The sequence below is a fragment of the Corylus avellana genome, chromosome ca3, assembly GCF_901000735.1.
Source record: "Corylus avellana chromosome ca3, CavTom2PMs-1.0".
NCBI lineage: Eukaryota > Viridiplantae > Streptophyta > Magnoliopsida > Fagales > Betulaceae > Corylus > Corylus avellana.
The window spans coordinates 7,587,319-7,659,407 of NC_081543.1; the positions used below are offsets into that span (position 1 = coordinate 7,587,319).

Here is a 72,089-nt window from a genome sequence, read left to right on the forward strand (position 1 = left end):
TACAAATGAGAAGATCCACCATAATATTCTGCAGGATGAAATCTCAGGAACCAACGATATTAAAATCAAAGCAAACATGTACCACAAATTGGTTCTAAAATCAATAACTGTTGAATACTGAAAATCAACACTCGTTAGCTGTATAATGAGTACAGATTTCCTCTTTTTGGGACAAGATAACAGCTTTTGCATCCTCTGCTAGAGCAAACTAACCATCAATCCACATTGAGACAAACTTCTAAACAAGAGCAAATACAAGCCCATACATAATACAACCACCTCACATGCTTGTCATCATCCACTTAATATTACAGCTATCAACTAACACTACAGCTACCACTCACTAGAAGATACCACTGGAAATTCATCTCTAACAATGGAAAGGGTGCCTGAAAACACCCGTCGCTTACCTTGTCCATAGTCATCAAGAGTCTGTTTGCTGCTGTTGCGGCGGTTGCTGCTGTTGAGTCTGTGGCCACGGCATGAAAGCCATAGGCGGTCGAGGCTGTTGCGTAGCATACATCGCTCCTTGGTCAACTGGCTTTCCCATGATCATTCCTGTAGGTCCGACGGCATGCTGCGGTGGAACGTAATAATATGGAATATCAGCCGGGGAACCCACTACTGGAATAGTACCCTTGGTGACCCCAAGTCCCTCCTCTTTCAATTCATCTCTAGGAATAATATCAACCAAGAAATCAAAGACGTCAGTCCTCGAAATGGCAGCTGCAATATCATTCTTTTGTAATGTCCTCCTTTTGTTCTCTTCTGTGTGGATCCAAGAGCGCAAAGTCAACTCCAAGATGAACATTTCACATGCCTTTGCAAATATGACTGGAGCCTCTGCCGAGATCATTCGAACATCCTCATCAGCTTTCATTATTTTCTTAATCCGAGCAAGGGGTAGGCTGTGATTCTTGAAGTCAGTTGTTTGCTCGATTTCGTGCATTTGGTTGGCCCAGAACATCTGAAGCTGCTGTTGTTGTTGCTGCTGCTGCTGATGGTGGAAGTGCTGGGCTTGCTGGTAGGCAAGCTGGTGTGAGGTATTAGCAAAAGTTGTGGGGGGCTGGGTTGGAGAAGGAACAGTTACAGCAGGAGTTCCAGATGCCACCATGGGAGAAGTTTGGTAGGGAGGACCATAGGCCATTTGGCTGGCACCTGCTGCAACTCCCACCATAGGTTGCTGCTGTTGCTGTTGCTGATTTTGTGTCTGGTCTGATTGATCCATGGCCAATTACGGCAATATGCTTCAGTTCTTGTAATTATTTCCTTATCAGAATGCTGGTTAAAACCAGACAAGGCAAACTCAGTTACATATCATCCAAAACTAATGAAACAAAGGATGTGTGAGACAAGAAAATATAACAGCATGGCCACAAAGAGACATTGAAGACAAATCTTACTTCACTTTGCTTTAATGAGAAAAATTTGAATCCTTATTCACAACTTATCATTCAAATTTTACAGGATGGGGAGAAAGAGAGAGAGGGGGAGAGAGACAGAGAGAGAGAGCAACATTCCAAGATATTGATCGTACAAATTCCTACTGCCTTTTTACAGGAACTATGGTTATGTATATTATTAGATTATTCTACATTATAGCAAGGTTGAAACTTTCAACTGTCTGATGGATATCAGCATTGCTATAAATTTTCCTCATCTGTAATCCACTGAAACCTGACTATTACAACCTTGTCCGACGTCGGTTTCCAAATCAGCAATATAGCAAAGACAAAATTAAGGCTTCCAAATCAGCAATATAGCAAAGACAAAATTAAGGCAATCAACCGTACTCTAGCAAATATACTGCATAGATTTCCAGGAAGCAAACTTCCATTTCAAGAAATTGTTGGTTGCTGTTTTTATATTGTGAAAAATATCCTTAATGTTCATTTGTAAAGCCACTGACAAATTTACAAATTTACTTTTTGTACAATGAACAGATATCAAGGAAAAGAGAGAGTAACTCCACCATATGACAATGACCAAAAAACTCAATACTAGTTAAAACAAATATTAAAGGCATGCAAATGTAACTTTTTAATGCAGTGAACACTAAGTGTACTTAATGTCGTATGCTCAACTACTGATATACATGGGATAACCACATATGACATTTCCATAAACAGCCAGAAAAAAGGAATAAGAAAACGACACTTTTTCTCTCATTTCCCTTGACAAAACCAATAATCTAGGCATATCTTTGTGAAAAGAATTACAATCCTTTAAGCTCGACTATTACAAGAGATAACCCCTTCATTCGACATTCTAACAAGTCTGCACCTACAAGACGGCGATAGTTTGAAATACATTAAACCTCCACCATTTTCCCTGTGTCTGTTAGAGTGCTTGACTATGTGCATTTCCACATGGAATTTCATGTACAAAGGAAAAGCAACCTTATAAGATTCCTCTTTTCAACAACTTTTGGATAAAAATTGGACAAAAGCTGAGCGCCCTTGTAGAAAAGTTTGTTCTACAAGGGCACAAAATGTTACAACTTTGCCAGACTCTGCATAAAATCTATGAATAAATTAATTTTTTTCATCTATTTTGACGGCACTGAGAAAGATAGATGACAAAGGCAGACAAAAGATATGGATTCATGATCAGGAAGAATTCGGATTTAAAATTCACATAAAAAGGCAAAAAGATCAAGTAGCCAAAAATAAACTTAAAATGCTTTACTTTCATGTTAAGCATAGCTTTTACTGACCAAAAAAAAAAAAAAAAACTAGCTTTGAAATTATTTAAAAGAAAAAAAAAAAAAAAAAAACTACTATTACTAACTTAGTTACAAACCCTTCATGATGTATTGATCTTCTTATACAGAAGAGGAGCATTAATTGCCAATGTAATGCTAATTCCACTATGAATTCTAGAACTCTTGAGAACGCAAATATAACACTATTTCTGGTACCCCGGATTTTATTGTAAAGGATTGCATAGACGTGCACTAAATCCAATATTTTTTTTTTGTGTGTACTAAATCCTAAATTGCATGTACACTACATCAAAATAGGTGATCTATGGTTACAAGAAGCCCTAAATGTAACTAATCCTTTTGGAGCATTGTGCACATATGTCTAACACATCCTTGGATCATGACAAATGGTATCAAAACCAACCCGATAACCATATATTGTTGAGGAGTATTACAACGCAATGCAAACCCTAATGAGGACGTCAAGGAGTTGAATAGAGGAGATTACAGTACCTTGGATTACAAGATTAGATCGTTGTAAAAGGCATTGTTTGATCTGTGATGAATCTTACATAGGATTATACTAGGTCAAACTAAGCTATATAAATGATTATGTGAACCCTGACTACAACTAGTCCTTTTGGAAAATCGTATAAATGTAACTAGCAAGTCCTTAAGTAGTGACACTTGGAATAAAAGGAGTTGTTTTCATAATCGTTTAGCTTTAAGTGATGGTGGGCAACAATATATGGGCAACCAACTTACTTGTTCATGATCAAATCTCAAAAAAAAGACCAAATCTTTCCAATTAGAATATCAAATTACATGCTTCATATACATACGAGTTTGGTTCTCTGTATATTCTCATAATAGGGGAGGACCACTTTGCATTTTCATTCCGACTATATATTACCACATTAATGATTCAAGGTGGCAGTCAAATGATTATGCATGAACAAATCACCAGATCCTGTCAAGATGCTAAGCATATATAAACCAAGAAATAAACTATGATAAGGTTCATATATGTGAGTAGTGTAGCTTACAGTACATAAAACAGGATGGGAAACACATATATGAGCTCTCACAACCACTGTGATAACACCTAGACAATTATAATTAAATAAAAGTTCAATTGTATTCATATCCATAAGAAAACTCACCACACACTAACATAAAAAAGTAAGAAGGGGAAAAAAAAGTCACCTAACCCACCAACCAATCCCAATTGTACTGATTTCAATTTATAGCTCTTTTGACTCGGTGTTCGTGAAAGTGCTGCAAATTCAAGGAATGGCAAAACCATGCCTACCTTTAGTTGCAACAAAATCCAGGAAAGAGAAGAAAATTAAAAATCAAATGTTCATATGGTTGCATAAATTATCAAATCTGAACTCAACAACCCTAAGTAGTTAGGCCAGACTGGATTTGTAGCGGGTTTAATTCTCCTAGGTTCCAAATATGAAATTTCAAAAGTATTTCCTCTGGTACTCTTTCACGGAAACAAATAAAAAAATTAGACAATTGTGACCTCAAAAGCCTAAATATTCAGACATCATCCAGATGCCCTTTCTCTAAAATTTAAACTATATCCATGTAGACCAACAACCAAGGTATATCTATTTGGATCGAAATACTAAATCATATCTAAAATTTACAAGAAGGGGTCAACACAAATTAAAGGCAGTGCACCTTTGAAGCTTCATTCTATATGTGCCCATGGGTGAAAATGCAATCACTTAAAAACTGTCTTTGGCTTCACTTGTCAAAAAAAAAAAAAAAAAAGGTCTTGGTTTCATTTTTTGCGAGGAAAGCTGGACTAGAACACCGCAAACTAGATCCACTGGCAGGAAAGCAAGCTAATGAAATTAAAACAAAACACAATCTAATAAAATATTTTCCATTGTGGTGGTTTCTACAAAAGGAAGGTTTGCCATGGCCTTGCAATGGCCCCTTGCATGGAATGTGGCCGATCCACTGAGGAGACTAGAAGAAATTAACAAGTGCTTAGCAATGGGCTTCACCAATAGAGAGGGATAGAGCACGCCGCAGGCTGCAGGCTGTACTGAGGTATGCTTGGGACAAGGCAGCAAGGGCTTGCATGTGCATGTGCATGTGGAGCAGGGCCCAGCATGCAAGCAGTTGCTAAAGTGAAAAGGCTAAACATGAAGACGGCTCAAGCATTGCACTAGCTGAATGCAATCTAAGTATGGTTCTGGACAGCATGCATGCGGTGAACCTTGCTAGGGCAAGGGCCGGCCAAGGGAAGGCCAATCTAAGGCACAACAGGCGCCAAGGCATGCTCATGGGCGCTGGCCAACAGCTGAGTGTAACTTGACTTGGTTGTTTTTCATTTTCCCCCATTTCATACAATATTTTGTATCACTGATTGGCATTAAAAAGCCCTTGAAAATTGCTTCCAAAATTTCAAAAGAATTATGGGGAAAATACAATTTCTCTTTCAAACGGTAGAAATTAATAAAACAAAAAACATTTCCTCTATTTTATGCAAAATAAGTTACTACAAAAAGAGTTTTAGAAAATAAATCTAGCTACATATTTGCAGACAAGTTTTTCCAGGCCTTTTCCGTTCTCTAGGACAACAGAAATGGAAAACTTCTCCAAAGAACGAACACAAACATGTTCCAAGGACATGTTTGGTTACATAAACAGTTTTGAAGTTTTATTTCCTTGAAGAAAGAGAAAAAAAAAGTAATCACTTTTTTTCTGTTTTATTTCGCTGAATTATCTTTCCTTTCCAGCCAAATGAACAGTTCTCCACAAGCATTTTCTGTTTCTACCACAAGGGTTTTCCTGTCCTTTGCTTTCTGTAGTCTAGTAATGCTTACCTCAAGCCTCAAGCTTAGCTAATTTTTCAGTCTTATTTTCTCTCATCCATCAATGGAGACCTTATCAAATACCTAGACTACAATAAACAATGTGCCCACTGATCCAGGCGAGGATAGGACACTCGGGAATAAGAAAATCAAGGCTAATTTAAACATGCATGAGCCTAATCACAAAATTATAATCGTTAGAACAACAATTCAGAATTTGTTGGAAAAAAAAGAACGCTACTTTATCTAATCAAAACCCATATCCTGCCAAAGCAACCTCAACAAGAGTCTTCTAGGGAAAGACATTAAAAAAATAAAAAAAAAAATAAAGTAGAAACACAGTATGCAAAACCCTCTCTTTTTCTTTGAACATGCTTTGATGATTCTAATTACCAAAGCTAAAATAGAAGTAAAACTAAATAGCAAAAAAGATGCAAAGAACATAATACAAAAACATGAAAAAGAATCATTTTATCTTACAAATTTACAAATTCGAATGCTCTGTTTGGTTGGTAAGAAATCACAGGAAAAGAATAGAAAACAGAAACTATTAAATCTAAAAAAATTTCACCAATCTCTTCGGATAAAAAGAGCCCATCACTTTAAACTGAAAAAAATCAACATAAAAACATGAATATCAAAATTTTTCTTTTTCTTTCCCTATTTCTCTCTACTTTTCCCAGCAACCAAACGAGGCTAAGTATAACCCAACAACCAAACCAAAAAACAAAAAAGAAAAGTTACCCACCAAATTACAGCTGAATCTTCAGCAGAGATCTTCCATATCAGAAACCCTAAGAGAGAGAGAAAGTTGAATACAGGGAGAAAGTGAGAGCTTTAAAAGGGAGGGACAGAGAGAGTTTGAAAATGGTGCTTCGTAGAGAGAGCGAGAGAGAAAGAGAGTTCTGGGGGCGTCGGTACCTCGACACGTGTCGAGCATTGCGAGTTCCGACCATTGGAAGGTTATGTTCGTCACCTCCACGTGGCGGAATTCAGGTGGACGGTTCAGAAAAGGAACGCTCTCACCGTAAACTACTGTGACGTACGAGGAAAAAGACAGCGGGATTGGGTGGGGGTAGTTTCGGGATATATAGAAAGGCATTGGGGTGTTTGGGAAATTAAGTGAGGTTTCTTGTCTGGTGTAGTGGGACACGTGGGGAGCGCGTGGGAGGGAAAAGACTCGTGTACTAGAGCCAGAGAGATGTAAAGAAAGGTGTTGAGGGGGTCACGTGACAAGGGGTACATTCCCTTGTGAGTTGTTGGTGGGCCCCATTAAACCTCATGTGACCAACCTGTGTAATTATGAGGACAGGTGTTGCATCATGTGGACATCGCTTCAATGGAAAAGAAAATGCCCATCCCCATTTCAAATTTCTTCTATTTTCTTCCATTAATGTATTTAGAAGAATAACATTATTTAAATTTTAAATAAAGAAATTGAATAAATTTAAAATGGAGAGGATCATTTTTTCGCTTCAATGTCTTATTAAAAAATAATTAAATAATTAATTGAGATTCTCACTTTAATATTATAAAATAATTATAAAACAAAAAAATGTGGCATATATCATTATTCTTATTTTTTAGATACAAATAAGAATTATGTACCTACAGTCTATTAATTGAATGTTTTTTTTTTTTTTTAGCAATATATAAGGGAAGGGAAAAGAGGAAAAAAAATCAAACCAACGCAATATAATTAGAAAATAATTCAATCATCTAAGCAAATGTAATGCACAACTCACAATAGTGCATGTGTGTAAACAAATAAATTTGTTTAAATAGTCCTCCTTTAACTACTTAGCATTTGCAGTAACAAACACTTACTTAACCTTTTATTTATTGGAGTGCAGTCATAATTATTTAGAAAATTAATTGTAATTAAAATAAAATTGTGCAACAAACACATTACGGACATATTTAAGTCAATAATTATTTTTTCCTTTATACCCTTCACTAAGCTGATGTAACTATAATAAGATTTTCTCATTTATTGAGTTCATTGTTTTATTTATTTAAAACATGGGTTAGAGAGACATAGTACAATGGTGCATATATTAGAAAATTGGGCTTGAGACAAAACCTATAGGTCCAAAAGATAGTGGGACACATAAGGCTAGAGAAAATTCACTAGCCCTATGCATTGAAGTATTGGATAAGGGCCTGGGATCCTAGTTCCCCAGGCAAGGGAACACATGGAGCATGAAGATTTTCTCTGTGGCCCATGCGACAACATACCTGGAGGCTAAGGTTTCACCCTACTCCTTATTCCCCATGGATTTGTTTTTCAGCCTCCTAGTCCCATTGTTGGATATTGTGTCCAAAATTCTAATTGATTAGATGATATTTTGATAAATATTATTTATTCTCCGACTATTATTATAGAACAATGGGCATATACAGTTATATTCTTTTATGACATATATGTGTAATTGTGTATTATCCGATTATATGCATGTCAGATCCCTAAGATGCATTGTATTTGAACTATGGTGTGGGTAAAGGTATTAGCACACAGAAGATTATATTCAAAGGTTCTTGCAACTTATAAAATAAATTGTTTGTAGTCGTAAATGGAATTGAAAACTCCATCTAGACTATAATACATTGAATCTCAATGACCTATTTTGATTAGGAAAAGCAAATTGGCTTCGAATTGATCTATTGAGGTATTGACAGGATCGTGCCATACACTGGACTGGACCATTGCATTAGGTAGCAGTGAAGCAAATGATAATGGCAACATGGTTAATTGTGGGACTAGCACCAAAGCCGAGCAAGCAAGGGATTGAACTACTTAAAAGTCGTTACACTAACGAACAAGCAACAAAATGAATTTTAGAAAGCAATTGCAAATACCCTCCATTAAATGGATTGAGGCATCAAAAATCTCTCTCGGTCTTTTTTTCGAGTGCTCTAATCTCTCTCGGTCTTTTTTTCGAGTGCTCTTAGAGCATTCTCAAGAGCTTCCTTATCATTTTTCCTATATTTAAGGATCCAAACTATTTTTTGCTTCCCTATGTCAAAATACACCCCAATAGCTTCCTTTAATCATTCCTTATATCATTAAAATATTTGTTTTTTTTTTTAATTATATTATATATATGAGAGGAGAGATGAGAGAGAATCATTTTTTTTTATATTTTAATAATCATAAGGATTGTAATAGTGGAACCCAAAACATTGGGTACCACTGTAACAATCCTAATGTTTGTAGTTTATTTAGGAAGTCTGCTGTAAGATTTTTTTGCGATTTTTTTAACGTATTCCCTAAACTTATGAACAGACTCCCTTATAGAGAGTATGTTGGGAATGCTTTTAGTCTAGGATTTTGTGGGTATTACTCCACTGCCAAGAAAAAAAATGTTGGAGAATCAAGTGGATCAATTTCCAACGAATTTGGTTTCAGCGTACTGATTATTAACATCCTATGATATCATTTCTAAATTGTAAATGATAGTCCTAACTTATTTATATAAAAGCTGAAACTCCTCTAAAAAGTGTTTTAAAATTGCGATATATAGCGTGAACTCATATTTTTTTTTAAAGGCTAAACCAATTTTTTAAGCTATAATTTTTTAATCAGTTTTTGAAGAGTGAATCGATTTTTTCTTAAAAAACTGGTCATTAATTAGCTTCATTAATTGCGTTAATTATATTTCAAGAGTTTTCCATATATAAATTATTCAATAAAATAAGTATTATTAATGTATGAATAAAATAAGGAAACAAATAATATAAACCAAACTTTTTTTTTTGAGAAAAATATAACATTTCATTCAATAATACTACAAGCATAAAGCTCTTACATCACAGAGCAAAGCTCTGAAACAATCATAGCATAAAGCTATAAGATTACCAGGTTTAGGGCCCGTTTGGGAGTGCGATTTCAATAAGTGCGATTTTAAAAATTGCGTTTTTAAAAATTGCGTTTTTAAAATCGCTACTTTTTAAAATCGCACAGACGTTTGGTAAAACATACTAAAAAGTACTTTTTTTATCAATTCAGTGTTTGGATAACATTAGCATATAATTGCGGTTTCATGACCAAATTACCAATAAGGATGAACAAGACAGAAAAAAAAAAAAAGAGAAAGGAAGGGTTTTAAATATATTTTAGGTGGGTATTCTTGGTATTTTTTTCATTCCCGTTTTAAAAAAGGTAACTATTGCGCCAAATATCTTTTTAATAGAAATCGTGATTTTGTTTTAAATTCGCACTTTTTCAAATAAGCACCATCTAATCAGCTTATGAAAATCGCAGATTTTTTTGCGATTTTAAAATTTACGTTTTTAAAATCGCAATCCCAAACACCCTAAAATTGCGATTTAGTTTAAAATTGCAGATTATTTTTAAAAAAACGCACTCCCAAACGCACCCTTAGTATAAAATTCGAGACCACTTCGCTAACCCATGATTAAAATCAGATTTAATACTAAATTTGTGACAGACAGACTCAACCAAATGCATGGATAGCAATTATTCCTCGACCCTGAGAGCAGAAAGACTCTAATGCCGAAACTTTTCATCCTCGACCCGAAGGCCAGGATAATGATCACATCCACAACCCAAAGGCCTGGACCAAAACTAATTAATCCGAAAGTGACATAGATCGAGTGAGAGGGGAAAGAGCCTTATTACAAACCGAATAAAACATGGAAATTAAACAATACAGGGAAAAAACACACGCCAAAACACAAGCACAAATACATCTTAAAGAAGCAACAGAATAGGGAAATAAAACAAGAAAAAAACAGCACACTCTGATCACGCACACGCCGGGAACCGAAAACCGAAGGGGCGTTGGAAGCTCATCGGGGCGGGGACGCGTCAAAAGGCCCAACAGTGGACGATGGGCGGCGAACAAGCGCGGAGAAGACTGGCAAAGTAGGACCTGAAAACAACCACAAACAAGAAAAAAAAAAAAAAAAAAACAACAACAACAACAAAGAGCCATCAAAACAGGGAAAATAAGCACAAAGTGGGAAGACGGTAGCCGGAAGGGAGCCGGACCCGTGCAGGATGGAAACTGCCGCGTAAGGGGCGTGGGAGCTCGACGTAGTGGGGACGCATGAAAGAAAACCCTAATAGCGGGCAGCGAAGCGGCGACACAGGTCGGTGGCGACCACAGACAAAATCCGAACCACAAAGAGCCAAAACAAGGTCAAGGAGCCCGCTGCAGAAAATGAAGGCGGGGGAAGAAAAGCGGCAGGGAAGGGGCAAAAACGGAGAAAAACAGAAGGGGAAAGGAGCGGCAAGGAAGGGGAAGAGAGGAGGCACCGGGGCTAGGACATCAGGTAAATAGCTAGCACCGGAACGAGGAGGACGATGGGAGGAGGGAGGCTGCCAAACGGCCAACCCTCCTCCCCTATGTGGCTGAAGGGTTTCGCTTTTCTCTGTGGCGGCTAGAGAGAAAAGAGATGGCTAGGGTTTTAGAACACCCTATTACTTAATATAAACCAAACTATTATGTATTAATACGTTTAGTCAATTTAATATGTATATTAATATGTTTAGGATTCTAAAAAAAAAAAAAAAGACCTCATATAGGCATCATTAATTGCGTTATTATATTTCAATATAATTACTTGTGTTAATTATATTTCAATATAATTAATTTCGTTAATTATATCTATATATCTATATAACGTCATTATTTGTGTTAATTATTATTATTTCTTTGAAACGGAGTCCATATCAATCTCATTCATAGAAATCATGAGCATAAAACTCTTACAAGCAACCATAGCCAAAGCTACGAGGTTACCGTATTACATTTCAGACCAAAAACCAATCCACTAACCCATGACTAATCTACATATTAAAAAACAGATTTGTGCCAAATAGATTCAATATAATCCACATGTCATTAATTAGCGTCATTAATTGTGTTAACTATATTATAATCCCCACTACGACGCTTTAAATCATCAGCACGTAACCAAATACCCCATTCTTTAACAGCAGTTGAAGAACTGGATCTCAGGGACTGCTTAACAGGACAGCCCTTTGAACTATGCACAATGCGCCCACAATTAAAGCAGAATAAAGGGATTTTCTCATACCTGAAGCTAACCCAGACATGCTTCCCCTCTAACTGCAGGGAACGGCCACGCTCCAGAGGCTTTGTGATGTCAATAACCACACGAATTCGAAGACACCTACCCCAACCTTCACCATCACCGGCAACATCCACATCCTCTAGAACTCCCATGGATTCTCCTATCCTAGAGCCTACTCCCTTAGTCATGCAAAGAAGAGGCATATCATGCACTTGAATCCAAATTGGAGAGAAAGAGAAGTCCATTTGAGAAGGAGGAATTTCCCCGTCAAAATCTTTAAGAACAAGAATCTGACGATCAAAACTCCAGGGCCTTCCTTCCATAACTCTACGCTTATCATCAACATTCGAAAATTCAAAAAGCCACAGATTATCTTGTAATTCCTTAAAAATGACACTTCCTACTACACGCCATAATCTAGACAGCAAAGTTGGTGGTGGTGGTTTTGATAAAGCTGGTGGTAATGCATGGACTAGGGCTAGTTCAGAGGGATTCCATCATGGTGGTGATAGTTCTCAGGCCAGATCTCCGCAGAGGGGCAGTTACAATCTTCTTGGTACTCAACAACGGCCCTGTTTTTCAAATGAAGCAGTTGGTAGTGAGGGTTCGGAGACACGCCACGTGGCAAATGTTGTTGCTGACACGACTAAAGATAAAGGAGTTTTTCCTTTCACAGATGTCGCTGGTGGAAATAAAGGTATGGATGGCATTGGTGATGTGGCCCATTCTGATAGGGGGGCTCTAATTTCTCAGCAAGCTTTAGACTTGAACAAATCCTCTGGTGATGCGAAGCATAGTGAGTCCCCTGTTAAAGATGAAAATGTTAAGGTCTCCTCTTTGGTTTCTTCTCATGTGGTGGGTGAAACCATGGATGTCTTTGAAGGTTCTCGATCAGTGGAAACTTCTTCTCTTTATGGTAAGGTTGTCGTTGAGGTTCAAGGTGGAAGCTCTGTTATTAAATTCAAGAGGAAGGCGAGAGGTGTCTCTTTTCAAAACCCTCTCTCTGTAAGTAAGAGTTTGGGTAAGAGGAAGAATAAGCTGCTATTGGGGAGTTCTGTGGGTGATGTTGGTGTTAAGAAGAAAGCTAAGGGAAAGGAGCCCTTATTGGGTTCTTCTGATTATGAAGTGGTGGCGGCTGTTTTACAGCCCCGTCAGGTTCCATGATCATTTTAAGTTGGAATTGCCGTGGGCTTGGGAACCCACGAGCAGTTCGTGACCTTCGCCAACTAGTGAAGGAAAAGAAACCCTCTATTTTGTTCCTTATGGAAACAAAGAGTAAGCAGGCACGGATGGAAGGTTTAAGAGTGAAGTGTGGGTATGCAGGGGTGTTTGTTGTGGATCCTATTGGTCGTAGTGGTGGTTTGGCCCTTCTTTGGACAGAGGAATGTGCTCTTGAAATTCAGAATTATTCAAGAAGACATATTAATGCTATTGTACATCAATCCCACGTAGGAGTTTCATGGAAGATTACTGGATTTTATGGACACCCTGAATGTGCAAAAAGGTTTGAATCCTGAGCTCTTCTTCAACATCTAAAAGATTTCCAGCCAGTTCCTTGGCTATGTTTTGGAGATTTTAATGAGATTACTACTTTTAATGAGAAGTTTGGTGGTCTTATAAGGAGGGAGGGTCAGATGTCTATGTTCCGAAGAGCACTGGTTGATTGTAATCTTAATGATCTGGGTTTTCAAGGTTCCAAGTTCACCTGGTCCAATGGGAGGGACGATGACGCTTTTATAAAAGCACGTTTGGATCGTGTATTGGCCAATACAGAATGGAGTTTTTTACATAAGGATGTTGTTGTACATGTGTTGGCGGCTAGATCTTCTGACCATAAGCCTTTATTGATTTCTTTCTTGCATTCTGCAGAAGAGAGGTTGAGTTACAAGAAGAATTTTAAGTTTGAGGCTAATTGGTTAGTAGATGAGGAGTACTCTTCAGTTCTTGAAGCTGCTTGGGGTGTTGGGTCTACTAATCCTATGTCTTCTGTTAATCAAAAGTTGTTGAATTGTAAATCAGCATTCTCACGTTGGAGTGCTAGAAAGTTTGGTTGCAATACTCGTCGCCTTCAGCAAAAAACTCTGCTATTGGAAGAATTGCAGTTTGCAGAGGGTAGAGATAATAAGGAGGTCATCAATCATCTACAATCAGAAATTGATCTTATTCTGGAGCAGGAGGACATTAAATGGAGGCAGCGTTCTAAGCAGCACTGGTACCAGCTTGGGGACCGTAATACTCCCTTTTTCCACTCGTGGGCCAGCCATATGAGGAAGAAAAATTTTATCAGTAAAGTTTCAGATGATTCTGGTCGTGTTTGGACTAGACCTAGTGATATTGGTTCTGCTTTTGTTGACTTCTACAAGACTTTGTTCTCGACAGGTTTGGTTTCTAATTTGGAGGAATGCTTAGGGGGAGTGCAGATGAAGGTCACTGAGGAGATGAATGTTATGCTTACTAGGGATTGCACTTGTGCAGAAATTGAGCAAGCCTTGTTTCAAATGCAACCCTTGAAATCTCCTGGTCCAGATGGGTTTGGAGCTTGTTTTTACCAGAAGTCTTGGGATGTTGTAAAGCATGAGGTTTGTCAAGTTGTTTTTAATTTTATGCATCTGGATGTACTGGATTCTGATCTCAATTCCACCCTTATTGCTCTTATTCCTAAAGTTAAGCAACCTGAAAACCTTTCTCAATTCCGCCCAATTAGTCTTTGTAATGTTGTTTACAAGATTATTGCTAAGGTTCTTGCCAATAGGTTGAAGAAGGTTTTGCCCTTTATCATCTCCCAAAATCAGAGTGCGTTTGTTCCTGGAAGGCTAATTACAGACAACATTCTTGTTGCTTTTGAAGCCCTTCATACTATGGATGGAAGGTTGAAGGGTAAGACAGGCTATATGGCTTTGAAATTGGATATGTCCAAGGCTTATGACAGAATTGAGTGGGACTTTTTGGAGGCTATTATGAGGAAACTTGGTTGTGCTGAGAAATGGATTGCTTGGTCTATAAAGTGTGTCAAAACAGTTTCTTATTCTGTTCTTGTTAATGGTCAGCCTTATGGACCAATTGTGCCTTCTAGGGGTATTTGTCAAGGTGATCCTCTTTCACCTTATTTCTTTATTTTGTGTGCTGAAGGCCTTACTTCTCTGCTTAGGACAGCTGAAGAGAATAAAAGTATTCATGGGATTACTGTGTCTCGGGGTGGTACTTCTATCTCTCATTTATTGTTTGCTGATGATTGCCTGTTGTTCTGCAAAGCTAGTATCTTTGAATGGCTGAAACTACATGATATTTTACTACTCTATGAGCAAGCTTCTGGTCAGAAACTTAACAAGGATAAGACTTCCATATTCTTTAGTCGCAACACAAATCCTGATGCCAAAGCTCATATCCTTGCTGTGGCAGGGGTGAAATCCACTCATCATTATGAGAAGTACTTGGGGTTACCAGCTTTCATTGGCCATTCAAAAATTAGCACTTTCTCTAGCTTGCAAGGTAAGGTATGGGCTAAGATTAGTGGGTGGAAGGAGAAGTTCTTGTCTCAGGCTGGTAAGGAGGTATTGTTGAAAGCTGTTGTCCAAGTTATCCCTACTTACACTATGAGTGTTTTTCAACTCCCAAAGGCTCTGTGTTCTAGCATTAATTCTATGATGTCTAGTTTCTGGTGGGGGCATAAAGATAATGGTTCTAAGATGGCTTGGATGAGCTGGGATAGAATGGGAAGATCTAAACAGAAAGGTGGACTTGGTTATAGAGACCTTGAGTGCTTTAATCTAGCTTTATTGGCTAAACAAGGTTGGAGATTTTTACATAATCCTACTGGGTTGGCTGCTACTATTATGAAGGAAAAATATTTTCCCAAAGATGATTTTCTGAACTCTAACCTGGGATACAAGCCTTCTTATGCTTGGAGAAGTATATGGAATGCTAAGAAATTGCTTAAGCTAGGCATGTTTTGGAGGGTGGGTGATGGGCACTCTATTCAAATCTGGAATGATCGTTGGATTCCCTCTCCTTCATCTTTTTTAGTCCAGTCTCCTATTAACATTCTTGCTCAAAATGCTACTGTTGACTCGCTTATTGACATGAATACTAACTGGTGGAATATACCTCTTATTCAAGAGGTGTTTTCGGTAGCAGAAGCTGGTTTGATATGTGGTATGCCTATTTGCCCCCGTAGCCAATCTGACAAATTAGTTTGGCTAGGTACTGCTAATGGCTATTTCTCAGTTAGGAGCACTTATCATCTTGCCAAGGAGAAATCATTTTCTGAGAAGGGTATGTGTTCTTCATCTGCTAACTTAGTTATATTATGGAATCAAATTTGGAATATTCAAGGTACTCGTGTTGTTAAGATGTTTTTGTGGAAGGCTTGTAATGACATTTTACCTACTAAGTTGAATCTGTTCAAGAAAGGAATTGTATCTGATTCCTTGTGCCCCATTTGTTCTCTGGAAGTTGAAACTTTGGAGCATGCTATCTGGAGTTGTCCTTCTGCAATGGATGTTTGGATTGAATGCTCTAAAAAATTCCACAAGTGTTCTTTTGTTCCTGTGTCTTTTATACATATTCTTGAAACCCTCTTGCTTAGGTTAGAGGTTGAAGAGATTCAGTTATTTGCTGCAGTGGCACGGCAAATTTGGTTAAGGAGAAACTCCTTTGTCTTTGGTGGGGATCTGATTTCACCCTCCAGAATTTTCATTCTTGCAAGAGATCAATTGCAGGCCTTCCATTCTGCAGAACAGGTTCGTCTAAGTGGCTCTATTCGTTCTCCACAAGTCATTAGTTGCATAAGCTGGACTCCTCCACCATTAGATGTAATCAAGATCAATTGGGATGCTGCTATTTGTAAGCGAGAGCAGAAGATGGGCATGGGGTTTGTAGCCCGAGATTCTGGTGGTCAGGTGATTGCTTCTTTTTGTGCTACTAAACCTTTCATAGTGGATCCTGGTATTGCAGAAGCCATTTCAGCATGGAAAATGATTGAGGTAGTTGTCTCATTGGGCTTTCAATTTGTCTTTTTTGAGGGGGATTCCCTTGAAATTGTGCAAGCCTTAAAGCAGGGAGGAATTTGCTTGGGTAGATATGGCCAATTTGTTAATGAAGCCAAAATCTGTTTAGATTTGATTCACTCATGGAGCATTTGTCATGTAAATCGTAGTGCAAATAATGCTGCTCATTGTCTAGCTAAGCATGCTTTTTCTTTAGATTCAGATCAGTTGTGGATGGATGGTTATCCCAGCTGTATCCATGAACTTGTATTGTTTGAGAAACATTTGGTTTGATCTATGAGATATGTTGGTCTTTTATTCAAAAAAAAAAAAAAAAAAAAAAACTATATTATAATCTATGTATTCTTCTTGCTAATTTTTTTTTCTTTATACTATTCATTTTAAATCATATATACTTATAGGAACAAAGATTTAATTTTTTTTATTTAAAGAGGTGAGATATATTTTTATACGTCTTTTTAACTTATAATGAAAAATTATGTATTTAAATTTTAAAATTAAATTATAATGAAGAATTTCGCGCATAGCGCGAATTATAAGCTAGTATATATAGTTTAGATCGTACACAAGAAATGGAAAATAAGTGTAAGAGTGCACGTGAGTTGAAACATTAAAAGGAACTTATTCTTGTAAGTTGATCCAATGCAACCCAATGCCTACAAATAGGGCTTGCTCCATAAATTGCGAGGCTTAAGGCAATAATTGTGGGGATTTTTCTATGCGGATAGTTCAAGAATCTCTCAAAAGGAGAGATATTGTTTTTTTTTTTTTTTTTGACAAGAATGTTTTGTTTTTAGGTATTTAATGGTTGGTTTTTCTATGTGGAAGTTTTAGAGGTTCCCAAAGAGAAATTACTGTTTTTTTTTTTTTTTTTTCACTGTTTAATAAATTGTGGGAATTTAATTATAAAAAGCAATCCAGCCTTTTGTGCAAAGTATTAGTGTTGGCCACCTGCAATGTCTCATTGCATGTTGGCCGACCACAGTGAGAATGACTTGAGACAAACGCATGGCACCAATTAAGAAGTGGTACGCATTGTTTGAGTGTGGTGGCCGCCCAAAGCCTTTTTGTCTTCCAGGCAACCTATTTTGCTCTACAAATTCATATAATAATAAATATAACAACAAATTTTAGAGCTTATTAACCCTGCCCACCCACGTCCCTTTCCCTCACCTCACCACCTTCTTCAATATTTTGTCATTTAGACCAATACATATGACATAATGCCCGCTGACTTGCATGCCCTAAATATGTATGAATCAAATTTATTTATTATTAATTTTTTTTTTTTTTGGTAAAGTCTACTTAACCCCTTCAAGCTGCCACCCCAATGACAATCTACCCCTAAAACTATTAATTGTGACAATTTACCCCAATACTACCAAAACAATGACAATGGCCTCCCAATGCTAACAAAATGATGAAATTACCCCTATAGAATTTTCAATAAGACAAAAATGCACTTAAAAATTTGAAAAAATAAATAAATAAATTTTAGCATTTTTGTTTTTATTTTAGTAAGGGTAATTTCATCATTTTATTAAAATTTGAGGTACATTGTCATTGTTTTGATAGTTTGGAGGATAGATTGTCATTTGAGTGGTAGTTTGAGAAAGTTAAGTGGACTTTACCCTTTTTTTTTTTTTTTTTTTTTTACGTACAAATAAAAAATTATTATGATAACGGTAATATCAGTTGTCACTTTAGGTAGCCTTTGATCCAAAGTTCTACAAGGAATACAAAGGGATCAGTTATGGAAGGCCGCAAAGTGGGGGATGGTGACCACTCCACTTTTGATGCCTAATCGCACAAATAATTGGCATAAGAGCACCAAAAAAATCGAGAGATATCACCTTGTTTCGTGAGCCGGGTTTTTATAGCCGGGGCTAGGGTTAGAGGGAAATGTCTCATCGCACCATGAGGAGAGTAATTATCAAGGAAAGATCTCCTCTACTTTCCCTTTTGAGGATGGCGCATATTCCTTGATTTTATGGACTTCTTGATTTTTCCTTCTTGGGATAAGACTTTTTGCCACTTTTGGGGAATATCTTGCACTAGGCTGCCTTTGAGAGATATTTTTCTAAATAGCCAGTTGGGCGGGAATAATACTTGCTCCTTACTCTGTAAGTTTGCCAAGTTGAGGGTGATATGACGCTTGATCCAATAGTCTGTCATTCGCATAGTTTACGGTAGTGGTCCAATGAAAATTAATTTAATGGGCTTTTCCACCACTCCTGTAGTCCGCCATTCCCATGGGTCACGATAGTGGCCCAATGGGAATTAGTTTGGTCGGCCTTTCAAGGGACCTACTCCAACAGTCCACCATTCCCTTGAGTCACACTAGTGGCTCAATGAGAATTAATTCAATGGGTCTTTTAAGGGCCCACTCCAATCGTCTGCCATTCTCATGGGTCACAGTAATGGCCCAATAGGAATTAGTTCGGTGGGAACAGTATCCTCTCCAGTTTAAATGAACATGATAATATCCAATTAGTTAGAGTGGAGGAGTATTTTTGTTTTTTCACTTTTTGAGTGGACAAAAATACTCTCCACTATAACTAACTTGATATTATCCAGTTCAAATGAAATGAAAATGATCCTAATTCAGTTCAGTGGGCCTTTCCAATGGCTCCAGTAACCATTTTTTTTTTTTAACAACAAGAAATCTCTTCAAGTATGGTTATTTTATGCATCCACTCTTGAATGGAAAATTTTAGGGCCGTCCGTGTAAGGTACCCCCACATAGATCAAGTAAGGCTCGACTTCATCGTGAACATGAATTCAAAGACATGGATCTAACTTTGTTTTTGTTACCTGTCTAATCTCTCAAATACATAATTGGTAATTTAGGGATTTAGAGATGGATGTTATCAATTTTTAATTACATTCAATAAACATCTTATTCTTTATATACTTTCATTTTGATCTGGCCCAAATTCTTTTAATAGATAGAACTTACATGTGTGAGGAAATTTTCATGATACATTTGCTAGTCACCATGGAATACATTAATTGGTGATAATATACTATGACACCAATTAATAAATTTAGTAAAGCTATGAACAGGTGTTAGAATTCCCAAATGGCAGCCCAAAAAAATGTCAAAAAAGAAAGAAAGAATCAAGAATCAAGACGCAACAAAGTTTGGTAAGAGGGGAAGAACTTTGTTCCCTAACCACCCACCCCACCCCACTCTTCCCTTTCCTCCCTCCCTCCCTTTTTTTCTTTTTGCGTTTTCTTTTTTGTTTCAATCTCTATCTCCACCACGCCGAGTGTGCAGTCCTCCATTAAAGTTGATCCATACCGACATATTATCCCAAAGTACCCAAAATATGGACAGGAAAATCATCTTTGTGGTTTTCAACCTTCGTGATTCAACCTATTTTCTTCATAGTTTGAATATTCACCTGATAAAGATGCAGACTTTTGTCTGTCATGCTTTCTTTCTACTAAGCCATCTTGGCATCCTACGTAACGCATATTCAAAAATTGGAAGAAAGTTAGAGATGAAAAACGTTGTGCTTTTCTCAATCATATAAGGAAAGATCCTAATTCATTTTACCTAATTGCTTAGAGGTCATATGAAGATTTGATGAGCCAATCTCAACACATACAAAATGTGTTTGAAAATTTCACTTATGAACAAATTGCAAACAATCAACTACAATTGAAAGCCTCAATTGATGTTATTCGAGTGCTTGAATTTCAAGGTGTTACTTTTAGAGGTCGGGATGAAAGTGTGGGTTCAATGAATTATGGAAATTTTCTTGAAATATTGGATATGATGGTTTTATGTAATGAACAGATTGCTGAAGTGATAACTAAAACTCCAAAAAAAAATGCCTTTTACACATCACCAATGATACAAAATGAAATTTTACATATTCTTTCAACCAAAGTGAATGAGACAATTTTTGATAAAATTCGGATGGAAAGTTTTGCATAATTGTTGATGAAGCCTGTGACGAATCAATGAAAGAACAAATGGCTATTGTTTTAAGATTTGTCGACAAAAATTGTTTTGTACGAGAACATTTTTTTGGGCTTGTTCATGTCTTTGATATTGTGGCGTTAACCGTAAAAAAATGCATATATTTTGTATTGTCTAAACATAAACTAGACACTCAAAACATTTGAGGGCCGGGATACAATGGCGCAAGTAACATGCGAGGTGGGTAAAGTGGGTAAAATGAATGCCTACTACATTCATTGTTTCGCATATCGTTTGCAACTGGCATTAGTGGCCGCATCAAAAGAAGTTATTTTTGTTTATCAATTTTTTACTAATTTGAGTTCAATTATCAATATTGTTTGGGCCTCTTGCAATCGATTCAAAGAACTGCGGGTAAGCCAAGCTGCTAAACATGCTTACATGATTGAAATTAATGAGATTGAGGCTGGAAGGGGATTTAATCAAATTAGTACTTTACAACGAGCTGGAGATACTCGTTGGAGTTCTCGCTTGAGATCAGTTTCTAGCTTGATCAAAATTTTTTGTCCAACTTGTGAAGTTATTCTTAAAATAATTGATGTGGGAATTGCTTTCTTGCTAACGAGCAAAAGAAAATTTAGTTTATCAGGTAATGACTTCATTTGAATTTATGTTTATTTTATATCTCGTGAAAGAAACTATGCAAATCACTAATCATCTATGTCAAGAATTGCAATCTAAATCTAAAGACATTGTAAGTGCTATGCATCTTGTTTTATCCACTAAAACATATATTCAACAATAAGGAGATGATAAATGAGATACTTTACTCGGTAATGTGAAGTCGTTATGTGAGAAATGCAATATTGATGTCCTAGATATGAATGCTCGTTATGTTGAGAGACAAGGTTGAGCTCGCCATCAACCAGGCGACTTTACAATTGAGCATTATTATCGAGTTGATTTTTTTTGTGCTGCAATAAATTCTCAATTGCAAAAATTAAATTGCCGGTTTAGTGAGCATGTAATGGAGTTGCTTACTCTCGGCTCTTGCTCCTCGAGTCGTGCGTGAATATTTTAGAATTGATGATATTTGTTAGTTGGTAAACAAATTTTATTCACAAGACTTTATCGATTTTGAAAAAGAAGTGAGAATATATAAACGACTCCGAAATACACCTAGATGGGGGTGGATAGGTGTTAAGTGCCAAAATATTCATATTTTAGCCCTTAACTTATATTTGTTAATTCTTTAATTTTGATCAACTTACATTGCACATTGGAAATAATTGGAAGCTTCATATTTATGTGCTAGTTTACTTTACACTATTTTCAAACTTGTGATGCCATAGCATGTCTTTTGTGAGTGATTAAACTTTTAAATTCCAATTCATTGTGAAGATGGAGTTCATCTTTTTAAGCTTGCTAATGAATGAGAATCATGATTTTGAGTGATACTTTAATTTTTGGATGACATGAACTGTGCATGATGTTTGTGGGTAACATTTTTAGAAAACCCTCACGAGACTCCATTCGTCCTCTAGGGAATTCTTAGGGGTTTAAAAGGTTTGTTGCATGTTAAATGCAATCGTACATCCCACGAAAGATGGATTTATCTTTTTGCTTTCTGTTTTTCCATTTAGTTTTTAAGTTTCGTATTGCTAAGGGACTAGCAATATGTAAGTTTCAGGGTGTGTTAAGTGCCAAAATATTCGTATTTTAGCCACTAACTTACATTTGTTAATTCCTTAATTTTGATCAATTTATGTCATTTTATCTCTTTTATGTGTTTTCTTTGTTTTTGTAGGCCCTTGGAAGAAAAATAAGCAATCTCGGAAGTTTCAGGCTTAAAGAGTCATTTTGAGAAAAAATTAAAGCTCTGGTAGTGCGATCAATCGCAGTGGAGCTGCGATGGAGCCCACTACAGGTGAAGACCACGAGCGCAAGGCGTGTGCTCGTGCGCACCAGAGGCAGCCTCGATCGCACCTGCGATCAAGCGCCAGCATGAAGGATCAATCGCACGTGAGCTGCGATCGAGCGCAGTCGTGCATGAGGAGCAAGCCAGCCGCCAGCCTTGATATGGAAAGTGTGATTTTTAGAGTTTTGTAATTTTGTACGAACTAGGGCTCAAACCCTACGATTTGGTTTCTAGAATACTCCTAAGGCTTATAAATAGACCATTAAACCTCTAGAATAGACACACAATTTCCAAGGAGAAGAATTGGAGCTCTTCAAGTTCAAGTTTCAGGTTTATTATTTTCCTTTCTATTTTTATTTTATAAAGATGTTTAGCATCAAACTCATATGTAACTAATTTACTTAGTAGGGCTAGATTGAAGCCCTAATTATGTTTAGTTAATATTCAATATTGACGCTTTTGTGATGATCATGTTGTGATATTTAACTTGATTAATTCCTGCTTTCATGAATTTCTCATATGTGTTTGCCTGATCAACATATGCATGTGGTATGGACTAGTTAATTAAATCAATTTGAATGACAAAGTCCTGGGTTTAATTAAAGTAACAAAAGAAATCTACGTCGAATTCTTGGGTTAATCAACATGGAGTAGACACACATGCCTAGGCCTCATGTGTTAGTCGATTTCCACAAATTCATGCTTTCTTAGAGAACAACTTAGTAGACACCCATGCTAAATCATTTAAGAAAGAAAAGAATTAGAGTAGGCACTCATGCTTAATTCGTTGCTTAGGAAAATCAATAGCTTAAGGAATAAACACTCATACCCTTAAGTTGACAAACATTAAGTATGCATGACATGATCAAAGTATTGGCATATTATTATATTATCTAAATATAATTAGTGGTGGATATCAAAGCCTTACCTTTTATTATTATCAAATCAAAATCAATCTTTGTTTTGTTTTACTTAAGGAATTTATTTTAGGCAAAATTTAGCAATCCTCGTGGGAATGATTCCGTACTTGCACCATATACTACTATGTTGACCTTGTGCACTTGCAGGTAAAACGTACAATTATTTGCCTATTTATTTAGGTAGATATTTGCACAACAATATGTGTTTATCAAAAATAATGTGGAATTAAAACTAAGAAGTATGCAACAATCAATCCCCAAAATATGTAAAGCAATAAAGCAGATAGACACAAATATTTTGGTGACGAAATTGAAATCTTTGACGAACTCTTTAAAAAGAAAAATCACTCTGGAGCAGCTAAACTCTGGAAATCCTGCACTATAGAAGAAGGAGAAATTATAAGTTGTTCACAGTTACAAAACCTTTTTAATTGACACAAACTTGTCCAGACAAGTGACCCTTCTTGTCTTCTACCACAGTAGTTCCCCCAGATCCTCTGAAAACTTCTATTGATTTCCCATGTCAGAATCTTTGACAGACTTCTTGATTTTCATTGAAGAACAGCTTCTCAAATATTAGCAACACTCTAAGATAAATATAACACTCACGCTCTGAATATTTAAAAATTGCCTCTTAGCACAATATAGAATTTGCTCCTTTAGTTACTTAGAAAATTTGTGCTATGAAGAGCCATATATATAGGCAACTAATAATTAGGTTTCCTTACTGAAAAATGGAACCCTAATATGGAAAAACCGAGGCAATGTTTGGATGTCTAAAGGTCCTGTTTGAATGCATATAGGGTTATACAGAAATCCATGTTGAAGTTGAAAAACCCTAAAACGCAACTGACAGCTTTTGTTCAAACGGACTTAAAACCCGTTCGGACGCAACTAAGTTAAACTTCATCTCTGACTCCTCTCATTCGAACCCTCCGGGAACAAAGCTCTCAGGATTCACTAGGTGCAACTCCCGTTTTGACAACCCTGTGAACGAAGCTCTCGGGTTTTACTATGGACTACATCTATTCAGACGGACCAACAAACAGAGCATTCTGCCTTTCCTTGAACCATCAATCGATCAAAAGCCAATAAACACTGCAGCGAACGAGACCTTTTGGAAACCGAACTAAGGTTTGCCATTTGAACTAAATCGAATGTTCTTGCCACCGAAACTCCAAATAATGACATTCCAATTTTCTTATTTCTTTAATTTGATTAAACTTAACCACATAATATAAGTCTTGTATTATGATTGATTAGGCTTAATCACATCTTCTAGGTCTTCTCTAGATATCTCATATGTACATCAAACGAGCATCTCGATGGTCCTCACACATCACCTCGCTTGTACGCTCTTCCACGCCATTACAAATGAGCTTCTCAGGAAGTCTTTCGCAACTATACCTTGATAAAATTGTCCCAAAACAACTTGCATTCAAAATTATTTTTTCACTAAATTAGCCAATTCAAAAACCTAACAATAACAGTCGGAAAATATAAGAATTCACCATTATCAGCATAATGTAGTTCAACATTCGAGTTTTCAAGTATTGTCAAATATTTATGAATTCTGCCAATGGTTGGATAGAAACGGAAAATCAAATATCTACCAACTTGTTTTTCGAGTTGTTATACTTGTGCTTACTCTTCTCTTTTCTACCGCAACTACAAAACAAGTATTTTCAGCCTTAGCCTTGAATGTTGTCAAAACTAAGCTTCGCAACAAAATTAAAGAAGAGTTTCTGATGGATTCTCTGATGTTGTGCATTGAAAGAGAAATTGCTATGACATTTAATACGGATTCAGTCATAGATGATTTTTAGGATATGAAAAAATGATGGATTCCATTTTGGTAGGTGTTTGAGTTGAAATTTGAAATGTATTATGAAACAATTATCTATGTGTCTTTTCTTTTGTATATTTTTTTTATTAAAACTAAATTAAAGCTAATTTTGTTTTTATATATTTATTTGATCTTCAATTTTAATATATTTCTCATTCATACTTTGACCCTTACCCTATTTTAATATATTTTTAATTTATGCATTGGCCCTTGCCCATAATACTTCCTAGCTCCGTGTTTGGGCGAGATAGAACACTAAGGGGGAATTCTATGAAGGAATTTAAATTAACAAAGCAAGTAAACTCTCTTTGAAAATAGTTTAAGGTTTAGTCCAAGAATTTTCAAGTGTTGTACATACTAAAGAATGGATTTGATATGTGATTAATTATAAATATTTATGAACACGTGATGTGTCTGTTTAAGGACGAATATAATTATGGATATGTTGTAGAGCTCCTATACTGCTTTTTGATAGTAATTATGGTAATAGTTTACAAGAAAAAAAAAAAATATATATATATATATATATATTATCTGTCCTTCCAAGTTTTGTTTTCATGTAGAGCTTTTATCTCCACTTTCATAGCAACTCTCCGATGGCTAAAATCCATGGATTGACAAGCTTCTTGATATAAAGATGGCTCACCCTGTTGTATGACGCAAGCATGAGACGAGGGCCGGCTACATCATTAAACCAACTAGACAATCGCCTAAGGCCCCAAATAATAATGGATAATAAAGATTTATTTTGTAAAAAAATAAATAAATCTTTAATTATGGTTATATGGTTTTTTTTTTTTTTTTTTTTTTTTTTGACATGTCCGCACATGAGGGGGATGTGGATTCAAACTAGTGACATTCGCTTCATTAGGCATGATCCCAACCGATTGAGCTACCTCTTGAAGCCATGGTTATATGATATTAATATTATACACAAGACAAAAAAATTTGTCCTCACTGTCATTAAACAATAATTGATAGCATTATGCTCACTCCCCCTTCCCTTGAGTGGACGTGTCAAAAAAAAAAAAAAATAGCATTATGTTCAATTCAATAATTAATTTAATAGCATTATGTTCAATTCAATAGCATTATCCAGTTAGTTATAGTGGAGTGATGCATTTTAATATTATTCTTGCAGTTGTTTCTTCTAGAGTTCCTGCTTGATTTTCAAGTTGAATTTCTTTTTTTAATAATTTCTTAAAAAGATAGATTGTATTAAAAATCAATAGCATTCAATTCGTAGCATTAAACCATTAAAAATCAATATTAATACTATGATATTCCCATATCATCTACAAATTAGGATCCTCTCCAATTCATTTGAACTGGAGAATATCAAGTTAGTTATAATAAATGGGTATTTTTATCCCATCAAAAAGTGAAAATATAAAAATACAACTTCACTATAACTAACTGGACACTCTCCCGTTGATTTGAACTGGAGAAGATCATGTTCCATCTTCGCCAACATTCGATTTTTGAAAGTCTTATATTTCAAAATGTTAAAATAATAATAATAAAATGAATAGAAGATGGAAAGTCTTATTCGGAAATTCTTCTCTTCTCCAATTTCATGAATTTTTTTTTATTTTTATTTTTTGAAATGTACACAAGGGAAGGGGGAGAAACGATTTGATCTAGTGACCTCCGCTTTATTAGGCGTGGTCCACAGCCGATTAAGTTATCCCTTAGAGACAATTTCATGATTTTTCAACTCATGGTACAAGTCCTTAAAATCATTCCACAAAGGATCAATGATAAAAAGATTAATAGATTCTAATTACCAAAAACTCACTCAACCACTTGCATTAATTTTTTGGTTTAATTATTTAATGAATTAATTTTTTGGTTTAATTATTTAATGAATTGTTGGATTTTTCATATATGAGGAGTATAATTAATTATTCACCTAGTATAAACATTAGATCAATATAACTAAGGGCTAAATACTTTATTTTTCTTGTGGTTTAACTTCTTTATTTTTTATTCCTAGGGTTTACTTTTTATCACAAGAGGTACCTCTGGTTTGCCTAAAGACGGAGATGGTATCTCCGTCTAAAATTTGACGAAACGCCATGGGAGCACCAATAACAAATTGACACGTGCCACCCCCCCAAATGGCCAAGGGGTGACTACGGTCACACCCAAACTTTTTTTTTTTTAATTTAATTAAATATAATTTTGTAATGTTCTTAATTTTAAAAAAATTTATTATTTTTTAATTAATTATGTGGACATGTGTCAATTTGTTATTGGTACTGACATGGCGTTCCATTAAATTTTGGACAAAATTTGGACGAATGTACCATCTCTGTGTTTAGGCAAACTAGATGTACCTCATGTGATAAAAAGTAAACCCTAAGAGGTAAAAATAAAGAAGTTAAACCATAGGGGATAAGGTATTTAACCCTATAACTAATTACTATCTAATTAATATTTAAATAAAGAAAAAGAAGGCCCCATTTAAAATTACTGCCTTAGGCCTCTAAATTTGAGTAATTCTAGAAGTACTTCTTGTATCATTCTTATGTCTCTCAAAATGAAGTGACTTTTAAACTTATCATTTTATCAAAATCAAATAGTGATCAATCACAAGCCTAGTGGTGAATTTAAAAGTCACATCATTTTTTAAGGGATACAAGAGTAACACAAGAAGGACTTCTAGCATTACTCCTCTAAATTTATTGAACCAGCCCTGCATAAGATATTTAGTGATCAATCACAAGCTTAGTTAAGGTATTTAACCCTATAACTGATTACTATCTAATTAATATTTAAATTAAGAAAAAGAATGCCCCATTTAAAATTACTACCTTAGGCCTCTAAATTTGAGTAATTCTAGAATTACCTCTTGTGTCATTCTTATGTCTTTCTCAAAATGAGGTAACTTTTAAACTTATCATTTGATCAAAATCAAATAATGATCAATCATAAACTTAGTGGTGATTTTAAAAGTCACATTATTTTTTAAGAGATACAAGAATAACACAAGAAGGATTTCAAGCATTACTCCTCTAAATTTATTAAGCTAGCCCTGCATAAGACGCAAGGTGGAACTAGACTTTTAGGTTTGAGGGGCAAAACTTAAAAAAAAAGGGTGGAATTTTTTTTTTTTTTAAGGGTATATTTAAAATAAAATAAATAAATAAATAATAATTATGAAGTGTTCTAAAAGTCAAGTGTCCCTAAGCCTAAGACGTTTCATAATCTTGAAGCCAAACAAGGGGTCTATGAGCTCTCTTAGGACGACTTTGATTGCTCCCAGCTTCGACTCGGTAAATATTTTTATGCTCTATACCACCACCAACTTTAATTGAGTAACTATCTTCGCTCGCTAGCACATCTTACACCTTTTTTTTTTCTTTTTTTTGACATATCCATACAAGGGAAGGAGGAAGGAGGATTCGAACTAGTGACTTCCACTTCATGACGCATGGTTCACAGCCGATTGAGTTACCTCCTGAAGACTAGCACATCTTAAACTTTAAACCTTCTTAAAAAGACTCAACTTCAAACCTATTATTAAGTACCTGGATCTGGCTGTAAATTCTCTTTCAACAATGAATTTTCTTTAAATCCAACATGTCGGCGTATAATGTTTTTGCAGTCGGTAGGATCCCACAATTTGTATTCCTTTGATCCAACTGCATAGCCAAAAAAACAGGTGTATATCTCACACACACGTGTGAGGCTAGACTTGTGTAAGTTGTGTGAATTGGTCAAAACTAGAGTAGACCAACCCTATAACTTTTTTTTTTTTTTTTTAACAACTTCACTTAGGACTCTAAATTACCACGCATTTTGAGAAGCTTCCAAATTTAAAGAACTTTCAATTTCACTCCTAAACTTTCAATTTGATGCAATTGATCTCTTCAATCAATTTTTTCCCTTAAACCCTAACAAAAACCACTAAAAATACCAAATTACCTTTCATTTTTTTAATTTTTAATTTGAAATTAAAGGTAAATTAGAAATTTTATAATAATGGCAAGGATATAAAGGTCATTTTATCACTTTTAACGTTTAGAAATTGACGAAAGGAGGTATATTAGATCAAATTAAAAGTTCAGGGGGTAAAATTGAGAGTTTTTTAAATTTGAATGGGTCTTTTCAAAACAAGTAGTAGAGAGGCCTTAAATGAAGGTTGTTTTTTTTTTTTTTTTTAAGAGAAATTATACCAATCTATGGCACCACAGCATTAATGTCCAGTGAAAAATTTTTGGTGGAGGGCCTCCAAATTATACGGTGAAAATTGTGTGCACTGATTATTAGCATGTGCATGAAATGACATCAAAGAATGCATATAAATTCGTAATTTATTCAATAAAATTATGGAATATTGATATGGAGAAAGTGTGCAATAAATTAATGTACATTTTAAATATTTATAGACATTTGACACTTTTTGACATGGGTTTAAGGGTTTAAGGATATTTCCTCCAGACAGGTTCGGAGGAAATTCCTGTCCTATGGGAAATGTTAAGTGTGTTTTTTTTTTTTTTTTTGGTGTATTTTCTTAATATTTTTTTGGTGCAGGTAGATATTATTTTCTAAAGATAAGGTGAGATAAATAAGTACCATTTTCTTCTTGTTTTTCTAAAAAATAATATCTAGTACTTAAGACCGGAAAAATACCTAACATTTCCAATGACACATAATGTGATCGACAATTCCAACAATTGCCAATAGGATAATTATTATGAAAAATTTAATACAATTAACAAATTCTAGGATTTTGGACACCCCCACTTCCAGTGATATATAATGCGACAATTCCAACAATTGCCAATAGGATAATTATTATAAAAAATTTAATACAATTAACAAATTCTAATAAAATTTAAATATGGGGTGCCTGGCAACCTCTATTTTGCCCTTGGGGTGGTCTACCACTCCCATTTTGCAAATTGGGGGCAGCCGAACCACCCACAGGGGCCCTGGGGGTGGTTCGGCCACCCGCAAACTGGCAAGGGGTGGCTCTAGCCACCCCCATAAGGGTGGTCGGCCACCCTTAAGGGCGAAATGGGGGTGGTTGGTGTTGTCCAAAGTTCCCTTTTTTTTTTTTTTTTTTTTTTTTTAATTTTCTAATATTTTTAATTTTTTAATTTTTATTTTGTATTTTTAATTAATATATGGACACGTGTTGATTTTTTAATGATGCTGACGTTACTTTCTGTCAAATTTTAGACGAAATTTAGACGGAGGTACGATCCCTATTTTTATGTAAATCCGATGTACCTTCTGATAAAAACTAAACCCTAGGAAGCAAAAAATAAAGTTGTTAAACTACATGGGGGCAAAAAGGCTTTAACCCTTTATAATAAGCCATTAGGTTCCACCCTTCTGCCTGTAGAGAGAGAAAGAGATGACGCCAGCGTTGGGAATTGTACCTTTTAGAAATAGGGGTAGTATAATGGGACACTCGATCAATTTATGCCGCTCTTGAAGAGTTTGGAAGGGCGTTATTATTATTTTTTGTTTTGTTTTGTTTTTGTTTTTTCTAAGCAAATAAGGAAAGGGCTACCTAGGGGAGTCATTCTCATTCTTGATTCGAATGGAAGACCAATTGGAAATGCTTCTGAATAGAAGCGGCCCATCTAACTACATAAAGTACATGATAAAATGCACTACAAATAAAGCAAATAACAACAAAAATAGAAAAAACAACAATCCAGTATAAAGATGCTAGCAGCACAGTGGGAATTTCACCAAAGATGGTAGAAGACGAGAGACACGTGATGGCAGTGTGGATAATTTTACCATTAGAGAATCTAACAACCACAACTGCAACTAAGAGATCTCCCTTAACTACAATAGCAAAACTTAACAACAGAACCAACATGAAACTAGACTGAATCTGAGCATAAAAAAAAATAAATAAATAAATAAAAAATAACTAAACTAAACTAAAAAAATACACATAAACAGCAGCATCGGTGGACAACGGGGCAACGAAAAGCAGCAAGGACGCAGGAGAAGACCGGCGCGTGTAAGCCACGTGCTAGCAGTGGACGCCGGGAGCCATAAGATGGCATCAGGAGACTTGCTACAGGGGTGGAAGATGGCAGAGCGGAAGAGATCCGCCCTCATGCACGGAGAGACATTGCACACACGTCGGCGCATGTTGTACACACTCTGGTGCGTGGTGGCCAAATAAGGACGTTGTTGGCGGTAGCGGGTAGCGGAAAGGCCCAGGAGCATGGTGGGGTGGCGGGTGTAAGCATGTGGCTTCTTGGAATGAGTAGATCTGATTTTGAAAAAACCAAATACAAGGATTCCAAGAAGGGAGCAGAATCAAGGCTGGGAACAAATGGAGGAGGCGGTGACCGGACCATTTGTGGAAGAGGAGGAGACGACAGAGCTATTGTTGCAAGATAAATCACCAAAGGCAATGGATAGGGCCTCCGATGAGGCAAGTGGTGCCTCCAAGAAGGCAAATTTGGCCTCATAAAAGGCAAGAAAGGGAGGGGGGGAGAAAGAAGTAGGGATCATAGGGGAAGGGGTGGGAAGAGGAAGCTGAAACTCCCTCCTCCCATGGCTGCTGGAGAGAAAGGGAGGGGATTACTTGAGGAGAGAGAAGAGAGATATTTGCTCTCAGTCATAAGCTTAGCAAATTATAGCACGCTGCTTGAAAGCAAGGATGAGAACTTGTATTGGATTGTGTCAAGAAATACAGAGTAATTCTAGAAGTTATTTTTGTGTCATTTTTATGTCACTCTAAGAATAATGTGGCTTTTAAAATCATAATTTGATCAAAATTCAATAATAATCAATTATAAGGCCAATGGTGATTTAGAAGCCACATTATTTTTTGAGTGACACAAGAGTGACTTCTAGCATTACTAAGATATACAGCTTTGATTTAAAAGAAAAATTTTGATAAAATTTCAATTCTATAACTCATTTGGGATTACGTTGAAAAATATAACCTTTATCTATTGAAAAAGCTTTAAATAAAAAGTCTCATTTTTAAGTTTCTTGTAAAACGTTATTTTTTCCTATTTTTAAAGCAAAAAAAGTGTTTTTTTAATTTTTTATCAAACATACTCATTTTTTGCTTAGCACAACTTTTTGTATATTACAAATACTTTTTAAACTTCTTAACACAATCCCAAATATCCTATTAAGGTTCCTCCAAAACGCAATTTTTAGCTCTTTTTAGAGCAAAAAATGACAAAAAAAAACAAGAAATTTTTTTTTGTTTGACCCGACTCTTTATGCACTAAAAATATTTTAAAAGCTCTTTAATACAATTCCAAACAAAATCAGAATCATCAGGGTCCATCCTGGTTGTTCTTTAATAGAGTGTGATTATAGGTATGTTGTTGAAGATTAGCCTCCTTTTTTGGGCCTGTTGATAAAATGAGTTTTGTCTCATCTGCCACATTAAACTCACCAAAAGTTGGTCATCTTTTCATGGTGAAGAATGAGCCGCGCCAAACAAATCCAAACAAATTTACCCACCCCACCCCACCTCCCCCCCCACACCTTAAAACAACAAGGAGAATATGCTTAGTCAACATAGTAAATAAAGGAAGCAGCATATTCATTATTCACACATTGTGAGCAAGCCTAGAAAGTCTCCTTTTAACTTTTAAGCCAGCTCCTGCTTCACCCCCAGCAAACTACTCCAGCTGGAAATGGCAGCCATGGATGATTTGCTCTCCTTCCCCTTGCATGAGAGCTTCAACCATGATCTTGCCATCCGAAGGTTCTGTCCTGCCCGAGTGGAGCAAGAGCAAGGGGAGTGGGAGTGGGATGAGAAGAAGCCATGTTCTCCTTCTGATGCCACTGCAGTGCCTTGCTTGCCTGCTTCAGAGGTGGATGAGTTTGTTGATAGCTTCATTACTATGGATCACTACGACAAGGATGAGATTGAAACCTTCTCCATGGTGAATGATGATGTTTATGGTGATGTTCCCATGGAAGAAGATGATGAATTTGAGGATTTTCATGGAGGTTTTACTGAAATGGTGCCTGGTGTGGAGGAGGTGAGCCATGGCGTGGATCAAGGGCTTCACTTGGTGCACATGTTGTTGGCTTGTGCTGAGGCTGTGGGGTGCAGAGACACCCAACTTGCAGGCTCAATTCTCAATAAAATCCGGGATTCAGCTACTCCTTTTGGGGATTCACTGCAACGAGTCTCCTATTGCTTTGCTGCTGGATTGAAGTCCAGGCTATCAGTTCTGCAGAATTTTAATGAAAAATGGAACATTCACAAGCGGTGCCATGGGTAATAAGTCCTTGGTGACAAGGGAGGAGAAATTGGAAGCTTTTCGGCTTCTTCACCAAACAACTCCTTACATTGCTTTTGGTTTCATAGCTGCAAATGAAGCTATATGTGAGGCTGCACAAGGGAAGGACTCCTTGCACATAATTGATCTGGGAATGGAGCATACTCTTCAATGGCGTTCTTTGATAAGAGCCCTTGGATCAAGGCCTGCCCTCCAAGGCTCCTCCGAATCACTGCTTTGGTGAGTGATCACAATGTCTTGGGGCTTGAGGGCAGGATGAAAGAGCTTGTGGAAGATGCTAGCTCTCTAGGCATAACACTAGAGCCCGCCATGACATCAGATCCAGTAACACCATCACTTTTAACCAGAGAGAAGTTAAAGTTAAGAGAAGGGGAAGCTCTATTTGTGAATAGCATCATGCACCTGCACAAGTATGTCAAAGAGAGTAGAGGGTCTCTAAAACTTATCCTTCAAGCAATCAAGAAGTTATGCCCAATTGCGCTTACAGTTGTGGAGCAAGATGCTAACCACAATGGACCCTTCTTTCTTGGGAGATTCCTTGAATCTCTACACTACTATTCCGCCATTTTCGATTCCCTCGAGGTCAGCCTCCCGCGAAATAGCATGCAGAGGATGAAGATAGAGAGGGTTCACTTTTCAGAGCAAATTCGGAACATTGTTGCTTTTGAAGGATCTGATAGGATTGAGAGGCACGAGAGGGTAGATCAATGGCGAAGACAGTTAGGCCGAGCTGGGTTTCAGTTAATGGGATTGAAGTGCATGAGTCAAGCCAGGATGATGTTATCAGTTTATGGGTGTGATGGCTATACCCTGGCTTGTGAGAAGGGTTGCCTTCTCCTTGGATGGAAAGGGAGACCCATGATGCTGGCATCTGCTTGGCAGGTGCCCAAGGTTTTGTCCTCCTAGTGTCTTGGAAGATATTGCAGTAAATCAATAGTTGATTAGAATTAGGAGGAAATAACAACGTGGAATGTCTTGTGATGGACAATGACAATCTCCATATTCCCAATGATGGTAAGAAGTTTTATTGTCTTTGGATGTTTGAGAGAAAATGATGTTCCATAGGTCCAGATTATTAGTCATGTTCAAACTCCATATCTTGGATATTTCCATGCAATTCACAATTCACTAGATTGTTCATTTGTACCATGCATTTTGATCATTTATTGAGACCAAACAGAGCAAGGACCAGGTCAACTAGGTTAAGTTGAAAATGATTAAGTTCACAAAAAAGCTTTCAGGTTTGGTTCTTCATGTAAAAGCAAACATAGGGTTTGTTTGGGCATACTTTTTGCTTGTTACCCAAAAAGCAAAACGCACCTGTACGTATTTGCTAATGTTTGTCCACTCTATTACTTTCACCTGCACAAGTCTATTTTTACTCAGGTTTTCATAGTCAGAGTATGGAGAGCCGTGTTTTTCATAGGGTAGTTGCAGACCTAGGTTCTTAGGTGTTGCAAGTTAGAGAATAAGAAAAAACGGAATTCAAATTGTGAGACAAAAAATTGCTGTGAAAACACATTGTCAAACAAACGCTAGTTTCCAGGGCCAGCTTTAAATTTTGATTTATAGTCTCAATAGTTGCAAGTCTACCACTTTGATGAATTCAATAGCACCCTCCCACGCTGCACGCAATCAGGTTTAGAGGTATCCACCTGTTTCAAACGCTTAGCAAGCTGATGGAAGGGAAGAACATCGTTAAAAGCCTGCATGTTAGATGCGATGTTGATGTGACCAAAAAGAAAAGGGATTTACAATTTCTATTAATGAAGTAAAAATCTCACATCCTGTAAAAAAGGTTGTGGAGTTGAGGAAGGAAAAAGAGGATTATTATTAAGAGATTTACTTGGAAAGAGAGGCTATTCCATTTTGAGGGAAAAGAAAATTATGGAAGCCAATTATTCCTGACTAATATTATAAGCTAGCTATAGTACAATTAAAAGAATTAACTTGTCATATGGTATCTATCTCACATCAGTAATGCCATAAGGAACCAATGAACCACTATTTAGATGACTTTTGACCATGTGCTTTGGCTTGGGTAGCTGCTGCAGACATGACACGTAAACGACTGGCGATTTCCGTGAAGGACGGCCTGGATGCAGGATTAGGGGCCCAACACTGCTCCATTAGTCTTCTCCATTCAGGATCACAGTAACTTGGAATAGTTGGCCTCAATGTGTTGTTCACAATACCTCCTACATGCACAGAATGGTTTTCAAATAACTTGAGCTTAGCAGTTTACAGTAACTTTCTGGAAAGAGAGAGAGAGTGAATGAGAGAGAGCATAACCAAGAGGAATGATCTTTAACCATCAACATTTATTTTGATAGGTAAACCTTATACAAAAGGTGGTACCATAATAGATTTAATTTCATAAAAGTCGGGGTTGGTTATCTGCAAGCAATGTGAACCAATTGCTGTTTTAGGCCCTAATCTGCATCTTAAGATCCTATGCTTCTCAAACCATACCCTATAATCAATCTAGTCCCCTTCTAGATTCCCGACCATAAGGATCCTAATAGAATAATGGGTAAGCCCAGAGTTATCAATACACTATTAACTAGTGAACCACAATCACTTGACCAAAAACATTGTGCACTTTTATTCCATAATACGAATTTCCGGCAATTCAAAAATTCCCATCAATATTCTAGGTTAACACAATTACCTTCATTCTAGGTAACTTATGTAAACCTATCTTCAAAACAGGGGTGCAAAGTAATTGTTTGCAGACAGTTTGAGATTGGTCAAATAAAAACCTTAGATTGGCTTGTTTATATGATTGATGATAATGAACCGAGCCAGAGCCTCATTTTTAACTCACGCTACAGCGTAAACACATCAAATCAGCTCAATAGAGTTACCAGCAGCTCAACTATAGAACTACAATTTAATAGTATTTAAATGCAATTGATATGCTTTTATACAATCTTTCACTTGTTAATTTTGATTGTATTACTGATGACATTCTTATAAATTTCTTCTGAAAAAATATACATTCTTGTTGTTATAAACCCTTTCTTCAATTGAAAAACTAATGGGGTTTCACCTATTATGCGCTTTGTTTTTATCAAAGTGGATGTACTTTTTTGGCTCATACATTCAATATTACCATCCCTGATTACCAAAACTCATCTTAAGCATTTCTTGACCAGCTAAATCTTACCAGTCCACATTGCTTGAACCCAGGATGTGATTATACTAATCGATACTGAAATACTTTAAAGAATTCAGGAAAAGCTTCCTTCAAAGGCTGATCCCGCACCAATTATCATGCCAAAATCTAATGTGGGAGCCATCTCCTACTCCAAAACTAATAAATCTTGAGAAAACATCCCACACTCTCCGAATATGTTTCCACACTCCAACTCCATAAGGACTCTTCACCACTTTGGTACACCAACCGCCATTCATGCACCCAAGCTTGACCTCAACAACCAACCTCCAATATGCCTCCCTTTCCGTAGCATATCACCATAACCATTTACCCAATAAAGCGAGATTGAAAGTGCGCAAGTTCGGATGCCCAAACCACCACCTTGCATGGGAGAGAAAATTTTAGCCCACTGCACTAAATGGAATTTAGGCTCCTCATTTATGCCACCTCATAGAAAATCTCGTTATATCTTCTCCAATCTGTTCACCACACTCACAGGAATAGGGAATAGAGACAAGAAGTACATAGGAAGGTTGGACAAAGTGCTTTTAATTAGTGTGAGCCTCCCACCCTTTGATAGATACATCTTCTTCTAACCCACCAATTTCCTTCCCATTTTCTCAACAATATCATTCCAAATGGTGGTAGCCCCCAAAGGAAGACCCAAGTATTTCATAGGTAATCCTGCCACTCTACAACCAAAGATGCTTGCCAGCCTATCAACATTTTTCACCTCACCAATTGGAACAATCTCAGACTTTGACAAGTTAATTCATAACCCCGAGACAACTTCAAAGCATAGAAAAAGGCAACGTAGATTTCTAAGTTGATCCTCATTGGGTTCACAAAATATCAATGTATCATCAGCAAATAGCAAATGTGAGACACTAAGTCCAAGATTATTTCTTGTCCCCACTGAGAAACCAGCCACAAGACCACTTTCTTCTATAGCCTCCATCATTCTACTCAGCGCCTCCATAACAATAACAAATAGAAAAGGAGACAGTGGATCCCCTTATCTTATGCCCCGAGAGCTACTAAAAAAGCACGAGGGTTCTCCATTAATCAAAACTGAATATCGGACTGAAGAAATGCAGAACGCTATTCAATTCCTCAATTTCTCCCCAAACCCACTTCGTAGCAATATGAATAGCAAAAACTCCCAATTCACATGATCATACGCCTTTTCTAAGTCCAATTTACAAAACAAACCGGGTTCTCCAAATCTAAGCCGGCTATCAATGCCTTCATTGGCTATCAGAACCGAATCGAGAATCTGTCTCCCCTTAATATACGCATTTTGAGACTTCGATCTTATGTTCTCTAACACATTTTTCAATTGATTCACTAGCACTTTAGAAATCAATTTGTACACCATGCCCACCAAACTAATAGGTCGAAAGTCCTTTAACTCGTCCACCTCTGCTTTTTTTGGAATGAGCGCGATAAATGTTGCATTTAGACTTTTTTGAAACCTCCCCTTGCTGTGGAAATCTCTAAAAACAGCCATGATATCTTCTTTAATTACTTCCCAAAATTTCCTTTAGAAAATTAGATTTTCAGCTTATCTAGATATTGCGACAATCAGGTTGCTATGCACATTGCTTCTAAACCACTATTCCATGAGAAAACAAAGCACATTGAAGTTGATTGTCATTTCATTCAGGATAAAATATTGAGTGGGGATATTTTTTCACCTTTTGTGAAATTTGGAGATCAACTTGCTGGTGTGTTTACAAAGTCTCTTTTTCATGGTCAATTAGACTTTATTTTTCCAAGCTAAGTTTATATGCTATATACGTCCCAGCTTTAGGGGGAGTATTAGAGTGAATAAATGAATGTATGTGGAGTAATATGTAATGTCCTAAGAGTATAAGGAAATGTATGCAAAACTTCTAGAAGGTAAGGTGTCCTCTTATAGCTATCTATCATGGTACCTAGAATATTCCTGTATAAGCTTTCTATTAAATAAATGAATTAGGAGAAAGGAGCTACATTGAGTCAATAGCTTCCTTCCATTTTCATAAAGGGCCAAATGCATTCCAATGCTACCCCAGGTTCTATCCTACTATATAAGGTAATGCAAGGCAATGTCACACTTGTTTTTAACTTTTAACATGACAGTAAGTATATTGTAATGGTAAAGGATGGACTCTTTCAGAGCAAGACACTAGCCGCAAAGAAGAAAATGATATTGTGATGCAAGTCCATTATTCCTTGCATCATAGGTGTTACTATGTCTTGGGATCCTCATTGCCATGACTTCTTTGAGTCTAAGATCAGTCCAATGCTACCTCTTCTCGATCAGGTGATTGAAGGGGGGAGTAAGCACAGGATATTCGCTATTGGTAACTATATTAATCAACCGTTTCTTGGATTAATTCCTTCGATAGAGTCGACCCCGTTCTGAACCAGCACCAAAGGAATTACATTAGTCCAATGCAATAAATATCCGAAGTGGCTTCAGCACCTAAACACATCCCTTTTCTTAGGGCTTGGCTAGGGGATGCCCAAAGCTAGCCTCACTCTCATATCTCTTTACCAAAGCTTGTTTTATTTCATTCATTTACCTAATGAAGCCCCAAACAGGTTGGCTCACTTGTAGAGCTCTAGCTGACTCATGCGGAACCATTTAACTGACACTGCTCTTTTTGGACAAATTGTCATGGAATGGTCCAATTTCTCGTTACTCTTTCAATATGCAGGCTAACATGACCTAACAAGCACAAGCACAAGCACAACCATGAAGGTAAAGAGCGGGAAAAGTAAAAAAAATGTACCTATAATTGCACCATAATGCATGTTGGCGTATGGCTCCTCGCCAGTGAGAATCTCCCATAATACAATACCAAAGGAGAACGCATCAACCTGTGGTTCAACAAAATTAATGAGCATTGTAGGGGACACAATTTCAAGAGTTAGGAGATCAGGGGAGAGAAATAAAGAAGAGAACACTAAACACCAAGTTATGCTTTTTTTCCAAGTGACAAATAATACACAGATTACAAATTCCTCAAAGTCCGCTAGTGTAAATGAAAAGTTTCTGTTACAGGGATTCTCAATAAACTAGAAGAAAAAATAAAATAAAAACAAATTTAAACAGAAAGAGATCTCCATAAAGTTACGTACAGACTTCCATAAATGTAAATTGGATAAAAATCAGTACAAGATTTTTCGTCAAATTCTTGTTATGCCATCATAAACAATAAATATCATGAGTGACATCCTACCTTTTCAGAGACCTTACTGCTGCTGCCGTTCAACAGCTCTGGAGCCATCCATGGCAAGGTTCCCCGTACACCACCAGAAACCAAGGTATTTCGCTTGATTTTGGACAAACCGAAATCACCAACCTGGGAAACAATATATTTCATTGGAACATTCACAGTAAGCATAAACGGGATGAATATTCCCTGAAATGCATAAAGCCACAATGCTTACCTTGCAAATTGGTCGTGAAGGATCTTTCAAGTTCACAAGCAGGTTGTCACATTTCAAGTCAAAATGCACAATATTCTTTGAGTGTAAATATTCCATTCCAAATGCTGCATCCATAGCAATTATTAGCCGCTTGCGACGATCAAGATGCCTACAAAATAAGATCATTTTAAAAAGGATGCAGGAAATTATTAAAGAAGCAACTGCTTCAATTTGAAAATAGCAAACTTTGGACAGACACATAAAGACTTCTTATCAATAAATAGGCAAACTCTAGATTCTTTGAGTAATCATCATTTCAAAAATTAAAATACCCATCTGTTTGTCCAGTTTAGTTAACTCGCTCTTTAGAGTAATCATCATTTCAAAAATTTAAAATACCTTTCTGTTTGTCCAGTTTAGTTACAATGATACGAGCTAAATTTTAATATACAGTTTGCAATTGGGACCTGACCCAGAAGATTCCAAACTGAAAATCAAGAACTGTACGAGTGGATGTCTTACCTATCCTTGCGAACTAAAACATGCCTAAGAGAACCATCAACCATGTACTCCGCCACAGTTGCTAATGTTGCCCCAGGTCCATCTTGTACTACACCATAAAATGCCACCACATTGGGATGGTGAAGCTTTGAGAGAATGTCAGCTTCCCGCCAGAACTCTGTAGTCTGAGAATAGCAGCAAGTATTATCTAATGTGGCCTTGTAAAAGAAACCATTGATATACTTCTCACTAAAGCAATAAAGGAGTGCTGATCTTATTCTCATGATAAGGTTTGTAACGATACAGAGAGAGAATAAGTGGCTAATACATCATAAGAATTATATGAACAGCAAAAGGTTCAAGGTATTGAGGAAGAGTACCAATCTCTCTTGCTCTGATGATCGGCCAGTGAAGCAGCTCTTCTTTATTCTCTTAATGGCAACATCCGTTCCTCTCCATTTCCCATGATACACAGTCCCAAAGGTACCGGAACCCAGTTCCCGCAGCTCTTCAAGATCTTCATTCTTTATAATCTATAAAATGTATCCAGAATAAATAATCAAACAGTTTTTTTTTTTATAGGTAATCAAAGAAATATCATTAAAATGCGTAAGGTGCCCCTAAGCATACAGGAAGTATACAAGGACACCAAAACAGAAAAAGCAAAAAGAACAAAGAAAACAGCCACCGAAACCCAACTGACAGAAGAAACACCATGAGACCCACAACAGAAACCCTAAACCCGCAAAAACACCCCGGGCTACATTACAACACTGCAAGAGCTCTCTTGCCTTTACCCAGGCTAGAACAAACCCCCCTAGCATCAAAGTTAATCGAGCACTCTAAATTCTTAAGCTCTCTACTCCCTTTAGGTTTAGAAGCAGAAACAGGAACCTCTTGATGCTGTCCCTCATCCACTAAGGTCAAGAAACCCAGAAAACCCTTCTCATCACCCTTGAAGGAGATCCCCATAGTGTTATAGCACAATTTTACATCTTGCACTGCCTCGGGGTAGCCTACAACAACCTCCTCAACCTTCTCTCCAACACCAGCCCTAGCCATTCTTGTGGAGAGAGTCAGCCTAGAGTTGTCAAACAGTTGTGGAGACATACTTTAAAGTTGTCAAAAAAGTAGGCCAAACAATCTCAGACTAACAAAACACAATAGAAGGCAAGTTTGCAAGCAGGCCAATGCATGCATATTAAGTTCTGTGTATGTGTCCAGAAGAAGAAAAAAAGCTGCTAAATATGGACGCAAATAATATTGCAAGATTAAAACAATTGAATCCCGCAAGGAAAACCGAAAACAGCATTTATTAATTAAAGTTATGATAAACAGATCAATAGTTTCAGTTCTAACTGTTACAGTGAGTGAATATACAAATATGTGTGGTATGGAATTTCCTAAAAGTGCGAGGAGTGATATCTAAACCTTCTAGAAGAAGGTTAGGTGTAACAAAGTTTTCTCAAATTGTTCCACAATCACGTGTAAGTATGAGGTGTCCTCCATCATGGTACCCAGACTATTCTTGTACAGATTTCTATTTAAATGAATGGAGGAAGAAGGGGCTAACAAATTAACAGCTCAATTTCATTTTCATAATAGACTTCATTTCACTATATATTACTTTGAGTGTACCAATGGTTTCCATTTTAAAAAACCAGGTGAAGACCAGTCTTTGATTATATCTACAGAACTATGCAGTGCAGAATCAGAACTATTTTGAGATGCAGAACACTTTAGATAATAAAGAACTAGCTTTGCCAAGGATTTCGAATAGGGTTACTACCACTCATTTACATGTTGTCCCCGCAAACTAGCACTTATCACACTCAACCCCCTTCAACTACCAATCGTTGGCCAAAAAACCCCCATATCGTTAAATTAGACGGAAAACTCATACATAACACACACATGCTCATTTTTACGATGAAATGACGAAAATACCTTTAGTTTAAAAATTAGATTTACTTAAATACCCTTAGAATATAAAAACAAAAAAAAACAAAAACAAAAAAGTTCGGCCACCGCATGCGATGGCACACCCACAACCGACTCAAGCCAGACCTTCAACCCAAGCTTCTTCCCACCAGAGGAGAATCAACAATAACTGATGGAACAACCGTGGCTCCAAGAAAAGCCACCACCTTACTCAACTCCCCAGCAAATCGGCTCTATCCCAGCCCTTCACGCCCCCCTTAGGTAATAAAATGAGCCCTTTCCAACCACCCTCTGCATACACCGCAAACTCCAAGAAACGACTGGCCCTATTGCCACCTCGACGGACAATCAACACCTGCTGACCCTCCCGGAAAGATTTAACGAAATTTTGTACCCTAGTGCCACTTCCACCATCGCAACCAGCCATACAGTGCAGTAAAGACCCAAAAACACAACACAGGCAAAACCGTTCCAGCCGGACCACCGCCTCACCTACCGTCACCAAGAAAACAAAGGACTTTGCCTCCACAAAGAACCGCCACTCCATAACCCCCTCGCACAGCATCCATTGCCTCACACGACAACCTCTAAGAACGATCTCACCTAAAGCACCGCTCACATTGTCGCTAGAGAAGTAGCCATCCCAAACGATGCCACAGAACGACGAGAATAATGCCTTCAAGCTCCAGTGAAGACCCACCAACAGACTTCCAACTACTTCACGATCCGACCGAGAAAGGCCCTAACCCACTCCAAAATGACGGAATACCGTAGCACCAATGGTCTAAGGAAATTGACTACTTAAGACCCTTTACTTCTTAAAAAGGAGTAAGAGCTAACCCAACTAAGATTCAACCCATGATTGAATGGCCATTTCCAAAGAACTTGAAATCCTTGAGAGGATCATTTATGTAATGCAAGAAGTCCAGAACTCCTTTATGCTCAATAAGGCACTGGTTAACAATGAACATACATGAATTATACCTGTAAAGTACTGATATCAAAATCTCCAAGAGAAGGATCTAGAGGAGGTAGACCAATATTCCTGGATTCAATCTTCCCCTCCTACATCAAAGTGATAAGAAGTTAGCAGGAATAAATAGTATAGTCGTTTAGATGAAGGATTTCTGAAACCGGTTCAAAGGAATACCTCATACTCTGAGTCTGGCATTCGTAGGTTTTCCATCATACCATCAAGCTGCATACTTTCAGTGCCCTTAACTTGGGAATCATCATAATTTGAATGCAGAACTTTGTTGTCAGCTCCAACTGTTCTAGGTAATTCTTTATGATCGTCTTCACCAAGATTAAGCTGTGAATCCAAATGGCTATCTGAAACTCCATCTGACGTTAAAGGTGTAAAACGATAAGATACATGATCTCCTTCTTCAACTTTTCTAATCACAGGTGAAAACCCAAGATGATCCTGACTGATAAGAGAATCATCTTTTTGAACAAACCCTTCTTGTGCCAATTTCTGAAAATATGACCAACGTTTAGGTTCATGATTCTCCATGTATAAGCTCAGGCCAGCTCCATCTTTTGGCAGTGGACTAATGGCAGAGGAATCTTCAGAAAGTATTGCTTTGGAAAATATATCAGAAAGGAAATCGCGAGGGAATCTGTCATTAATATCAATAACTATGTCTCCCTGAACTGGTGCAGAGTCACCACCAGAAGGAATTTCTTGAGAAACATCATCAATTGAGTTTCCGATCCAAGAAAAAGTTTGTGCTTGTCCCTTTGCATCATCACTGCTGGAACCCTTGCATGTGCCCTCACTCCAATGAAGCTTCGGAAGATCAGATGATGTATCCTTATGGTGCTCAAAGGCAGCTACTTGACTCACAGCAGGAAGTTCTGATCCAGCTTCTGCAGGCTCATCAGCCAAGGGTCTCTTATTCCCATCTTTAGTGCCATTTGTTTCATGGCCAGACTTAAGAACAGTATTCTCATTCACAGCATCTTTATTATACATAGCATCTGGTGATTCATGCTTCAACTCACAATCCACATCTTGCAAATGCTTGGAATGCATCTGAAAAACTGCATCAGCAAACTCTTTGTACTTTTGAAGTTGGGCAAGTCCATCATCAATGGAGTTGGTATCTATAAACAATGGCTTTGCTCTTGAGGACTGTTCAGTCTGAGGAGCCAGATTTTTGTCATGCAATTTGTCAACACATTCTGCAATTGAATCCTGCTGGGCAATATCAGAACGTGAGTGAGACATGAGAAACTGAGAACCATGTGAATCGTCAGACTTTGACAATCGATTCAACAACTCTGCCTGCTCCCTTGGAATTCTCTCTGAATAGAAGTATCTCTGAGCAGGCGTAGGTGGCTCAAGGTAACTCAGATCAACCACACTGGACTCAGAATCTGCAGGAGCAAATGCACTACTAGAATAAGGGTTATCATCGCTAGATTTAGGAAGCTGCGCCGGATTCACAGCATCAACCGACGAGGAGACATTTTCAGGTTCCTGGTGCTTTGCCTCATTTTTTGAAGACAATAAAGATAGATCTCCTTCAGATGCAGTAACCATGACCCCTAATTCTTCAAAAGAAAGATGATCTATCAACCTACCATCATGTGGCTGTGGAGGAACAGTGTAATCTTGCTCTGAGGAACAAATGTTGCTGGTGTCACTCTTTTGCTGAACAGAACCATCACATTCTGGTTTCACCTGCATTATGGCTATCTCCAAATTCTGTTCACATAAGCCACTATATAAATCTCTCTGTTGATTCATCAACCCATGAAGAGGAACGAGAGCAGGAATTCCCTCAAAAGGGGAGTGATGAGGAGGATCCTGGCCATGGTGAAAAGGATACTGCTTAGATTCTCCATGGGGTGTCATCTGCCCATGATAAGTCTGTGAGTAGGGTTCATAAATATCTGAGGAACTTGGTAGATTTGGTTGCAAAGATTGAACAGTCGATGATGAGACAAAAGTGCCCATCAAAGGTGAAGTGCTAACACCTATTGAGTTTGTTGCAAGCCTACTTTCCCCCTCAATATCCTGTCCGTCTAACACACCTAAAATATTTGCTGAAGAGCTCATCAGACCATGCAAGGTCAAGTTTCTTGACCCCATGTCCATGCCATTGACAGCAACCATATACTGAACCTCAGAATCACCTTCCACACTCCCCAAACCAAACTGAGCATCATCCAAATCACCCATGGAGAACAGAAACATCCTAAGCTTCTGTGATCCTTCTCTATCCTCTAGTTCATTACACTCCTCCATCATATTCTGCAGATCCTCATAGCAAGACACAGAAACCAAGGCATCAAGATCCTCTCCAGGAAGCTGATATTTAATAACATGGGTTTGATTATAAATTGATAATGTTTTCTGCACAAGCTCCTCCCAAGAAATGTCTTTTCTTATACGTATAATGCGTGTTTCACCTCCAACATGCCTCAGCTTTCCATCACTTGGCCTAGGTAGGATTTTTCCACCAAAGCTACAGAGAACCTTCATTTTCATTGACAAGCTATTGGAGGCTCCAGAAGAGGTATAGCCATGAAGAACTCCTCGACTACTGTCATAACCTGACAAAGTTTGTGGTAATGACCGATAGTTACTTCTATCTTCACAGAAAGATGTGTTACCTCCGTCTTTATGTAAAGAAGAGTCCTTTCTCTCAAACTCTTCTGGACATTTATCAACAGTGGTGAGCATTGAAATATCTGGTCCACTTTCAGACCCTGTATGATTGATGCCTAACATTCCTTTTAGTTCCATATAACCTGTTGCATGATTTGGATCAGCATATGGAAGAAAAGGCTTCCTTGGATTCACCCGGTCGCGCATAAATTCGAGTGCAAACTCCTCGCCTGTCTGTATGGAGTAATTATGAACCGGTTTAAATTCTGGTACATTAAGGTCAGGAGCTCTAACATTAGTATCCATCCCACTCAGAGGGTCCTGAATAAATGACTTAGATGCAGGCTGGAGTTCCTCATTTCTAGGATCCATGGAATTGTGCTGAAATTGTTTTTGTATGCCCGATTGTTCCATCAAACCATTATTTCCGTTTAGCTGAACGTAACTGTGATTAACGTCACTGCCAGAATACTATGAAGAACACATCACATGCATGTACAAACAACCCATCTAACACATGCCAAACTACAAACTTGCTTACAGCTTTTGACTGCAGAAAAACTTGGAAGTCTCAGACAGATGCTGAAACAGGAATACAGCTTCAGTTTGATTCCAGTTTCAGCCACCCAATAGAGATATCCAGAAGCTTCAGCACTTATGAAACAGTGGACGTGACTTAAATCTCCTTCAATAACTTAAGAATCTTCAAACGATATTATGCTGCACACGTAACAGATTCGGGAAAGAAGTTTCAGTAACAATCCAGAAGCACAAAAATTTACAGGAACCTGAAAGTAAATCTATAATTTGACCCTTAGAGAAACACAAATATCAAAACAGCAAATAAAATTTAAACCCAACAAAAATCTGAAAATAAAAGATGAAAAGTAAACATAGTATATAGAGCTCTTATTAGACAAAACCTTAACATTAACTCCTTAAACGAAAGGCAGACAACAGTATAGAACATATAGCCTTATTACTTATCAAGCTGCAATCAACATCTCTAAGAAAATGGAAATCTAGTGTTCGTTGTCAGCTGTTCTACAATGGCTTCCACTATATCCTAGAACACAAGCCCAGGTAAATTGCCCATTATGGACCACATACACAACTCCAAACAATCAAGAAATTATTTATCCAAACATTAATACTATAGGGATATAGAACCTTCTTGACAAGGATACCAACAATCACATTTAAGGACACCTTTATCTTAGTAAAAGTAAATTACTATCTTTTGTTGGGGCAACAGTGAAGCTAGGGGGGTCGAGAGTGGGCAAACAACCCCCCTGGCTGCCTAAAAAATTATTACCTCTGGACCTACATATGCACATCCCAGTATATTTTATCAATGTATTGGCTTTGACTTCGCACACATTCCATCTTAGCTCCATGCACCTTCAGAATCCTAATGGCTGATGACCAAAAACTTTTGTACATGCTACATAAACGACTGTTTGTAAGTAATGAGAACCATACCCTCCCAATACAACACATATATACTCTCCCTTTGTGCCCCTCCGGTATCTATTCTTCATTTTCCCTTTGGGTTTATAGTTACTGATCACATTAGTTATGAAGTAGTGACAGTAGGTGTGGTGAAATGACCAAATTTTAAACCCCCAGATTAATCATCTCTTAGTATTATTGATTTAGTGACTGCTGAGCTGTATTACTAATTGAAGTAGAGGTAAAGTATTGCTGTTATTACACCCAGGTTGCAAAGGAAGTAGATGAAAAGCATTGGCATTTCTAGTCTATTACCTTACTAATCGTTTTGTTACAAAATTTTACTTTCCATGAGACTTCTAACCAATTTAGAAAGGATTTCAAACATATATAATAACCAATACTATAATTCACTGATATGCACATGGTTTTTCTCTCTTTGACCAGAAAAAAAAACATTGACAAATTCACTTCAAAATCTCACTTTGTTATAGTTTTGTTAGAAGTAAAAATATCATATATCAATCAAACATGCGTCACATGAAGTCTCGTTTCTTACTTATTTGCATGGAATGTGAAATTTACAGGTATAACCATATAGCAAAAGTGATTAGGAAATCCTCCAAATATATAAGCTCAACAAATCAAACTGACCATAGTGTCAAATAATCTTCTTTTTTTTTTATATAAGTATTCGAAATATCATTAAAAGTGTAAGTCGCAGCCATGTACATAGGAAGTATACAACAGAAGACACCTAACTAGTAAGGGCAAAACGAATAAGAAAATCAAGATAACTAATCACCAAGGGAGAAGTATTAGAAGCTGTCCAAAGATACAAAGTGTTGAAAAAGAAATACTTAATTTCCTCCGAAGTACTCTCACAGTCCTCAAGCTGGGCATACAAGACATCTAAGCCCCACCTTGAGGGGGAGTGTTGAAGATGGAAACCGTTGATTTGATTCCCTTTATTTAGGCCCAGTATTATTTTGATTTTATGTGATTTGATTTGAATGTAATATTCCGTTATTTCTTTCCTTATTGGTTTCTAGGTTTTATCTATTTAAGCCTATGTGGTCCATATGGAGTAATTAATTGAATAAGAGAATTCTTCTTCTCTCTTGCTTTCTCTCTTTTCTACTAAAAGGCAAGAAGGTACCATCTTCCACACAACAGCACTCTGGATGCTGCCGGTTGTCCACTAACTAGCATACAAATTGACTACTCATATAGGCATAACTTAAGACAACCCAAATCGACCGAATAAAACATTTCAAATGGCACAAGCAAATTCACAATGAAGAAGAAGATGGTCCACGAACTTCTCATTCCTTTCGTACATACAATACCTATCAACCACAATGATGCATCGCTTCTAGAGATTGTCCACGATAAGGATGTTTCCTAAGGCCACCAACCACACAAAAAAGGCCACCATCAAAGGAGCCTTAGTCTGCCAAACACTCTTCCAAAGAAAACAAAAACCATCATAACAACTCTTGACACTATAGAAGGATTTAACACCAAATAACCTCTTTTTGGAGAGGACACACCACAACTTGTCTTTCCTGGCCCCTGAGTCTTAGGTAGCTTCTCTTGTATACTCCTTGTGTACTTGAGGGCGCATTACACTTTTAACAATAATTCAATTATTTAATCAAAAAAAACTTGTCTTCCCTTCCTCGTCTCATTCTCACTAAATACATTATGAAGAACAAGGCAACGGCATCCACCTCCTAATTATGAGCCACTTTAGCAAAGCTCACGTTCTACTGATGGGCCTTCAAAAAATTTCACGTGAGTCACAATAAAAGTATCCCTTGTGCAAGCAATACCAAATAAAATTGGAAAGGCATCCTTAAGGGCCATATACCCACACCAAAATCATGTCAAAATTTAACCTTGGAGCCATCTCCTATCGCAAATCTGGTGTGACTACAAAACTTCCCCTAACCCCCTTCAAAATGCTACCCACTAAACTGATCAGACGAAAATCCATAGGGTCAACAACCCCTGGAATCTTCAAAATGAGGGCGAGTCAAATAATCTGATGAGTAGTAAATATGAAAAAGGATATTGTACAACAATTAGTTTATTTATTGGTGACATTGGCATTAGTTTTTACCGATTGAAAAAAACTACAATTGAAATAGCTTTTTCAACAATGAATATTATTAAAAATCGATTGCACAACCAAATGGGAGATCAGTGGATGAATAATTGTTTCATTATGTATATTGAGAATGATATATTCAAGACTATCAGCAATGAAGAAATCATGTAGTAATTTCAAAATATGAAAACTTGTCAAGGACTGAAAAATTAATGCTGGGCATGAAAAAATAAATTACAAGTTACATTTATATGTTTTAAATGATAATTAAATTTTGTTTATTTGTTTATTTATTTTGTTAGTTATATTTTTTATAAATTTTAATCAATTCTTGTTCAACTCTATCTTTTTAATCTTGACCCCGGTGAATCAAAATCCTAGCTTTGCCACTGTGTTGGGTATTTCATGCTAAGCAACAAGTGTTTCATTTTTCTCTTATGTAATCAATTACAAAAAATGCATGTTTATCAAGTATCTGGCAGTCAAATAAGTTTACGAAAGCTGGACTAGAAAATGGGCCATATCTTTCTTTTCCTTTTTTCCCTTGTCCTTTTCTTTTTCTTCCTCCCTTTTCACCACACAAATATGCATGTTTGAGCAATACTGAAGGTCAGTAGATGAATGTGGTCCTTCTGCACTATAACTCTCTTTCTGAACAGATGGCACATGTAAGTGTAGTTTTACCATTATATGGGCCTAATCTTAGTAATTGTCCATGATAAAATTCAGCATGGACATATTTTAAAAGATGTGCAAAGCAGCTAATAAATAATCATTGCTCCACCAATTAAGAATGCATTCTAAATCTATTAGCCCAAAGTTACTCTGTATCAGCTTTTTTGCCACACACACACATATATATATATAGGTCTTCTTGCTAGTCATTGGGCCTTGAATTAAAAATACCCGGTGCATGACACACCAAAGCTACTGATTTTGCCAAGCAATAGAACATGACATACTGAATAAAATGCCAAAAATGATATCAACCGGTACTGCTTCTAAACAATTAGGAATGCACCTACTCCCCTTTGTACTGGGCTTCATCAATTGATAGATGGGAAACCTTGCCCCTATGATTAATAACAAGTAGAAATAGTTGGTCTAAAGTTCGCCTTCGAATAAAGAAACACATTCATGTTTGAAAAGAATTTGAATTCGGAGACAAAAGATGTTCTAAACCTACCTTGTGTTAGTTTATCAATTTGTTTGTCTTTCCTCTCATTCGCATAACCTTAGTTCTCAAACAACAACTCACACCACATTCAAGATTCAACCATCAAACACAAACACCTCCAACACATACATTTATTGTTACATATGCATATTACAAGAACCCTAACTTGATAAGAACAAAAAACCAAAATCAGATAAAGACAAATCTTCGGAAACACAATTGGATCGAAACAAACATTAATTGTAAATACCTGACAAAAGAGAGCAATGCTTTTTACCTTTTTCTCATCTCTGGTTTTAGTTCAAGAGGGTTTGAGTGAACCAGCCACTACAGCATCTGAAAAAGGGTCTCCGTCCAAGCTCACAGAACCCATCTTTCAAATTTTCTCTCACTTTCCCTCACTTTCTCGCACTTACCATATCTAAAGTGAAATTTTTTTCTCGTAGTTTCTCCTCTTCGCTCAAAACCTCAAAAACGGCTTCTCTTTTCTTTTTTTCTTTCTAATTAAAAACGGCTTTTCAAAAACAATAAAACGACGACTCAGACGTCCCTCTCTGTGTTCTATTTCTCCCTCTTACCGTCTTACGCAAAGCTGATTTATATATTCTTCTGCTGAGAGCCTGCGAGTCAAACAAGAAGGCGACAGGCATAGTTCCTAGATTACCCTTCCATGTTTCGTTTTCTACTGAAACGCCATGGAAAGTACACGTTGACTGAATTCCTTTTTTAAAAAAAAAAAAAAAAAAAAAAAAAAAAAAAAAAAAAAAAAAAAATCTTAATTCCGTTTTATTACTTGCGAAATGACAATTTTTTTTTTTTTTTAAGTAAAATATACTTAACCCCCATAAATTAACGGTTAATTTTAAAAGAGTCTGTTAAGGTTTAATAATAGAGGTATTTTCATGATAATATGTTATCTTTATAGTAAATTTAGAGTAGTTTATTATACATATTGTAATTGTCTATTTAAAGACATTAAGCTTATTAAAAAATTACTTTGTGTTTGAAAAAGGATTTTAGATTTTCTTAAAATTTAAAAGGTTTAAGATCTCTCAGAATCTAAATTTTATCTCTGCAAAACCTTATAAATTGATTGGTATGACACTTGTATACATCAAACTACCATTTTATGTTAAAAATGCCACTCTGTTAACATATGTACTTTTCTATCCCTCAAAGAATACATTATAATAATCATCGCATCGATTAAACCATAACAATTACAAAGCATCAAGCATACGATCTCATACCAACAAATGTCTAAATATGAGTTATTACATACCAAGTCTCAAATATGCATTAAGCAAATCTAATGAATCGTTAGAGGGTTGTCATAGAACTAATAATACTCCCAAAGGATATCCAAGAAAGTATTATGGAAGAGTAATGTTATAAGTCTTCTTAAAGTCATCTCAAATGTGATGTAACTTTTAAAATTCATGTTGAACTTGAGATCTGACTTATTGACTTTTAATCTATTGGTAATTTTAAAAGTCACATCACATTTGAGATGACTCTAAGAGGACTCTAAGAAGACTTATAACATTACTCATCATGCAATGGACTACCGAAATCTCGCAATTGCTCTCCACTCAAAAGTGGGTTCCAACTCCTTAGAGATCAATTTACTGAATTTAGTAAGGTGGTCCAAAGTTGGTTTCCTATCCTGATCCCAACATCCATCCTCAAAAGAATCAATAATTATAAAAACATAAATGTTTTACAAATGAAATTAATAAAGTGTGAATCTACGACTTAGTGATTATAGATACATAAGAATACAAGTTATAGTTTAATGAACCCTATTTGAGTAAAAATGTCATTTAGCTATTCCAACATAAATATACAATATCGTTAACAGTTATAGCACATGGATGCAGTATAGATATAAGATATATGATAATTAAGGGAACATGTTATAGTGTACTTCATATGGTTTATCTAAGCCTCTAACAATTTGCTTGGTAAGGTTGCCACTGTCATGAAGGACCTATAGTAAAACATTGGTGTCCCAATGTTGTCACTCGTCGCATACCGGCCCAAACAGATTTAAACCTCGGGTAATCCACACCACTAACAATGTAGTCATTGTAACTACCAATCAAACATGGTTGAGTCTACCACCAATAACACCATTGAAGCCAATACCAAATATAGAAGTAAATCTATTGACCATAAGGATTAACTTGTATAATGGTAACCCATAGCCTTCATCCATACATGAAGTGTTATGTCATACAATGTAGTTTATAGTGTCTTTTATATGCATGCATCTATAAATCTTTATACACACCATATCATGCTAACTCATGTTTTTCATAAAATAATTAGAATTCACACTGTTTTAAAGATATTTTATGAAAGTTGCAAATATCATGCTATGAAGTAGTTATAAATAACATGTATTGGTGTGAGTTTACTCACCAAGATCGCAAGGCTCCTCCACAAATCCTTCTAGAGTCTCTCCAACATCAAAATCTAAGAAAGAATCACTAGTAAGGACTACATCTAATCTAATATGTCATAACTCTTGGACTGAGGACAAAATAGTCTTTTTGCCAAACCATCGATCAAGAGAAATGCTTTCAAAACCGGTTAGCCAGTTAGGGCAATTAGCAATTAACCGCCTGCAATTTCAGCCATACTTTTGAAAAACTCAGCTAACTATTTATCAAAACCCCAAACCAAGGATCAAAAAAATGCATTTATCCATTTTTTTTAAATAGCAATGTGCTTAAGTGCTTTTTATATAACTTAAAGGACACTTGTCACTTGGATATTAAATTAACTAAATTGAAATACAGGGTCTAAATGCTAAAGCACAAAATCCTTAAAAAAAGAAAAGAAAAAAAAAAGGTGAGGGGTTCTGGAATATATTCCCTAATTAAAATGATATTATTTTAATAATATATAATGATATAAAATGCGTACAAGTCAAGCAAGTGATCGCGTGGCCTAATGGATAAGGCGCTCGCCTCCGGAGCGGGAGATTGTGGGTTCGAGTCCCATCGCGATCGTTGTCACCTTTTTGTTTTTTCTCCTCCTGCCTCTCACAAATGTCTTGAGAATTTCATAATGCTAGCTCATAAATTCAATAATCGTAATCTCCTTTTTCTTTCCAATTACTTGTGTTGTTTGCATTAATTGCTCATTCTAAATTTTATTCATTTGCCCATAAAAGGAGCTGAATCTCTAAATTTCCATTAATCTGCATCCATCTTTCTCAACCAACGTTTGTGGAGTTAATTTCTCTTTAAAACACTAATTATCAGTCTGGTAGAATGATCCAGTACTTGTATATATACTTTGTAGTCTTGCTTCCTTCAACCCCATATATGTTAAAGATAAACATGAGTTGCATGAGCTGCATGCTAATACCCAAAAGGGGACTTGGCTTACCTACGGTAGAGCAAACTACCACATATCCGTTGGAATTTCTCTTCTAAAGGTGCGTTTGAAATTGCGATTTCACAAGAATAATTTGCGTTTTTAAAAGATATCACAAAACGTAAGGCTTTTAGCATTGCGATTTAAAATCACTTAATTTAAAATAAGAAAAAAATCTGTGATTTCTATAAGCAGGTTAGGGGGTGCTTATTTGAAAATGCGCAAATTTTAACCAAAATTACATTTCTCATAACAAATATTTAATAAAAAAGTACTTTTAAACATGTTTTACCAAACGCCTTTGCGATTTTGAAAAGTAGCGATTTCAAAAACTTAATTTTTAAAAACACAATTTTTAAAATCGTACTTATTGAAATCACAATCTCAAACGGACCCTAAGTGTGTAGGGTAACACGTAAATAATAATAATAATAATAATAATAATAATAATAATAATAAAAATGGCCAAAACCAACGTCCTGTTCTAGCCCTTCGAGGAGGCCAAGAAGGAGCTCGATCTCATCCCCACCGTCCCTCACCTCTCGCTCGCAAGAAGTACTTTGACGAGTGTGTGGCCGCAGTAATCCTCTGCACTGGTTGAAATCTGGAGGTGGTTGTCAACATATATATATATATATATATATATATATATATATATATATATTTGAAAAATGAGAAATTTTGATTTTTTTGGGTGTGGGTGGTTATTATAAATCTGAAACTTTTGGTAGATATTTTCAAAATTAGAGGCGTTTGAATAATAACATAATGTTAGCAGCGTAGCTATTCCAGTGAAAGGCGACATGTGAATAGTGTTACTGTTCACGCGTGAATAGTAACACTATTCAAATGTCCATATTTTATAAATAGGAATGTTTGAACCGTGAAACGCCGCAAATTAGTGATGTTTTCCAAAAATGTCACTATTCCAAACATCTCTAATTGGCTTTTTTTTTTTTTTTTTTTTTGTAGTGTTCATCGGAGATAATCAAAATAATTAATAAAAAAAAATGCTACGAGTACTAATGTATATGCTCCGCATCATTTTGGTATTTATCTATTGGTAAAAAAATTTAATACTCCTAGCATTTCTCAAAATGAGTGATTGATGTGGACTTGAGGTCACAGTGCGAAGTCTTGTAGAGATAAATTTTGTGAGTATTCTTGTACTTGTTGTCTTTGAGAGAATAGTGTAATTATAAAGGTTATTGTATTTATATATGCTTTAGTTTGTACCAGTGATGTAAGAGGAAAAGGATAAAAGAAGAAAAAAAAAAATAATATATATATATATATATATATATATATATATAGGGAAATAAGAATAGAGCTGAGAATGCCTGAGATCAATTTTTTCTCCTTGCATGACACTGGGTCAGTGCACAAAGTCCAATGCTATTTGGGAATCTCACAATTAATTAACGAGAAATGCTACACATACTCACACTTTACACTTTCAAGTATATATTCTCTGACGTGACACTAAAAATTGCAATTAGATTTTCGATGAATTACTATTACATTTTAAATTAAATTATGATTTTTAACGTCACATCAAGAGTGTAATAGTGAGAGTGTGTAATATTTTTCTTAATTAATTATCTCTCTCACAAATCTCTTCTCTGGTTCTATTGTGAATTTCATAATGCTTGCAACACTAGCACATGTCATGACAGCTCATAAATTCAATAATCCTACCACTCCACCAAGAGCATCTCCTTCTTTTTCTTTCCATTACTTGTTTCCATTGCTCTTTGTGAGACCAACTTGTTTTTACCTCAAGATGTGTTATTATTATTTCCAACCGAGTTTTCATCTTGCTCTAACCACTGGAAAATTCAAAAAAAAAAAAAAAAATCTGTGAGAGACAAACAGGGCCTTGAATGTTTTATCTGTCTATAAATGCACGTTTCTTTTTCCTAAGCATCACAGAACCGAGGGCTGAAGAATACTACAAACAGGAAAGGGGCAAGACAAGCAATGTGGTTTAAGCAAATTCCAATTATATACATAGATATAACCGTTGGATAGGAAGAGGTTAATATGGTACAAAAAATTCTTACAACGGGGAATCATCTGTTTAACATCTGGAACTTTGAGCAAACCGAGTTATCAACTGGCAACCCAGAAGCAAAAGTTTGTACAGTCTCCCATTCTTGCCTGGATAGCAAAAGAAAAAGACACATCCCTTGATAGTTATTGAACACTTATTTGCAACAAGTTCTTGAAATTATGACAACCCTGTTTTATCAGTTCATTCTCCTAAATGAGAACAAATTACCCAGTCCATGCAACATCTGACTACAATCCCCTCAAGATTTAGAATCAAAGTCGTAAGTTGTCTTTAAGGAGTTATTGTCTTTATTTATATATAGACAAGATCTTTGTTGAAAGACAATTCATTGGTCCATTCAATGCCTTAGGGTCTTAGCACCTACACATCAATCCAAAGTCTCCACTTTGGTTGATCAAGATAGATCACCGAGATTCGATGCGTAAAAGTCTTTTTCAAAATGAAATTCTCAATTCCATTTACTGGCTGCGAACTTTCTATATTTAAGGATACAAAGATTATGGACTAAGACCTTGTGTGATAACCACGTTACTCACACCCATAGCCATATTCAATATAATCCTAAAACATTTCACATGCATAATATATATGATGAACTTTAGTAATAAGGATGTAAAATATATTTTATATGCCATATGCTTAAATAATTTAATTAGTAAATAAAATATATATTCATTACAAACATTTGAATGTCAACATAGATATAAATTAAATCATTAGGATTTAGTGCACAATCCCAACATTTACGACTACGAGCAATCTTTTATATAAGTTACAAGAGCCTATGACTACGATCTTCTATGTGATAATTCCTTTACTCACATCATAGTCAAATACAATGTAACACATGCATATAATATGAAAATATTTATATACATATATCCATGTAAAACATTAATGTATATGTCAAATGTTCAATAATAAAGTTAGGGAATAAATAATATTATTCAATTATAATAAAAATATCATCCAACCAATTGGAGTTTTGGACACTAGTCCCAATAGTTTATCAAATAACAACTCACTGTGGTCTAGTTTGATGCATTCGAAAGACACCAACATATCAATCAGAATTAAGTGCCTACTTCCATGCATGATCAAGATATATAGATCATCATGATCAACATGTTTTAGTCTTATTAAATGAAATGCTTAATTCTACTACCGACTACGAACTAGGGTTTGTAAATCACAAGGAATTATGATTCAGATATTCTGTGTTTTAATCTCATTAACACACCAAAACCATATACAATGTAATTTATGGACTATATTTATCAAATAAATTTGCAATGCCATTGTTCTTATAATTCTCATAAAATAAAAAAATTAATTAATGATAAAAATTTCATACAAAAATTGGGTTTCAGGGCACTATCTCTAACACAAACATAGTGGCAGGTGAGAGTTTCTGCTTTGAACCAAAAGCAAACTTGAACAAACATGACTAGAAGTACATAAATTATTTTCATTTTCCGCGGTGTGTTCTCATCAATTAGTTTACACAACATATATACAAGTACTCGGGGCCTCGCATAAAGAATACAAGTAGGTTCAAATCTCCAGTCTTTTTGTAACACCCAAACCCATTAGAGTTAGATTTTTTAACCTAGCTAGAACTCTGAGAGGAACAAAGGTCATAAATAGAACACACAAAGCTTTAACTAGAACATTATATGCACGAGTTTAACAAGTTTAAAAACTATTTATTGAAAATAATTGCGGAAACAGAAAGGTTATAAACATAACATTATAAGTGATTTCAGAAAATATCTTTTCTCTTTTGTGCCCTAAAACACTTAGTGGAACTATTTAAACCTAAAACATGGCATGTCATGACATATTCCCTCATCTAACTTTTCTTTCAGCTGCCTCCTGCTACGTTTCACCCTGACCTGTAAAACATAATACAAAATATATAAGTGAAAAAGTTCAATAATCATTATTCCCCAACCAATTTTAAATTCCTTCTTCTTAAAAATTGGACTTAAGAAAAAATTTCTTTCTTATTCTTCTCTTACTATGGCCTATGCATAATGTTACACCCTATATGCTAGGGTTGTGCGATCCAACCTTTGAGATCACGGCATCATCCGTAGCCGTGGAGATGCCCCTGGCCAGCTTATTAACTTTTAGGTGCACTTAGGTTGGCAAATTTAGTGATGGACTACCCTATGACAATTGAACTCCATCCCAGGTTCAGTACCGTGCCGTGCTTTCTCTCTTTTCTTAGGTAAAATATACTTACAAAATAACCAATCTTAATATGCTAATAACTTTCTCTTCTCATTTTTAAACTTATTTTCCATAATCTTAACCTTGGTATGATAATCTTAACCTTGGTAAATTAAGCATAACACAAGATCATATCATAAAACATATACATTAAAGGGGCAAGCGATATTACTTACCTCTTAATTGCTAGTAGGCCGACAAATTTCTAAGAAAATAAGTAACAAGTTCCGACACGTTAGCCCTATCTCTTTAAGTCTAAACAACTCTGATTGAAGTTGGCCTTAACTAAGACCTTTCTTGGTTTTTTCCTCATAAAATTTCTCTATATAAAAAATAAGCTTAGGGTTTAATTCTGGTTAAACCCCATTGTTTTAAATAATTTTGAAAAATAATAATTTTTTTAAAATAAACATTCCTTTGTAAAAGTAATTTTATAAACATTTTATTTTATTTTAGAAACTTCCAAAAATTCTAGAAATTCTTAAAATCATTCCTAGGCCTTGCAAACCGGGGAATCACCAAGATTAGCCCACTTGGGCTTCTCCTAACAAGTTTTTAAATTTTGAAGCCCAAAAACACTTATCGAACTAAACTACACAATTAACTAGTTTGAGCCCAATTAGTTAGAAACGCCTGTTTGGACCCATAACCTAAAGTAAAGGGATCAAAAATACGTTCTAAAAATGCATAGTTTGATTGAAAGCTAAAACTACAATCATAAACTTGAATAAAACATGGAATAGAACTTACAGAAAGTAGAAAACTTACGTTTGGATTGCAAAAATTAGGTCTACGGATTGTATTAGGATCCCCTCAAATTTCATCCCAATGAGTAACTCAATCAGTAGTGGACCACGTTTCATGAAGCGGAGGTCACTAGTTCGAATTCACCTTTCCCTTTTCCTTGGGTGGACATGTAAAAAAATAAAATAAAATAGGTCTACGGATTGTGTTAGGATCCCCTCAAATTTCGTCCCAATGAGTAGCTCAATCGGCAGTAGACCACGCTTCATGAAGCGGGGGTCACTAGTTCGAATTTACTCTTTCCTTTCCCTTGTGTGGACATGTAAAAAAAAAAAAAAAAAAAGATCCCCTCAAATTTCTTTCAAATTTGGGATTCTCTTATTATTAAATTATAGTCATGCTTTACATCTAACAATCCGCAACGTGCCAGCTGTCACATAAAATAAATGCTAAAGTTAATGAAAGTTTAATGCCTCAATGATCTAGAGAGAGAAAATAAATCTTCATTAACTTTAGCATTTATTTTGTGTGACAGTTGGCACGTTGTGGATTGATAGATATAAAGTATGGCTAGGATTTAATAATAAGAGAATTTCAAATTTGAAAGAAATTTGAGGGGATCCTGATCCCTACGGCTTGGGTTAGGGCATTTCGAAAAAATATTTTCAAACTTTATCTTAGAGAATTAATATGGTCGCTTGTTGCCTAATTAAAATAACAATGGATATCCTAAATATTTTATGAAAACTATGCACATATGTGGCTAAATAGATGTTGAAAATGATTTGAAAAATTATTTTCAATGCTATGTTTTGTAAAAAAAAAAAAAAAAAAGCATATTAATGACATTGATCCATTTAATTAGGTTAGTCTAATCTAAGGTTGAGATTTTACACATTTAATATTGCAAAACTTATTTATTTATTTTTATCAATCATGCAATATATGTACTCAATTAGTTATTTAAAACTTACATTCATCGTTCAATATACTGCATTATATCTCGCTCTACCAGCCACGAGGCCTTGGCAGCTTTCTTCTACGCAGACACACGCAGATGCATTTCCCAAACTCGCAATGTCCACCATTTGCTTTCTCCAGTTCAACGCAAGTAGCCTTACATTTTTTAGACTCGGTACATTTTCCCTTAAAGAATTTGCTTTCTCGAGCATCTGTTACACCATGTCCTGTAACAAGAGTCAAAATTTGAAGACAATTAGACAAAACTAGAGAGAGAGAGAGAGAGAGAGAGTGCATTTGCAAGCGTAGGAGAGAGTTTTATTTAGGGGTGGGCAGATTAACCAGTTACCGATTACCGATCATGTACCGGTTTCGACCGAACCGATATTAACCGTAACCGATATACCGATATCCTTATCGGTTAAATTTTTTATACCGGTATGCTTATCGGCTCGGTTATAAATTTCATATCGGTTAACCGTTTAACCGATATAAACTGTTAAATAGGGATGCCAAAACGACGTAGTTTTGGGATTATATATATACCTATGTAACCTTATCTTAATTTGGGTTTGGGTAGGTTTGATTTTTTTTTTTTTAGTGATGGCATTGGATGTGATTTCTTTGCCTTTGGTGAAAGCATTTTTCATTAACTAGTTTTGTTAGTCTAATTAGCATTCATTATGTTAATTAGTCCATTTGCTTTGGAAAAATGTATTTTATAATATAAAAAAAGTTGTGGTGGATCAATATAAAAAAGCTTCAATTTTTATCTCAAAAAACAAATATTTGGGTCCCAACAAAAAGTATTTGGGCCCTAAAACACTCATTTTTAATAAGTTATTTTAGCCCAACAAAAAGTATTTAGGCTCTCAAAAGTCAAAAAAACTCATTTTTGGCCCAACAAAATAAATCAATATAAAGCCCATGGTTAAATCGGTTAACCGGTTTAACCGAACCGTTTAACCGTGTACCGTTATAAAACCGGACCGTTTTGACCGATACCCAGGCCTAGTTTTATTGATGCTCAAAATAAGAACTTTGTTTTCTTCGAATACTGTTGTTAATTTGGTAGCTAGATCTTGCGTATCTAGGATCTGAAATGCTAAAAATCTATATTGCTTTTTGTTATTTACAACCAAAAATGAAGTTGCTATTCAGTAAATAATTCAAATAACCCTTAATAATCTAACATGCCCAATAATGATATGAAGTATTTTTCGGATTTGTGAATTAGGATTTACAGATTTATTGCATGAACAAATATGATTTTAATAAAATTAGAAATTAAAAGTACTTACCTTTAGGAATAGCATAGATAATTAGAATCACTATCATAATAATAGAAATAGTAATTTTCGCCATATTGCTCTTCACTTCTACCAAATAGAATTGCAAAATGAGGTATTTATAGGATAATAGACATCCTTTTCCCACTTAGTTGACCTTTTGTGAACCACTTGATATATTACCAAGGGTTAATCAATCGCTCATATTCCCATGGGCTACTTAGATTTAATATTGGAAAAGTATAAGAACAAACGCTTAGTTGACCTTTTGAGCTATTACATGGACGCTTATGTTGGGGATTGTGTCTAAATCCCAATGATTTTATATTTGTGTTAACATTTAAATGTTTGTAATGAATATATATATTATATTCACTAATTAAATGATTTGGGCATATAGCATATAAAATGTCTTTTACATGCTTATTACCAAGTTCATCATATTTGTTATGCATGCAAAATTTTGATCATTAAATAAAGCCAAACTAAACCTAACAATGATTTTTAACGCCACATCAAAAGTGCAATAGTGAAAGTGTGTAATATTCTTCTTAATTAATTATTTCTCTCACAAATCTCTTCTCTGGTTCTATTGTGAATTTCATAATGCTTGCAACACTAGCACATGTCATGAGAGCTCATAAATTCAATAATCCAACCACTCCACCAATAGCATCTCCTTCTTTTTCTTTCCATTACTTGTTTGCATTGCTCCTTGTGAGAGCAACTTGTTTTTACCTCAAGAGGTGGTATTATTATTTCCTACCGATTTTTCATCTTGCTCTAACCACTGGAAAATTAAAAATAAAATAAAATAAAACAAATTCTGTGAGAGACAAACAGAGCCTTGAATGTTTTATCTGTATATGCATGCACGTGTCCTTTTCCTAAGCATCACAGAACCGAGTGTTGAAAAATACTACAAACCGGAAAGAGGCAAGACAAGCAATGTGATTTAAGCAAATTCCAATTATATACATAGATATAACCGTTGGATAGGAAGAGGTTAATATGGTACAAAAAATTCTTACAGCTGGGAATCATCTTTTGAATAAGAAAACGGGTATTGGAGCCCAAGGTCTGTTTAATATCTGGAACTTTGAGCAGACCCAGTTATCAACTGGCAACCCAGAAGTAAAAGTTTGTACAGTCTCCCATTCTTGCCTGGATAGCAAAAGAAAAAGACACATCCCTTGATAGTTATTGAACACTTATTTGCAACAAGTTTTTGAAATTATGACAACCCTGTTTTATCAGTTCATTCTCCTATATGAGAACAAATTACTACCCAGTTCTTGAAATATGGCATCAATCAACCCCATTAATGTGTTAAAGGCTTAACTTGACTGATGTGTTGGATAAAGAGTAATGCTATACGTAGGACTTCTATCCCTTTTTTATTTCCTTAATGTTTATGTGACTTTTAAAAATACCATTTGATCAAAATTCAATAATAATTTATCACAAATCTAATTATGATTTTGAAAGCCACATCATCTTTGGGGAATAAAAGTTCTACATATGGCATTACTCATTAGATAAAGTAGACCATTGACTGCAAATAAGCCATATGGGCAAAAGTAACTTTATAAATAATAAGAATCAAGCAGAGCAGAAATATTACCATCCGCCAGGATGCCCCACATAAACCACTAAGCTGATCAGCCCTCCAGGCATTAGGATTTTTTTTGCAACTTCCAGTGCCAGTAATGTTGTCTCTGGCTTTGTGATTATTGCTTTGTCACCACCAGGAAGGAAACCTAAGTTGAAAGCAACAAGCCTAAAAAAGCCCGGGTCATCAAATCTCTCTTTCCTAGAAGCACCTTTTTTTTTTTCCCTTAATGAAATTCAGAAATATGTTTTTGATTGGCAAGTAAGATATGCATCTGGTGGGTCTTGAGTTCACAACCAGATGACTCATACTTATGGGTGGAGAAGTGACAATTGAGTTAGAGCTGAGTTGGCTCTCAGCAAAATGCAGAAATATTAATTACTATATGGCCTGACTCACTACGAATCCATAAAAGACAATATAGAAGAATAATAACAATAAGCATAATACAAATATAGAACCAAAATTGAAGATTTTAATTAGTTTTATCCAGCTTAATTACTCATACAATAAAAGGTATGGTAAACTAATATAGATGTTTGTGTACTTCTTTATAGTTAATCATTTTGTTACTTATAAACAAGATGCCAGTTGATATTAAAACTCCGATCAAATATCATAAATCATAAGTGCATATGTAATGTAAATTGACCAAGTGAACATGCCAACAATAGTACAATCTGGGACACAATTTGTTGAGGTTGCTAACCTGCTAGTTGATACTAATATTTGGACCATGTTTGGGCATTTATTCAATATTTCTTTAAAAATATTAATTCTCATATGACTCTTGAGAGCTTGTAGATGAAAAGACATCACTAGGCTTGGAATTTATGGTCTTCAACCACTATAGCTAACAAGTTATCAAACCCCATAAATAAAACCTAAAAACAAAAGGGCCAAAACTTTAGCTAATTCTAGAAATTGTCCCTTCCAATTCATCAACAACTCTATCACCCTTCAAGGCATAACCCATAAAACACCAAACAATTGGAAAAGCGAACTCAATAATTCTTTTGCAACCTCACAATGAAGAAAGAGGTGATCGATAGACTCACCACTTTTCTTACACATACAACACCAATCCACTACAAGAAAAAAAGTTTTTCGCTAGTGTTATAGAAGCAGTGAACAGTACCCAAGAGCGTAAAATTTATTTTTTGGATACTTTAAAAGCTCTTTGATGGATGAGGGATTTAGGGTTTTTATGAGTAGAATTTTTGGAAAAGAATAAGAGGAACAGCAGATCTAGTTTGGCTGGAATTTGGAGGAAAATTACGAGGAAATTGAGAGGGGAAAAGGAAGATAAACAGAAGCATCACACCTAGGGTTCATTGGCATTGCACCTCAATAGAGTTGCATCACAAAAATCTCAAAAACATTTTTTTCTTTCTTTTTTTAAGGGGAAACTTCACAAAGGACTCTTGAACTACCGCGCGTTTTGAGAAGACCTCCCTAAATTTCAAAAACTCTCAATTTTTTTTTTTTTTGTAAGTAATGTTGTATATATCAAAAGAAGCGCAAAGCGCTTCTAAGTACACAATAAAGTATACATAGGTAACCCAACCAAAGCCCAAACACAAAACACCCTAAAAAACCGAAAAATAATCCAAATCTAAAACCCGCAGAAGCCCAATAATAGCCCTAAAAACCCAAAGCCCCTACTGCACCTCAGGGGGGAAGAAATTACATTTTTCGACTCAAAAAACCCCCGCCGGCGCTGGTACTTTGCTGGAGAAGACCTCCGACCTCTAGCATCAAAATTTATGGAGCATTCCAAATTTTTGAGCTCCCTCTTCCCCTTAACCTTTGGAGCAGAAACGTCAATTATAGGCTCCCTCTCCTTATCAATGATTGAAAAAAGATCCAAAAGACTTTTCTTGCCACCTTTCCAAGACAACCCCACCACGGGAGCGAAATTCACTGCATCGAGCACCACCTTGGAATAGCCCTCCACCCCCTCCACCGGAGTTTTTGCCACCACCTCGGCAAGCAGCTCCTTGTTTTTATGCAACTGCTTAGCAGTTTAAAAACTCTCAATTTCACCCATCGAATTTTTAATTTGATGCAATTTACCCTCCTCCGTCAATTTTTACCGTTAAACCCTAATGGAAACCCCTAAAAAGACAAAATTACTTTTCGATTTTTTCTTTTTTTTAAAAAAAAAAAAAAAAAAAAATTGAAAAAAAAGGGTCACAAGGTGGCCAACTGTGGTCACCTTGTGATTTTTTACTTTTTTTGATAAGAAATTTATTTTCTTTCAATTTTTAATTTGAAATTAAGGGTAAATTTAAAATTTTATAAAAAGGTCAAGGGTATAATAGTTATTTTATCACTTTTAACGTTTAAAAATTGACGAAGTGGGGTAAATTGCATCAAATTGAAAGTTCAGGAAATAAAATTTAAGAGTTTTTGAAATTTAGGGGGGTCTTCTCAAAACGTATGGTAGTTCAAGGGTCAAAAGTGAAGTTTCCCCCTTTTTTTAATTTTCATAAACTGGTTTTCTATTGAATTGAAAGTGTAAATCAATATTTATAGAAAGCTAAACTTAACCCTATTGGGGCTTGGAATTTATGGTCTTGGACAACTACGGCAAAGTTATCAAACCCGTAAATAAAATCTAGCAACATATGAAACCTATAATAGCACTTAAGGGCCAAAACTTTAGCTAATTCTAGAAATTGTCCCCTACAATTCATCAACACTTCACTCTCCCTTTGAGGCATAACCCATACAACACCAAACAACTGGAAAGCGAACTCGATAATTCTTTTCGCAACCTCACAATGAAGAGGTGATCAATACACTCATCACTTTTCTTACACATACAACACCAATCTATTACAATAATATTCTTCTTTGGTCGAAAAGGCTAAAAAAATATTAGAGAATTTAGGATTACAAATAGGGCACAAAGAAGGGTTTGGCTAGCAAGAAAAACAAGGAGAAAAGCTTTAGGCTGGTGTTCTAGAAGGCGTGAACAGTTACCAAGAACCGTAAAATTTATTTTTCGGATAGTTTAGAAGCTTTTTGATGGATGAAGGGTTTTAAGGTTTTTATGAATAGAATTTTTGGAAAAGAATAAGAGGACTACCAGATCTAGTTTGGCTGAAATTTGAAGGAAATGTGAAGAAATTGAGAGGGAAAAATGACAAAGGGAAGAAGAGGATAAACCTAAGCATCACATCTAGGGTTCATTGGCATTGCACCTCGATAGAGGTGCATCACAAAAATCTCAAAAACGTTCTTTCTTTCTTTCTTTTTTTTTTTCATAAACTGGTTTTCTATTGAATTGAAAGTGTAATATCAATATTTATAGAAAGCTAAACTTAACCCTACTTGGGATTGGAATTTATGGTGTTTGACCACTAAGGCCAAGTTATCAAACCCCATAAATAAAACCTAATAACATATGAAACCTATAATAACACTTAAGGGCCAAGACTTTAGCTTATTCTAGAAATTGTCCATTCCAATTCACCAACTCTCTCAACTTTCAAGGCATAACCCATGCAACACCAAACAACTAGAAAAGTGAACTCCATAATTCTTTGGCAACCTCATAATGAAAAAGCAGGTAATCAATAAACTCTACATTTTTCTTATACATACAACACCATTCACTACAATAACATTCATCTTTTGTAAATTATCCAAAGTTAAGATGTTCCCTATAGTCAACGTCCACACAAAGAACACTACTCATGAAGGAGCCTCAACTTTCCAAATACTTTTCCAAGGAAAAGTGGAACTTACTGGAGTAGATAACAGATGATAGTAAGATTTCACTGCAAATGATTTCCTTTCAGAAGGAATCCAGCAAATTTTATCCTTACCTCCTTGCCTTGCTCTTTGAAAATGCAACAATTTACGGTCAAGAACAACAATAGCACTCGCATTTTCTTTCTTAATATTTTTTCCAAGCTCCATCTTAGATTCTTTAAATGATTCTACTCTGACTAGCATATAGGGCTTCCATTCCTTTAACCGGTTTCACAATAAATTTCTTCTTTTGCCTTAACTTGGACAGCACATAGAGGTTCTAGTTATGTATCCAACCATTCCTTTATTCCTGGTTGAGGTAATTCTACCAAAGCATCTAAAGTAATTTCAATTTGATTTACAACATGAACCACAGTACTATGCTCCTCACCTCTTCTATATTATTTACTTCGGTGTGGCACATTAGTCATTCTTCTTGATGACTCATAGCTGAGACTAACAGCTCTCTAGTTCAAGAGATGAGTCAAATCCTCTAGTTATCTCATTCATCAAAGAGGGAAATATCTCACATCTTACAAATATTTCATTTATCTTTTCTCTATCACTCACTGTATCTATGAATCTAAAAGAATTTGTTATGAATTAGATCACTTCAGACAAAATGATATGACATGTAGGTTATGTTTAACCGGTTTCTCATGTGGAACCAAAGGATTGGCCGGAGTGGCTTCAAATGACATAATCCTCCATAGACTTAAAATCATATATTAGGCGGTTAAGAGAGGGTGGTTGAGATCCCTACAGGTTTTCTAATATTTTGAGAAAAGCAATTGACATCTCTGGGTTGTTGGACATCCGTATTGGATATATGTGTTTATAAGCAATAATGTATATTTCTCAGCAAAGAGACAAGCCTTGGCTTTAAAAACTTTATTCCAGAACATCATTACCCCTTCTTTAAATCTTCAATATCAAGCAGTAATCTCTAAAGCCTGAGGGAAAACAAGAGGGCCTAGAGTGAGAAACAATAAATAAATTCTTCTCCCCAAGTTTGTTCAACAAATATATTGACTTTGAGTTGAAGTATCTCAAGCTTTCTCAGAGTTGAGTGTCCAACTAAGGTCGACTAATCCCTTGAAAGATTATAGTAAGTTTCAGTTAAAAGAAGCAAAAAAAAAAGAACATATATATTTGATCACTTCAAATAGCCTTCATGTATCACATACATCCTCTACTTCAAAACACAGAACAATCAAAACAACAGGCATTGAGTAGTAATGAGTACCTCACGGAGGCATTCTCTGAAACAACTTTGTCCATTTCACTGTGGCATATGGGCAAGAGCTTGACAAGCTCTATCTGCATAAATTTGCAACTCATAAGCAATTGCTCATCTTTCCTCATCTTATGAACACTACTCAACAACCTTACACCATGTTCCCAATTTCAAAAGACCAGCGCACTATAGAACCATGGTATATAAATGGATGTAGTGAATAAATTGAGCATTCCAACAATAATGGTAGGATCAACACTATTTATGTGAATTCTTTGGTGTTTATAATAACATATTTGACACAAGTTCAACTATAGAGACAGACTGAAAACCCAAATCAATAAAATATAGAACTCTACATAAACTAAGGGGCATTTGGAATCACTTTTTGCATCTACATAAGCTAATGATGGCTCTTCTCTTCACTTTTCTACTCAATTCGTAAAGAAGTTCAAATCCGTACCAAATACTGAAAAGGAAAACATACAAACATTTAATTCTTTTCTTGTTCTCTAATGAACTCAGAAACTACAAATTAAAAGGGAGATGAAGACCACCCTCTACTATTGTGACACCTTTGGATGGGTAGTTTTTAATTTCTTTTCCTTTCTTTTAAAAGGTTTGGGTTTGCTTAATTCCATGTTCGATTCAACTCAGGTAAAAGAATTACAGGAGTCGGGACAGTTCATAAGATTATCCAAAATCCAAAGATCTTTAATTTTATCCAACAGAAACTAAAAGTAAATCAGTAAGTTTACTTCCCACTAAATTGCTATTAAAAAAGAACCAGAGAGAAGGTGAATATAACTAATCAGGATTGACAGGATTGATATATCTAGGAAATGGCTGCATCATACCTAGTAATTGACAGCATGTAGTCCCCCTAAATGTTAACCAGAGATTGAACAAGTGAGAAATCAGATCAAGACAACCAAATATAATACCAAGAAAAGGGAATCCCTTATCAACAAGTGCGGGCCTGTCACCAGTCTCTGTACTAGCATCCGAAAGCACCCAAAGTCCAGGGACTCATACCCTATCAGAGTTAAAATGTGCATTTGGTGTTCCTCTTTAAGTACAAGCAACAAATTTAGGGTAATCTCACTTATATTTAATGACTTTTGAATTACATGCAACAATGGTAGTGGCAAATGTACATGCTTAGGCAAGATTCTAGGTACTATGGCATAAAAAGAATTTACAGCTCTATAACTCTTTCGCTACTCTGGCTTTTAAGATTAGACTGCCATATTAATTTAGTTCCAATCAAAGTGAAGTTTGATACATGTCAAAACTTAAACTGGATTGTTGCAAAAATAATTTATCTTCATTGTCCACAATTAGTAGGTGATGTCTCTTGAATCAGAACTCTAAGATTTTTCCCTTTCCTTGGAAGAATCCAAAGTAAAAGACAGAAGAAAATGCAAAATAGGGGCACCTCATTTGGATTGAGTGACTGTTCCAGCAAGGAATAAGTGTTCACTAAAGCATCCTTCTGAATGTCCATTGCATAAACACATCCCCTACCTGATTCATCAGCGACCATTTTGAGCATTTCTAAGGTATCATAGCCATTTCCACAAGTGGCATCAATGACTGTATCCCCTTTCTGGACTACATGTTTCCAGACCCTGGTGTATATAGAGGCAATAGGAGGTTCAATGTCAGAATACAGTTGCAATGAAATAAGAAGCATAATGTGAATATTAATGAATCAACCTAGAGATGGGATAGGGCGAAGTAGGAAATATCCAGCACAGTTACCATTCACAAATAAATAATTTGTCCGGTGGTAATTATCTGGGTGTTAAAATGCTAGAGCCCAATTGTAAATGATTTATCTAGAGCCCATACAAGCTCGATTGTAACAAAAGCCAAAACTATTACATAACACAAGCTCATTTCTTGTATAAACCAAGCAAAAGTTAATTTAAGAACAAGTATATAATTTCAAGAAGCACATATTTTGTTAAAAAAAAAAAGAAAAAGAAAAAGAAAAAAGAGAGAGCAATTTAAATTTCTCTTAACTAAGGCTCTGATGAAGAATTCTTTGTTATCTATATATGACCATTGAATTGCCAATTTTGCAAGAAGCCACATCTAAAATGTGTAGTTATTTCTTAGAATTGCGCAGTTAGTAGTCAAATGACAGCAATCTGGTAGAATGCATTCTCACAGTAAGGATTACCAGAAAGCTTATTAGATAGGAAGTGAGGAAAGCCTAGAAAAGTACGGCAAGTAATTCATGGGAAGTGGCATTTAGGTTTCAAGAAAAGACATTAGGACAATAAAATATGGCTTTAACCAATTGTGGATCAATTAAAAGACAACAAGCTTATAAGGAGTAATCCACAATCGCTAAAATTCCAATTTATGCTTATATAAAAGAAAAAAGTGACAACAACTTTTCTTAAACCAAAACCACTTTATATACAAGCTCAAATGCAGGCATAGACGCATGTGAAAACACACACACCCTAAAGCAAAACCCAAGGCTTCAACTTTAAATTTAAAGAATCCAAAGTCGCAATTTATCATTAACAAAAAAAAGAAAAAATTCATTGTCCCCATTATTTAGAGCGTATTTATGAATTTCACTTAGTTTTCTCCCACTATAATGCTAATAATCAATCAACATGCAATTTTGCACTAAGTCAACGTAGTTTTAACCCTTTGGATCTTAAAAAGCTCTCATCATGGAAAGCGTTGCCTATAATTTTAGCATTAGAAACAATACTTTCCCAGTACTTAGTGCTACTCTCCTATTGTGCCATGTAATTTCATATATAACGTTAACCACAATGTTCATATAGGTAATGTCAAGTTAGATTTCTACATGGGTAAATTAAAAGGTCATCAATCAATAATGTCTCTATTGGTCATTACTTTTGTAACGACCCAGAGAAAGCATTAATCACATCTAATCTATCACTGCAAAATAACTTGTCAAATTGCAATTGGAGCTTCCTAAAATCACTTATAAAACTTAGTTTCATTTAGTAAAGAATTAATGTGGAATTTAATACTCATGAGTACAATTATAATCTACCCACTCTATGTGAGCAATCCATCTTCCAAAGATGGGACTAATTTTCTAGGCGTTACAATCTGCTCCACTCAAAATCTCTGGCATCCTCATCAAGGCCCATGTCATGCAGTGCTTCAACACCACATAGTGTTACTAGTGACCAAGAAAAAGCGCTAGCCACATGTGCAGTATTATTCCAAAAGGACTAGTCAAGTTGAAATTAAAACTCCTTAAAATCACTTTATAAAGCACAATCTAACATAGTAAGGAACCGATATAGGACTTACCACCCATAAGTATCTTTATAGTCCTCTTTAGGTGTCACAACTTTCTATCCAACAAAACAATTACATTCAAAAAACTAGGAAAGAAAAATCTTATAACAGCACATTCTATCCAATAAAACAATCACATGCAAACCATTAGAAAAAGAAAAGTCTTCTAACAGCACATTTTGTCACTAGTCATTACTGCAGTAGTCAGCTAATCCTTATCCAAAAAAAAACAAAGAAAAAGTCATTTTTCGTAAAGACTCATAATGTTCAACTCAGCTAAGCCTTATCCTAACAAATAAGAACAGGAAATTCTGTAACGAATAAAAATGCCAAACCATTGTTTACACAAATAGATAAAAGACGTATTTGGAGGAATTCAACCATCAATACTTACGAGTGAGCAACTTCTGTTGCCCTCTTCTTGCCAAATATATAGCTCATTAAAACATCCTCCACTCCTACACCGAACCATTCATAAATGTTATTGTAATTATGCTTCATCCATATACATATACAATCTTCAAATTTCATGGAGCTGAAAAGGGGAAAAGGGGTACCAGAAAGAGGCGAATCGTGGGGAAGATGATTTTCAAAAGTTGAAGAGGCAGAAGCGAATCCAT

At 35.9% G+C, this 72,089-nt stretch overlaps 4 protein-coding genes, 1 non-coding gene and 1 pseudogene across 5 annotated transcripts in view; 2 read left to right on the plus strand and 4 right to left on the minus strand.

The window, feature by feature from the left end:
- Positions 1-79: 79 nt before the first annotated feature.
- LOC132175957 (nuclear transcription factor Y subunit C-2) lies at positions 80-6,464 on the minus strand. The gene is made up of 2 exons (XM_059588058.1): positions 6,290-6,464; positions 80-1,281 (listed from the first exon to the last, which is right to left on the minus strand). Exon 2 carries the CDS (start codon positions 1,226-1,228, stop codon positions 425-427), a length of 804 nt encoding a protein of 267 aa, XP_059444041.1. The 5' UTR covers positions 1,229-1,281; positions 6,290-6,464; the 3' UTR covers positions 80-424.
- Positions 6,465-11,411: 4,947 nt separating this feature from the next.
- Positions 11,412-11,927, minus strand: LOC132174023 (uncharacterized protein At4g02000-like). Its single transcript, XM_059585737.1, has one exon. It carries the CDS (start codon positions 11,925-11,927, stop codon positions 11,412-11,414), a length of 516 nt encoding a protein of 171 aa, XP_059441720.1.
- Positions 11,928-32,867: 20,940 nt separating this feature from the next.
- On the plus strand, positions 32,868-34,623 carry LOC132176382 (GRAS family protein RAD1-like; annotated as a pseudogene).
- Positions 34,624-35,295: 672 nt separating this feature from the next.
- LOC132173654 (uncharacterized) lies at positions 35,296-51,442 on the minus strand. Its single transcript, XM_059585214.1, has 9 exons — positions 51,144-51,442; positions 43,656-46,844; positions 43,490-43,570; positions 40,945-41,097; positions 40,586-40,749; positions 40,085-40,232; positions 39,874-39,996; positions 39,424-39,511; positions 35,296-35,681 (listed from the first exon to the last, which is right to left on the minus strand). Exons 2-9 carry the CDS (start codon positions 46,536-46,538, stop codon positions 35,488-35,490), a joined length of 3,834 nt encoding a protein of 1,277 aa, XP_059441197.1. The 5' UTR covers positions 46,539-46,844; positions 51,144-51,442; the 3' UTR covers positions 35,296-35,487.
- Positions 51,443-53,810: 2,368 nt separating this feature from the next.
- TRNAR-CCG (transfer RNA arginine (anticodon CCG)) lies at positions 53,811-53,883 on the plus strand. The gene has a single exon. It is a non-coding gene; the product is annotated as a tRNA-Arg (tRNA).
- An 8,569-nt stretch (positions 53,884-62,452) lies between these two features.
- Positions 62,453-72,089, minus strand: part of LOC132176510 (tRNA (mnm(5)s(2)U34)-methyltransferase, chloroplastic) — a 9,875-nt gene continuing 238 nt past the window's right edge. Inside the window, exons 1-6 of the mRNA XM_059588740.1 lie at positions 72,027-72,089; positions 71,864-71,927; positions 69,605-69,797; positions 68,176-68,249; positions 63,180-63,335; positions 62,453-62,719 (exon numbers count right to left, since the gene is read on the minus strand). The exon at positions 72,027-72,089 is cut by the window's right edge and continues 238 nt beyond it. Of these exons, the coding sequence (XP_059444723.1) occupies positions 62,596-62,719; positions 63,180-63,335; positions 68,176-68,249; positions 69,605-69,797; positions 71,864-71,927; positions 72,027-72,089 (674 nt within the window). The 3' untranslated portion in view covers positions 62,453-62,595. The remainder of the gene's footprint in view (positions 62,720-63,179; positions 63,336-68,175; positions 68,250-69,604; positions 69,798-71,863; positions 71,928-72,026) is intronic.

Coding starts and splice junctions, on each gene's coding strand:
- LOC132173654 (XM_059585214.1), bottom strand. CDS start 46,538: ATGGAACAATCGGGCATACAAAAACAATTTCAGCACAATTCCATGGAT. Junction 40,233..40,585: donor GTTTTAGTTCGCAAGGATAG/GTAAGACATCCA, acceptor CTTATTTTGTAG/GCATCTTGATCGTCGCAAGC. Junction 35,682..39,423: donor GCATTATGGTGCAATTATAG/GTACATTTTTTT, acceptor CTGTGCATGTAG/GAGGTATTGTGAACAACACA.
- LOC132174023 (XM_059585737.1), bottom strand. CDS start 11,927: ATGGAAGGAAGGCCCTGGAGTTTTGATCGTCAGATTCTTGTTCTTAAA.
- LOC132175957 (XM_059588058.1), bottom strand. CDS start 1,228: ATGGATCAATCAGACCAGACACAAAATCAGCAACAGCAACAGCAGCAA.